This window comes from Brachypodium distachyon, chromosome 5, assembly GCF_000005505.3.
Source record: "Brachypodium distachyon strain Bd21 chromosome 5, Brachypodium_distachyon_v3.0, whole genome shotgun sequence".
Classification (NCBI taxonomy): Eukaryota; Viridiplantae; Streptophyta; class Magnoliopsida; order Poales; family Poaceae; genus Brachypodium; species Brachypodium distachyon.
The window spans coordinates 19,682,340-19,751,072 of record NC_016135.3 but is presented as its reverse complement, the minus strand read 5'-3'; the positions used below and the strand labels follow the sequence as shown (position 1 = coordinate 19,751,072).

The 68,733-nt window shown below is 50.6% G+C and overlaps 7 protein-coding genes and 1 pseudogene across 8 annotated transcripts; 4 read left to right on the top strand and 4 right to left on the bottom strand.

Moving 5' to 3' along the window:
• Nucleotides 1-2,635: 2,635 nt before the first annotated feature.
• On the top strand, nt 2,636-6,347 carry LOC100828056 (UDP-glycosyltransferase 82A1). The gene is made up of 2 exons (XM_003581396.4): nt 2,636-3,240; nt 5,246-6,347. Exons 1-2 carry the CDS (start codon nt 2,724-2,726, stop codon nt 6,259-6,261), a joined length of 1,533 nt encoding a protein of 510 aa, XP_003581444.1. The 5' UTR covers nt 2,636-2,723; the 3' UTR covers nt 6,262-6,347.
• A 2,568-nt stretch (nt 6,348-8,915) lies between these two features.
• LOC100827028 (large ribosomal RNA subunit accumulation protein YCED homolog 2, chloroplastic) lies at nt 8,916-10,710 on the top strand. Its single transcript, XM_003580121.4, has 7 exons — nt 8,916-9,358; nt 9,455-9,643; nt 9,723-9,812; nt 9,991-10,077; nt 10,168-10,248; nt 10,329-10,374; nt 10,458-10,710. The coding sequence occupies exons 1-7, from the start codon at nt 9,122-9,124 to the stop codon at nt 10,541-10,543; spliced, it is 816 nt and encodes a 271-aa protein (XP_003580169.2). The 5' UTR covers nt 8,916-9,121; the 3' UTR covers nt 10,544-10,710.
• Nucleotides 10,711-11,287: 577 nt separating this feature from the next.
• LOC100827744 (probable metal-nicotianamine transporter YSL11) lies at nt 11,288-14,923 on the bottom strand. The gene is made up of 6 exons (XM_003581395.4): nt 14,237-14,923; nt 13,518-13,681; nt 13,314-13,411; nt 13,097-13,231; nt 12,540-12,729; nt 11,288-12,454 (listed from the first exon to the last, which is right to left on the bottom strand). Exons 1-6 carry the CDS (start codon nt 14,664-14,666, stop codon nt 11,348-11,350), a joined length of 2,124 nt encoding a protein of 707 aa, XP_003581443.3. The 5' UTR covers nt 14,667-14,923; the 3' UTR covers nt 11,288-11,347.
• A 2,936-nt stretch (nt 14,924-17,859) lies between these two features.
• Nucleotides 17,860-44,516, top strand: LOC112269496 (putative serpin-Z8). The gene is made up of 5 exons (XM_024456315.1): nt 17,860-17,925; nt 18,001-18,555; nt 20,464-20,784; nt 21,160; nt 44,314-44,516. The coding sequence occupies exons 2-5, from the start codon at nt 18,058-18,060 to the stop codon at nt 44,514-44,516; spliced, it is 1,023 nt and encodes a 340-aa protein (XP_024312083.1). The 5' UTR covers nt 17,860-17,925; nt 18,001-18,057.
• A 738-nt stretch (nt 44,517-45,254) lies between these two features.
• Nucleotides 45,255-49,116, bottom strand: LOC100826404 (probable metal-nicotianamine transporter YSL12). The gene is made up of 6 exons (XM_003580119.4): nt 48,566-49,116; nt 47,402-47,565; nt 47,215-47,312; nt 46,992-47,126; nt 46,666-46,855; nt 45,255-46,561 (listed from the first exon to the last, which is right to left on the bottom strand). Exons 1-6 carry the CDS (start codon nt 49,029-49,031, stop codon nt 45,461-45,463), a joined length of 2,154 nt encoding a protein of 717 aa, XP_003580167.1. The 5' UTR covers nt 49,032-49,116; the 3' UTR covers nt 45,255-45,460.
• Nucleotides 49,117-52,405: 3,289 nt separating this feature from the next.
• On the top strand, nt 52,406-55,701 carry LOC100827444 (probable metal-nicotianamine transporter YSL13). The gene is made up of 6 exons (XM_003581394.4): nt 52,406-52,962; nt 53,361-53,524; nt 53,609-53,706; nt 53,799-53,933; nt 54,066-54,255; nt 54,326-55,701. The coding sequence occupies exons 1-6, from the start codon at nt 52,488-52,490 to the stop codon at nt 55,436-55,438; spliced, it is 2,175 nt and encodes a 724-aa protein (XP_003581442.1). The 5' UTR covers nt 52,406-52,487; the 3' UTR covers nt 55,439-55,701.
• On the bottom strand, nt 55,616-62,573 carry LOC100826096 (annotated as a pseudogene).
• A 1,962-nt stretch (nt 62,574-64,535) lies between these two features.
• LOC100825781 (two-component response regulator ORR5) lies at nt 64,536-65,997 on the bottom strand. 2 transcript variants are annotated; one of them, XM_003580117.4, is made up of 5 exons: nt 65,671-65,997; nt 65,466-65,512; nt 65,286-65,363; nt 65,078-65,148; nt 64,865-64,952 (listed from the first exon to the last, which is right to left on the bottom strand). In XM_003580117.4, exons 1-5 carry the CDS (start codon nt 65,798-65,800, stop codon nt 64,865-64,867), a joined length of 414 nt encoding a protein of 137 aa, XP_003580165.1. In that variant the 5' UTR covers nt 65,801-65,997. The 2 variants fall into 2 exon arrangements, with proteins under 2 accessions (XP_024311965.1, XP_003580165.1); XM_024456197.1 differs by having other exon boundaries at nt 64,536-64,952; nt 65,286-65,512.
• Nucleotides 65,998-68,733: the final 2,736 nt, after the last annotated feature.

Genomic DNA, 68,733 nt, shown 5'->3' with positions numbered 1-68,733 from the left:
AATCTCTGGACAAACTGACTTGAATGCAACAGTGGGAGCTCCAAGCCTCCAACTACTCCAGGAGAATTGTGAGCGACCAAACAACCACAATATGCACAAACATTATTAGGCTTCAAATGAATATAGTGTGGAGCATCAATGGCTGCACAAAACAAACCTCCTCCAAAGTTGCGCTTTCCTCTGGAAGCAAGTCCCAGAGCTTTCAGAGGGGCGCCCCTTGCAGAGTGCATATGCCACTCATTTTCTAACATATGCTGATGGATCGCTGGCACATTTCTTTACCGCCATTAATCCACGTGGAGCAACAACATATCTGAATTTCTCCCGGAGAAGACGGTAGATGTGCTTGTCTAGAAAAAGAATGTGTTTCTTATTAAAAAAAGTAATATCTGGATTTCTCCAGGAAAAGACGATGACCATGAATAACTGTATTACTCTGAAAGTAGCAAGAAAAAACAATGCGAAGCTGAGATCAATAGCTCTTGCTTCACCGAGATACATGTGTATATGTTCAACATGCTATTATACCCGACACCCGCCAGAAAAATAGGAAATGGTACCGGCTTCAATTTAAAGTATCAGCTCACAGATCTCCTTCTATCTCTAGTTTTTTTTCCACGACTCTAATTCTAAATTTGTACAACAGAGTAATAAAAAGCCTGTGCTTACTCATTCTCCTCATCTTTACACAGTGCAGAACTCCTATTAATGTACGTTCTCTCATCTTGTTCGTGCTATCGTACGACCCAAGATTAAAAGATCTTCGCTTATGTTTAAAAGCAGAACTGAATGCAACCGGACATTTCTTCAAGCACTTCAATAGCATGAACAAATTTTTTTTGATAAAATAGCACTAACAAGTGTGAGAGTTAATCGATTGATTACCAATAGAGATGGTGAGGTCGACATGCTGCCACCATGTGGCCATGGATTCCAGACTTCCAGGCTTAGTGTGTTCTTGTCAAGCTCGACAATCCTCCAGCCGCTAAGCCATTGTCGTGCTTTGCCTGTGCCTCTAACGGAGGAAAACTGTGTGTAAAACCTGAGTACTTCACAAAGAAAAACGGTATTATGAAGAAATGAATTAGCAGGAGCCTCACTTCTTCAGAAGCACACCTCGACAGTTCACAACAAAAAACCAGTTCCGTGATTGTTGGTGGTGTTGGGGTGTTGGCAATGGCGTTAGGGTGTGGGGACGGTGCTGCCGACTGGACGGATTTGTCTGGATCGGATGCTCGAGGCTGCTAGGCTCGAGATAGGAAGCAGGTTGTTCGTCATCGCGGTGTCCGACGCCATGCAGTTCGAGCGACTGGGAGTGAGCGCAAAGATGGGGTTGGTGTGACAGAAGGGGCAGGCTGCGATACGTTCCTGTGGTTTCCGCACAGTTCAGATGACGACGAGCGAGTGTGGCGGTCGGGATTGAGATTGACGGGAGGCGGAGGGGAAGACCAATACTCGAGGGGTTGGGAGATGGTCTCCGGCGGCGCTGCATGGTGGATTTGAATTTTGAACCGGTTGACGAGATTGGATATCAGAGCTAGCAGTAGGAAGGGGATTGGGGCATTGGGGGAGGCTGGAGGCCGGCAGGAGACACGGCCAAACGATACGCTCGGTGCTGCTTGTTGTAAGGTCCCGCTTGTCAGAGTGAGGGAGAAGCTCACGACCACCAACTAAGAACTTTATAAGTAGGAAAGAAAAGGGATAAGACGGTACCAATCTTAAAAAATGAGGTAAAGCGAAAGAACTTTTGTTAAATAAGAGAAAAGTGTCACAAACATTTTTAGAGGAGGTTTAAAGTGAAATTCACTCTTTGGATTCATTTGTGATGCTTCACACATCACAAAAATCCTCACACGACGGATTGAAAAGTCGTCACGTTTTTCACCCGTGGTCCTATGCGTCGGAGTGCTTTATGCTTTACCACGTCAGATTATCGGGATTATCGTGCGTTCATGCTTACAAGACGTTGCACTCGATCGCGACCAACGGGGGTCGGCATGCGAATGGCATCTGACTGATCGCGGCCAACTGGGGTCGACGGATCGTTCATGTGATCTGAGCCAGCTAGCAATGCACATGTGCATGTTTGGACGTTCATAGCTTAATAATCAGTCAATTTCTTATGTTGCAAAAGACTCCTTTGGCACGAAAGCAATTCAATTCAATGAATGACGATCGGGCCTGCGCGCGGTCATTCCAGCGACGCGCAAAAGTTCACGCGAAGTTCCAAGCAACTAACGTCAAAAAATAAAATAAAAACAAACTCTCCTAATCGGCCACATGTTTAATTTTCAGTCATTTTTTAAGGTTAATTTCAGTCAAGAAAAACAAACACATGTTCAATTTACACATCATCACACGGAATCGGCATGGAAACGGTAGAACAGCTTCATGCATGCTTCCTTCTTTTTTATCCCGAAATCCACAAGGCTCCAGTAAATTAGGACGATGCTGGACTGTAGTCAGGCACCAGTCGGAATGAAATTTAACTCGCTCCCCAAGTGGCCAAATAAACTCCCCGATCCGAGGGAAATAAACGTGGAGCCTAAACAAATGGAAAGCGACAGAGCCAGCAGGGAACTGGATCAGCAAAGCCCACCCGCGTCCACCACTATAAAATCCCATGGCTGTATCTGTATGTGCTGCCCAAAGTGCTCCAGACCACGGAGAGACGATCAAAACTCGAATAGCCGATTCCATAGACAGTACGAGACTTTGACGGCATGGGAGCCGAGGCTATCCGGCCCGCCGTGTTCCTCGTGCCGTTCCCGGCGCAGGGCCACGTCACGCCCATGCTGCACCTGGCGCGCGCCCTCGCCGCGCACGGCGTCGATGCCACGGTCGCCGTGCCGGACTTCATCTACCGGCGCATCGCCGGGACGATGACCGTCGACTCCGATGGTAGCACCACTGACGACGAAAGCGCCCGCGTGGCCCTAACGTGCATCCCCAGCGGCGTCGTGGTTGAAGACGGCGACGAGCCCCCGGGGTTCGCCGACTTCGCGCACGCCATGGAGCACCACATGCCCGCGCACCTGGAGCGGCTGCTGGCGCGCGAGCGGGCCGCGACGGGCCGCCGGGCCGCGTGCGTGGTGGTCGACGTGCTGGCATCGTGGGCCGTCCCCGTGGCCGCGCGGTGCGGCGTGCCGGCGGCCGGGTTCTGGCCCGCGATGCTCGCCAGCTACCGCGTCGTGGCCGCCATCCCGGAGTTCATGGAGAAGGGGTTCATCTCAGAATCTGGTATGGCACGCGCGCGCCTCTCAGTTTCCTTTGTTCCGAGCGTGTACCGGTATAGCACTTAGGAGTACGTATTAGTAACATGCATGTTACGAGTTGACCTGGCGATCGGGAAAACAAAAGTTTAAGGTACTTTGTGTGGATCTTGTGTATATGCTTCGTGTTGACATGCAGACCACACAGGCGACACAGCCACACGCACTAATCACATGCCGGCCTTTGAATAGGTGTCTTCAACAACTGTCAGTATACGCACGTAGGATGTATCAGGAGGCATGATCCTAAATCCTAGCTAGACTCGAAGCACCACGATGCCCTCCCCAGATAAAAGTCTCTGAGATCTATCTCCAGTACTTCTCCAATCTCCACCCACCACACTGACATTATCAATCATCTAAACTTAACGAGATAAAAGAGTGCTTTTAATTAATTGCGTACGAATTAGACTTTACTCAATAGAGGAGAAACTTGCATGGCCGGTGATCTACTAGCTAGTGGAAAACATGAGAAATCAAACAAACTATATTCTTGATCTATATATATGTATATTTACACACTGAATATGCCACCATGACTGCCGGCCTTTGTTCGGTGATGATCTCAAAACATTCTTCATGCCCCTGCAAAGTACTTACTGCGTTTCATAATTCTTGTCTCAATTTTGACCATTTTAATATATCTATTTCTAAAAACGTCTACGTACATGTAATATTTCGATAAAAATTATGAAACGGAGAGTACTACGTAAAGCACACAAGTTTTTTTTGTCTTTGGCACGTATATATAGCACGAGTGGCATGTTCACAGTACGAACTTTATAACGTACGAGCTGCATGATCCGGCGTTTTGCTATCAGTTATTTCATCAACGTACTGAACATACGGTTGCTTGGGAATTGATGATGACATGATTGGATTTGCCATGTGTTGCCGACGTGTGAAGAAAGCCGGGGACCCGTCTTTCGTATTCGTTCTACCCTGGTCCCTCTCCAGCCAAGTGCTCCCTGGATCTGATCCATCTTGTCCCGGGGCCAGCCCCACATTCCTTATTACTATTTCTGAGGTCTAGCTTTAAGTGTATCATTTTTGGACCAGGAGGTAACTGAGAAAGTTGACTCCTCTCCCATGGCGAATGGGCAGTCGACACGTTATCAGTTTCCTCCGGGTACTTTTACTTAGGGAGGGCATTAGAATATCGGGCCAGAGATATTATGCAGTACGTCGCATACTCGCATACAGAAAGGATAATGACGACTAATTAATTAAGGTTTGGGTCGTCTTCGAAAGATCTTAAGGAGGTCTATATGCACCGGCCGCCTGAGCTCTAGCTAGAGACTGGATCGATCCACGGTCACACGGGTCTTTGGAACATAAGCTTCTTCTTTTTTCTTCCAACAAGGAACCATGTCCTTTTCTTCGCCATGGCACGTACGAGCTATTGCATGAAAGTATGAAACAGACACCAAAGCGTACGTACGTGGGGCCTTGTGGCACGTGCAGCACGGTGCAACTTTTTCCATATAGAGAACTGGAAAGAAGTACTCTTTCCGATTATGGAGTAGCAGAGTACTGTACGTGCAACACAGCAAGCCGGGAAGTGCACGTACTTCGACTTGGCCTGACCAGTCAATCGGTCGATGGATCGAGAAGCAAGTATACGTACGAAGCTAGCGATCTGACTGCGTTTGCCAACTTGGTCCTTTGGTAGATCGGTCGGACGATTCGACTTCGACCCTTTGGGGGTGCATGGTTAAAACACCACCAATCACGTACACCGGGTGAGATGGTACGTGGGCTCAAACTCAAAAGTTGTACTACTACCTTCAACCCGTACGGGTTTGTGTACGTTTCGAGAGGCTGGTCTAGGCTGGTCTAGAGTGTGTAGCGCACACCGTGTCGGCACGAGTGCATACGCACGTGTCTTTTATCATCGGGAGCTCTGTAGATAGATAATCGAGGATTAATTTTTTGTTATCCAACCGTTGATTATATTCATATACAAACTGTAGGTACCCCTCTCGACGACGACGAGATCGGCCAGGAGCTGATCCTCCCGGGAAATGTGGAACTGCGGCCGGACGAACTGCCGTGGCTCGTAGGCGATTCGGCCACCCAGAAGTCGAGGTTCGCGTTCTGGCGCCAGGCCTTGCACCGCGCAAGGAGCTTCCGCTCGCTCCTCGTCAATTCCTTCCCCGACGAGTCCGGCAGCACTACCGTCGACGCCACAAACGACGGCCAGCTGCACTACCCAACGCGGATTTTCCCCGTGGGGCCGTTGCTAGCGGCCGACGCCGAGGGCAACAAATTAGGCGACGGGGCCGTGGCACCGAGCCTGCCGCCGCAACAACCGTGCATCACGAAGAAGCAGCGCTCCAGCATCAGCATGTGGAAGGCAGACTCGACGTGCGTCAGCTGGCTGGACAGGCAACGTGCGGGGTCAGTGGTGTACGTCTCGTTCGGCAGCTGGGTCGGGCCGATCGGGCCCGAGAAGGTCCGCGAGCTCGCGCTGGGCCTGGAGGCCACGGGCCGGCCCTTTTTGTGGGCGCTCAAGAAGGACCCTTCCTGGCGGGCCGGCCTCCCCGACCGCTACGCCGAGAGGGTCGCCGCCGCCGGCCGGGGCAAGGTGGTGGACTGGGCGCCGCAGCAGGAGGTGCTCACGCACGGGTCCGTCGGCTGCTACCTCACGCACTGCGGCTGGAACTCCACCGTCGAGGCCATCCAGCACGGGGTGCGCCTCCTGTGCTGCCCCGTCTCCGGCGACCAGTTCATCAACTGTGCCTACATTACCGGGGTGTGGGAGATCGGGATCAAGCTCCGCGGCATGAGCAGAGACGAGGTGAAGGGCTGCATCGAGAGGATCATGGAAGGCAAGGAAGGGAGACACTTGCAGGAGAAGATGGACGTGCTGAGGGAGAAAGTCCTGGCTGCTGAAGCCAGGTGTTTGGCACAGAGGAAAGTCAAGTCCTTCGTGAGCGAAATTAAGAGGGACTACCGGTTGTCGATGCAGATGTATAGCACATTGTAGCGATCATTGTTCGTGTGTATTGTATTAACATGTTGAACCAAACTAAGTGTATTATGATTACTCAACTTGACATGTCAGATATGAAACCACAACTACTAGTAAATACTTCTGATAACAAATCTAACGATACTTCTGGTAACAAAAGAAACTACTAGTCAATACTTTTGATAACAAATCTAACGATACCAACTTCATATCACGTAAGATACATATTGACATAGTAAATCTTTATCAAAGTCTTGTCGTCTTAACGAAAACTTAACATGTCTTGCCTCCTATTGCTAGCAAGAAGGCATGCCCACATCATAAGTTCAAAACTACAACGATCAAAATAAAATGAAAACAATAACTTTTAGTTACAAATCACCCAAGACTGCAACTGTCAGATAGAAGTTGCGGCAGCAAACAAAAATATTGAGTGAAACACCAAGGCCTAATTGTCTCCCTTAAAATGCTATATGCTGAGATGTGATAAGAATCAAGTGTAAAACCTAAAACCCTATCAAAAATTCAAAATGATGTATGCTAAATTTCACACTAGCAAATGTAACATCTCAAAATCAAAAACAAATATTTCTCATACAATATTAGTATTTAGTATCCTCTTGTTAACAATTTCGTGCCACCAACTTTGTAAGAATCTTGGGACACCAAAATCCACGGTCTACTAGGAGACTTTTTAGGAATTTTTCTCCTTCTTCTTCTTTTCTCGAGGTTAATTTGGCACTTAATGCTGCTTATAATTCAAAGAGAATGGTGATATACTAAGCCAAGCAGAAATGCTTTTTTGTTAAAAAATGATGATGTGCTACTTACTTATGTGTATACAAATTTGTTGTATTTTAACTACTCCCTCTACGACCGGTATTACTTGTCTCAAATTTGTCCAAATATGGATGTATCTATGTGTAAAAAGTATCTAGATACATGTAATATTTCGACAGGTAATTCCGGACAGAGGGAGTACTTTAGTTTAGCATTCACATATTCACGGCCGCTTTCTAAGGTTCAGAGTACGAAAGCTGCAAAGCAAAAGCAAAACCCATAAAGTAACAGTCTTTATAATATGTTAATTTTGCAATGCAACGTTTTAGAGACATCTAAGTCAAGGTCATCGGTCAATATTTTTTCCTACTAGATCATGCGTTGCACTTCCAAGGTTTATGCTAATTATGCAATGCCACGTTTTATTTCTTTTTGGAACCTCTCCAAATTTATCCCGGATATTTATGGTTGTTTTGCACTTCAAGGTTTGCAAAATACTTGATTTCTCTTTCATGAATCACAGATTGAGAACCTACAAAAACTCACAGAAAATATGACTATTCCTGTCATGTGTAAAATTTGACGGCTACAACTCCGTACCTTTTCCAACATCCATGTTTTTTTCCTTTCTAATTTTCCGAACCCTCAAAATATAACCACTACCCAAAAATGCATTAAAATCTACTCACCCCGTTACTAAATTATTGTCACGGTTTTAGTTCAGATTTGCAGTAAAACTACGACAAGAATTTAGGAACAGAGGGAATAGGTTATAGTACTATTTTAGAAATTTTATAGCTTAGCTCAAAATCGACTTACTTTCTGATCGAACCAAGCACAGTAATTAATTTAGGTTTACAATGGAATACGCAATGCGACGTAAGGCACTCACATACCGGCATGTTTAGTCCTTTGCTAGCAAAGGCATGTGCAATAAAACAAAATGTATAAAAAGGCACGTTTAGTCCAACCAATTTGATTCACCCCAGTCCCAGTGGGAAACGATGTTAGGCAACGACGTGAACAGCAACCAAACTTTATGGTTCTTACTTCAGATGAGTTTTCGTCAATCCGGGTCTTTGGATTGGCCATACAACCATCACATTAGTTGCACATGACATCGCACATATCGATCCATTCCGCGGGTCCATAAAGTAAAAGGCGTGTTAACCTAAGGCCCCTTGCGACTTTGTATTGAGATCTTTTTTAGCAACGACGGTATTGATTTTTTTTTCTTCGAACTGTTGGTTGGTGCAAATTTCGTGTAGATTATTGTGTTTTTTTTTGCTCGGGCTAGTTGGTCTCTGCGTGGATGAGATATATGGGATTGCTCGCACGTGGAAACGCCGTCCATGGAGGCAGTCTATCGCACACGCCTGAAAAGTGACGAGTTAGCATTCCTGAAGGCCGAAAAGCAGAAAGGAAGAACCAGATCGATGAGCACCAAAGATATCCGGTTCTAAAAAGGAAGGAGAGGAGCACCGAGGCGCCGGAATGGCAAAACCAGAGCTGGCTGGCTGTGGTAGTGCGGAGCAGCCGATGGTGATGCGAGCAGACGATGCCCACTGGGTCGACACGACGGCGGAAGCGCGTGCGTTTTCCATGTGTTTGCAGGCACGGGGCAAGCGCAGCTGGATCCTGGATCTGCCAGTCTGCCCCCTATGTTTTCGACGGTACTCGTTCGTGAAGTGTCAGGGACCGGAATCGATCGAGATCGGTCCTGACCGTGCATTCTGTCCTCCAATTTTGACATGTCCTGGTGGATGCTCAGGGAGTCAGGGGTCAGGATCATGAAGGAGTTGAACTCTCGTCGTAGACGATTGATCTAAAAAATGGCACGCTTAGCTTCTTCCTAAATCATAAGGTTGACATGAATTGGGCTGGGTCAGGCTGCTGTTCGGCCTTTTATCTCTCTCGAATAAAGCTCGTCAGGCATTGGAGAGCAGGGTGTGTGTGGTTCAGCAACTGTCACGCACGTAGATCGAACACGCAAGAGCAATCCAGAACCACACATCACTGACGCCACGGCCCACGGTGGAGCAAAAGGATAAGGTAATCGTGTCTCTGCACTCTCCAGAACTCCATTGCCCTCGGCATGCAGCATAGCCGATCGAAGCTCTGCTCTGGACTCTGGACTCTCGACTCTCGACTCGACACCATGGAGAGAGCCTGCAGCCCTGCGCTGAGGCTGCTGCGTAATCCGACCACGACGCAGCTCCCTGCAGCAGGCAGCAGGAACAACGGCAGACGCAGAAGCTTTGCCGTTCACGCGCAGCCTCCAACCGATGACGATTACCTCGTCGAGTCACCGAAAAAGGTCCAAGTTACACAGGTGAATATTGAATATGGTAGGAATATCGTGGACTGCGTTCTCAAAATTTGGATGGCCAGCAGTTGCTCATCCCATCATCTGCTGCTTATCATCCAGAGCCTGAAGAGGAGCCGCCGGAGGGGAACCGGCGCGCGGCAGAGCCTGGTGTCCGTGGGAACCTCGCGCGGGGGAGGGGATCAGTGGAGCAGCGACTTCGACCTGACGCTCCGGCAGCTGCGCCTGGATGACCTGGTCGAAGACGGGCAGAGCGACGCCGGCGTCCTGGTGCACCTTCTAGTTCAGCAGGTAATTAGCTGCCGTATCGTTTGGAACGAGAAACTAGTGTCCAACCTCGCTGATAGTCGTGTGATGGATCTGCTTTCAGCATACCCAGTTCGGAATGTCGATCAAAGGGCGAGTGGTCACGTCGTTCAGGAAAATATGCGATTCCTGCTCCAACCCCTACTGCACAAAGGTACACCACACAGTGCTCACTAATCTATGCAGTGATCAAAGTGCGAGTGGAAACTGTTGAGGTTAACTGAAAGCATTAGATCGTGGTTCGGCACGACAGAAAGTTGGTAGAAACTATAGAAGGAAGGCAAGCTTGGAGTTTCGGAACTCCCAACAGATAATGTGTTTTCCTGTTGCAGATTGACGAGCACTTCAACATTACGGTGTTGTCCTCCTCCAGGAAAGATCAGAGTGGGATGCCTGAACTTGGGGACAGCGATCCATCAGTGCGTGCAGACTGACAGTACCTTTTCGTTGCAGTTCTCACTCAACTTCAACATAATTGGCGTAGCTAACCGTTTGGACTTTTAGAATAGGTCATCTTTGTGAAGCCAGGAACGGAAATTGACATTGACTCAGCCATCCAAGAGACGATACGATTAACAGCATCAGCCAAGGTCAGCGTCTTCAAAGTTATGTTGATTTTCGGCAGACAAGCCAGAAACCTCTTACTGATAAGTATTTGGACATCATGCAGAGTTCGTGTTCAGAGGCGTGTGAAAAATCTACCGTCGTATGGAAATGTATGCACTTGCCTAACACGAGCTGCACCCGTTTTCGATTGGTTATGTTTTGTAACAACTGTTTCTATCTTGTGAATCTACAGATGGTGGGAACCAAAAGAAAAGCTACAGCCGAAGGTGGTCAAAACTTCTTGATCTGAAGAAAACTCTGGATAAAGCGGCTAACTGAATCATGGCAGAAGCTGACGTGTATACCAGTACTAATAGACATTGCTGCTAAAATAACAAAGCATTTCTACAAAGCTATTTCCTGTGAAAAAAATGTACGAATTCATTCTACTAGTAGGACTTGTTCATCCATTTTTTTAGAAGAGAAGGGCTTGTTCATCCTGATTAGTACTCTTTTTTTCCCGGAGTGCAGCCCAAAGTAAAGCTACCAGGCCAACACAGAAGCACAACACCTTTAACAGCCCAGGCCTTGCTTCGTACTAGTGGCTGAGTCTCAGTCATCATTTTAAGCCCAAGCACAACGGGCCCAGATATCCGGGCTCCCGGCCAGGTAGTCGCGGCACCGGACGGCCGGACGCTGGTGCGATGGTGCTGGATCCCAAATCCCAGATGCATCTTGGCGTCGACGGGAGAGACGCAGCCGTTCCTCGTCCAGCCTCCAGCTGGTAGATTCCCGTCGATAGGAGCCCGATTCCCGCACTCCACCGCGCACTACTCCAACTTCTGGCATCCAAGATTTTAATCTCAGTTGCCGCGGGAGGTAGAACCTTATGAAAATTCCTAGAAACATAGCCAGTTGGGCAATTTGCGGTATTTCTAAAACAATGGTTAAAGACAGGAAAATCAACTGATGCAACTCTGCCATAGTAATAGACATGGTCATTGAGGTACTCCAATATATACACAACCAGACAACCAATTATGCTAAATCTATAATTTCAAAAGAAAGAATTCAACACTATTTAGACTAGCTACCAATTCGACATCAAAAGAAAACATCCTGACACTTTTTGATCAGCTATGACTAGTTCCCGAGGAAAGCATCCACTTTGGCATTGGCAGCCCTCGACAAGAACTTCATGCAAATTGGAGGATTCACGTTCGCAAGAGAAAGAATAGCCTGGGGCAGGGCCCAGATCCCATCACCACACATCAAGCCAGATGCAACTGCTGGTGCAAACGCCTGAGCTTCAGCTTTGTTCATCCATTCCCAGCAAAAGAGTATTACGCTGCCAATGGACATATCAATGGCAAAGTACGGTCCAAGGTAGAAAGGGATCGCAACTGCCATGGGGATCGGGATGAACTTCGACACCTTATTGGGTACCAGGTCTTTTATGAGATTGGTGGCGAATGCAGCAGCAAAGAAAATGTAGCATAGAGTGAGGCAATGCTTTGGAAGGACGGACAAGCCATCGACGCCCAGGATCGCCATGTTACGGTACATAATGCTATAAGGTGCTGGGTAAGCGCTATCACTTGCACCAATATCGAAGGACTTGTAGAACAGCCAGAAGACACAGGGTGAAATAACACAGCCCATGGCTGTGCCTATCACTTGGCTCACGAACATGGACCTTGGTGAGGCTAAAGTCAAATACCCAGTTTTGAAGTCTTGCATCAGGTCAGAAGCTGTTCCCACAATGTTCATCATGACACCGCAGGCAGCCAGTCCTACGAGCACACCACCATGCGAAGCACCTGCCCACGCGCCAAACACAAAGATTCCAAGCTTACCGTATGTGCTGGCCAGGGACCAATCTGTTAGACCACTTCCATAGGCATTGCAGAAGGCCAGTACAGGTGCAACGATATAGGCAACCAAAATGTAGTACCACTTGAGCTGTGGGATGATTAGCGGGAGGCAAATAATCGTTATTGCTGCAACGACGACATAACCGCCCAATGCAACTGTCTTGGGAATTTGATCCTTCAGGAATAGTTCAGTGCGGCGCTTGTCATCAAAAGACTCAGCTTCCACGGTGGCGCCAGGAGTACCATCGTCAGAGACAGGAAGTGCCTTTGAATTTTTCTTCTTATGCATTTCTATGAGAGCTATAATTGTTTTCCCGAACACCTTCAGGAAGTTATACAGGCCATCCCCAAGAATTACTGCTATGGTTATGAACACCTGCGGTGCTAAGATGTTAGTTCTGGACAAGTTACATGTGATTGTAGAAGTAAAAAATTGCAAGACATGACCAAATTTCAAGTACCTTGTAAGCCTGCAGTCCATGTAGACTACTGTCTGGAAGAGATTCAGGGTACCAACTTCCTTTCTTCGTGCTTATGAGTGGCCACATTAAGCCCCACGAGACGACGCCTCCAATTAGAAGAGATACATTCACGATATAGGGGCAGATCATTCCAACACCAACATAGGTAGCCGAGAAATCAAAATAGAACCTGTAGGATGGAGAAGTTGTCACTAGTTTTGTGGTTGGTACAAATAATGCAAGGAATATTTTAGGCTATATGCATCTTGTATGCAGAGGCCAGGAGTAATAAAGCTTCCATTTTCTATTAGTTTTTTGGAAAATTAGTTGAATTTTGAGGGCAATGGGATAGCGTGAACACAATTATGAGGGGAGAATATGGCCAGACAATTTAAAAAGGCGGGTTGCTAGGCCCAAACTATTAGTATAGGTGAGTACCGGAGACCATTAATCAAACAAGTTTAGATGCATTTGACACTTTGAAGCATCAGATTAGGATCCGATCCATGCGTTAACAGTTGTTTCTGATGCTGAAACCAAGATGTGGCTATACTAACCTGTTCTTGAAAGCTTCAAGGCCAAGTGTTGGGAAGGAACTGAATCCGCAGTTATCCCCAGCAGTGTAGAACCACTGGAAGAAGGCCCAAACGAAGCTAAACGAGAAGAACTTGCCCAATGTCCAAACTTGCTTCCTGAAATAGGTCATTATCCTGTCAGTCGCGCTGCTTGACTTCACCTATTTACAAACAACAGAAAAACAGACATCTTGCTTACTTTGCAAGCTCAGCACCCTGCGGTGTGTGGAATCCATTGATAAGGTAAGCAGTCGCGGTGCCACTCGGGTATGTCAGCTTGTAGTCCACAATCATAGTCTGCAACCAAGCATATATTCCAGTTGACAAACCACAGCAAGTTTATTTTTGCATACTGTATATGAAGATAACAACTGGCAGTGGGAAGCGAAGGGGAAGCATCTACCTTTCTCATGGGCACCAGAGCAAAAAGCCCAACGAAACTGACGAGGAACAGAAACCCCATAATCCATCCGAGCTCGGGATTCTTGATATTCAGAGCATCGTTGGCCTCTGTTGCTTGCTTAGCGATGTTCCCGCTCATACCAAACAGGAAACTGCCAAACCCACCTGATAAATTGGAATGATGCTGAATCAGAACACTTCTGAATCACCCAACATTATGACCGCAGATTATATATTTTTGCTTGAAGGAATCTTCATGCAACGGCAGAACTATAAACCCTTCCTATTCAACTTTTGCAGAGATATTCGTGCAACGACAAAACTAAATCAATTGGTGGTGTTAGGAATTAGGAAGTCCAGCCAAAATCCTTCATGTACGATCTAAACATGCATTGCGAGTATATTAATCACGAAATTCCAACATTATGACAGTTGATTTTATTTTTATTTTTGCAGAGATCTTTATGCAATGGCGAAAAGTAAATTTATTCGTGGTGTCAGCCAAAACCTTTATCAATCTAAGATCTAGCATAAACCCTGAAAAAACACATGCATTGTGGATAACCTTTTGTACCAGTACGAGTTGTGAAATCTTTTTCTTGACAAAAAGAACTGAAAAACAAAATAAAATAAAAAACTTCGTACGAACAAGAAAAGCGGGCACACCAAACTTGTTAATCCTGGGAACTACTAGTACTCGGCCGCTAATTCGAGTTCTACCGGTGAAGGCGATGCCGTAGGCAGAGACGACGCAGGTCTGGATGACTGTGTTCTCCTGGCGTGTGATGGGCTGCTTGAGGAGCCCCATCTTCTCGATGGTCGACGTCCAGAGGCGGACGAGGAAGAAGCCGAGGAGGCTGGCGGAGACGTTGAGCGAGGGGATGATGCCGGTGGTGAGGCTGAGCTTCATGACGATGACGCTGAACATGATGGAGACGAGGAATCCCACCACGAAGGCGCGCACCGTCAGCTGCTCCCGCCACGTCGGCACGGGCTTGTCGGCGAACGCGCGCTCCACCGACGCCTCCTCCTGCTCCTCGGCGGCGTCGGCATTGCTTCTGGCGTTGCGGCGGCGGAGGAGGTTGCCAGATTCCACCGAATCGCCTTCGTGACTGGCCGAAGAGGCGGCGGCGGCGGATGGCGGCGCCATGGGCTCTCGTCTCTCGGGCCGGGTGCTACGAGTGTTCTCGTTTCCACGAGGAGGCCGGCCCCGTATATATGGAATTAGTTAAGATCTGCTAGCTGTTGCGCTACGGGCCGGGGTTTATCTTCCTTATTGGAATACAACGCCAGCGCTGAATAACCTGCTTCCTTATCGGATCAGGTCTCCGGTGGGCGGTGGTGATACAACCCTTACAATATCTTCAAAATTATATACTCTCTGTCCCATATTAAGTGACCTTTTATTACATAGTGTATCTAGACTTTTTTTAGACATTGATACTTCATATTTGGACAAATTTGAGTCACTTAATATGAGACGGAGGGAGTATATCGTGACACTTTGTATGAGTTTTCCCTTCGTTGCACATAATTTAAGAAGAGGTATATATATATATATATGTATATGTACACGCTACCCCATGAAATTACTCCCTCCGTTTTTAAATCTATCTATACCGATAAATTAAATTGGAGTTGGTGGTGATGGTACGTTCGCCGCGTAGGTTAATTTCGTTAAAATTACAACCAATATGTCACTGCCTGTATTTTTTTTCTCTAGTTTTTTTCACGTCGCCTACTCCGTCTTATAACCGACGCCACCACACCCGCATGCCGATCTCGACGGCGCTATGAGTTGCCTACACAGAAAATAAAAATAAATAGTTTGTGATTTTGTTGACCCGTAACAACGCGTGGGCACACCTGCTAGTATTTGTATATTTAGGGTTATTCTAAGTCAAATTTCGTCAACTTTGAGCGATCTTCTTGATAAAAATATCAGCATATGTAATACCTGACAGATGCAATATGAAAATATACTCCCTCTGATCCTAAATTCTTGACTCAAATTTGCTCAAATATGGATGTATCTATTCTTAAAAAGTGTCTAGATACATGTAATATTTCGACAACAATTTAGAATCAGAGGGAGTACTTAATAGCAGTCCCAATGATACTAGCTTAGTGTTGCATATGTTTGTAGTTTTTCCTACAATACGGTCAAAGTTAACAAGGTTTGACTTAAGACAACCCGAAATATACAGAAATTTAGAAATAGAGTGAGTATGAATTATGGCCCTGGTTTGATATTTAAACCTTCACATCAGTAAGTTATTAGAAGCGTGCAAAAGTCGATATGAACATTTTCATCTTTTAGGGAATAGCAGCCCCTCTCTTGTGGCATTAATTAAGAATTAAGAAGAAAAAAAACTCTACAAACAAGATAGACAAGCAGCTAGAGAGTCACAGAGTCCAAACTAGAGAAACAGATACAATGGTTCCGAAATCGCAAGAGTAGTTCGGATGTACAGGCCTACATGGGCATTAGCCTAAATCTTAAAGGCTTTTTATTAGGGCGTGTACAATGATTGATAAGACCGTCTTCTTTTATGTGTTACATGTCATCTAGAAAAGACAACTAAACATGTTGCAGAATGAGATATTTCTTAGTGCTATATCTTGTAATTCATGCTTAGATAAATAAAAATAATTAAATAAATTTTAAGAAAAGGTTAAATCTGATACAATGGAAAATTTGTGTTATCATTCTTGTGAAGAGATCACCTATTAATTAAGAGAACGCTCATGCCGTTTTTCATCACTCTCTCTCTTTCACATAAGCAATTATCATATGCGGCAGTCTTAAGAAAATACTAACGTCGCCCCATTGCACATGTCCTTAAAAAATATTCTGAACACTCAAAACCGTTTACTCTGCCCCATGTACCAACCCAGGCGGTTTCGGCTGATGTGTTTGTAAATATGTAATTATTTCGATGACAGAATGTTCGAGTGGGCACCTTAAACCTGGAATCTAAAACAAGATAACAAACTTTCTTCAAGAAATAAAATAAAAAGGATAATTACATTTGAAAAACATAAACAAGGCAAATAACTGAAAAATTATCACGAAATTGGGGGATTGGAAATTTGTAATTCTGAGAAATTATAATTTGAATAAGAGAACAATTTTAGAATATCTTCGAAATAATGTATGCAACATTGGGAATATTTTCCGATTACAGTATTTTGTTCAAATTTCCAACTACATTACTTAAATGTATTATTTTTGTTCAACTAAATAGAATTTGGTGCAACCATAATCCCGAATGGACATGACATTGCAGTCATGTGTTTAACCTGTTTTTCTACCCTTGCAAATCAAAAAGACCCTTATGTTTAGTTTCCTCCTCTAACAGGAGGGAGAAAACAACTTTCAGCACGGGTGGACCGTTTCATGGGCTAAGGGCATCCGCAAAAGCTGACTCTTAACCGACTCTTATTTAAAAATTGTTTATCTAGAAGAAAGAAATAGGAGAGAGAAGAGAACTGAGTCTTTTTGGAGAGTCGGACTCCTAAGAAAAAGATTCAACCTATTTACCATTGTACATCATCATATTTAATGGTAACAAATCATTTGTAGTAAGTCTAAAGACACAACCTATTAGAGCAGTGGATCGGGGCTGCGTCAATGCCAACATGTGCTTTTCATCGTCGCCTCTACTGATCTACATGACGTGAATAGTTAGTGCCGACTCTCCTATTGCGAAGGCCCTATAGCTGGACGGTAGCGGATCGGGGCTCCATCCTCAATAATTGATGTGTAAGAGAGGAACGAAAAAAGACACGAGCCTTTTCTTAGCTAGGAAATGATTAATTGTACTGATCACTACTCTCTCCATCCCAAAATAAGTGACGTGGATTTGTATAAAATGGAGTAGATTTCAATCTCCTTTTCTACATTTATTTTATTTATCTAAGCAATAATTTTGTAAGAGGATCTATCCTACAACATATTTTGTCTTTTTTTAAATAACATGTAACACATTATTAAATAAAAGCTTATCATTTATTGTTTCCGTTCGAAAATAAATAACGTGAATTTATATAAAAATCTATACGAATCCAACATAAGTGACATGGTAGATATCGCTTATTTCCGGACGTAGGACCATTGTCCTTGGAAGCCACGGCACCGGAGATGGGAAGCAGAAAGCTCTCCCCCGTAATCGGTCAATTTCGTTAGCACTTTCCGTTTTTTTTTTTGCAAACTGAAATATAGAATCCAGCAATCCCCGTGCATGTATAAATACCCGTGTAAAACCGACTCTTGTTTGTCGAAGGACTCTGACTCTCTATCCGGTAATCCAGCGATGGGATCCCAGTCTCCCTACTCCGGCGGCCTGGCGGCGTTCGCTGCCGGCCTCGGGAAGCGCCTCGCGGACGAGACCGCCGACAGCAACCTGGTGTTTTCCCCGCTCTCCATCTACGCCGCGTTCGCGCTCTTGGCCCCCGGCGCCCGGGGCCCGACCCTGGACGAGATCCTCCGCGTCCTGGGCGCGCCGTCCCGCGGCGGGCTCGAGGATTTCGTGTCCCTCATGGCCGAGGGCGCGCTCAGTGACCAGTCGGGCGCCGGCGGGCCGTGCGTCGCGTTCGCCTGCGGCGTCTGGAGCGACCTCTCGCGCGCGCTGAAGCCCGCCTACCGCGCCGCCGTCGCGGGCACGTGCAACAACCAGGCGGAGGCCCGCGCCGTCGACTTCCGCGGCGACCCAGCTGGTTCACGGGCCCAGATCAACAAGTGGGCCGCGCGGGCCACGCGAGGCCTGATCGACTCCGTCCTTGGGCCCGGATCCATCACGCCGCTCACCCGCGTCGTGCTCGGCAACGCCGTGTACTCCAAGGGCAAGTGGGAGAAGCCCTTCCAGGAGAAGTGGACCACGAAGGAGCCCTTCTACCGGCTCGACGGAAGCAACGTCGAGACGCCCTTCATGCAGAGCGGGTCCTCCCAGTACATCGCCGTGCACCACGGCTTCAAGGTGCTCAAACTCCGGTACAAGATGGCAAAGGCAACGCGAACTGGTTCGCGTGGAAAGAAAGCGCAGGTTCAGACGGTGCACCTACGGCCGATTAGCTTAATTCACTCTTTCGCCAAGTTGTTCTCCAAAGTGCTTGTCCTTCGCCTGGCACCTCTCATGGACGATCTCGTCTCCACCTCTCAGAGCGCCTTCCTTAAGTCCCGATGCATCCATGATAACTTCTTGTTCGTTAGAAACGCGGCACGGGCTCTTCATCGAAAAATAAGCCGGCTCTCCTCGTAAAGCTCGACTTCGCCAAGGCCTTCGACTCCGTCTCTTGGGATTACCTCCTCGAGCTCCTTGAGCGCATTGGCTTCCCTGTGCGCTGGCGAGACTGGATCTCACTTCTTCTGTCTACGGCTTCCTCCTCCGTGCTTCTTAACGGCACCATCGGTCCCTCGATCCCTCATCGGTGTGGGCTCCGACAAGGAGACCCCTTGTCGCCGCTCCTCTTCATCCTCGCGATTGATCCCCTGCAGCACCTCCTCCATCACGCCACGGAGCTGGGGATGCTCTCACCCCTGCCGCTGCGCGAGGTCTCCCCTCGCTCTAGCCTATACGCCGATGACGCCGTCATCTTCATCAACCCCATCCGCGATGAGACTGCGCTCAAACTTCTGAAAAAATTCATCGCTTCTCTGGACAAGATCAGGCGCTGCTTCATCTGGGGAATAGAGGAGAATGATTTGGTGGGCGGCAAGTGCAAGATTAGCTGGAAAAAAGTTTGTTCTCCACTTGACCGTGGTGGGCATGGCTTGTTAAACCTCGAAGCCTTTGGTCGCGCCCTTTGCCTTCGATGGCTCTAGCTCGAATGGCGTGCTCCAGAGCGGCCTTGGGTGGGCATGCAAACACCTTGCGATGCCACGGACCATGACCTCTTCGCTGCGGCTACTCGTGTCTCCATCGGTGATAGCAACACGGCTAAGTTCTGGCACTCCAACTGGCTTGGCGGACGCCCCCTCCGTCTGTCCTTTCCCCTGTTGTTTGCGGATGCACGACGCAAAGGGCGGACCGTCTCAGAGGCTCTCAATGGCTCCAAATGGGTGGATGACCTGCGCCATGACCTCTCCACCCAGCTCCTTCTCGAGTTCGTCCATGCATGGTCTATGCTCCAGAACGCTGACATCCTCCTCCTCCCTGGCGTGCCCGACACCATCCGCTGGACTATCACTGCCGATGGATGCTACTCCGCCCGCTCTGCCTACAGACTGCACTTCGAGGGCCACGTCCGCTCGAACCACGAGCGCAACGTCTGGCGTGTTTGGGCACCCCCGAAACTCAATTTTTTTGCTTGGCTTCTCCTCCACGATCGCCTCTGGTGTGCCGACCGTTTCTAGTGCAGGGGCTGGCCCAACGACTACTTTTGCGCCCTTTGTCGCCGCAACTTAGAAACCTCACATCACTTGTTCGTCGAGTGTCCCGGTGCCCGGCAGATCTGGTGCGAGGTGGCTCTCTGGCCCAACTGTTCCAGCATCACCACCGCTATTTGCCATGCTTCGGCTTCCATTGACTCCTTCCACGAGAGGATGATCTTGGTCACTCAAAGCAAACACCGCCAAGGGATCAAATCCATGTTCATCCTCATCTGTTGGGCCATATGGCGCAAGCGCAACTCCAGGGTGTTGAACGACAAGGAAATTTCGTTTTGCCAGATTTGTTGTTTCATTAAGGATGAGGCCCGCGAGTGGGCTTTCGCGGGCGCCAAGGCCCTTAGGAAGTTACTTTGGGAACCATCTTGATTTTCTTAGCTTTTCCACGCCTCGGGTTTTCTTTCCTTTTTTCTTACTCATTTGCCTCAGGGCAGCCTTCTAATTATTCTCTCTGCTAATACATCGAAAGCCAGCGTTTGCTGGACCTTTGAAAAAATAATCCTCTCGTCAGTTGCGTCACGATGCATTCCATCCATACACTAGGGGCGGATCCGCCCAGGCGCCGTCCGGCCATCGTATCAAGAGTACACTGTTCTCTATGTGCATCTTCCTCCCGGATGACAAGGACGGCTTGCGTAACCTGGTCGGCATGGTAGAGTCCCAGCCTGGCTTCCGACACAAGCACCTGCCGAAGGAGAAGGTCTACGTCAACGAGTTCCGGGTGCCCAAGTTCAAGTTGTCCTTCCACAGCAGCGTCGTCGTCGTGCTCAAGAAGCTGGGACTTGAACTGCCGTTCGGCGACCGAGCCGATCTGTCCGAGATGGTGGAGGACGATGGCTCTGGCTTGCTGATGGTGCAGAGCGACGTCGTCCACAAGGCGGTCATTGTCGGGGGATGACCCCGGGTAGGGTCATGACGACACGCTCTAGCCGAGATGACGAAGGCAAAACCGGCATGGTCAAGTATGCTGGCATCGTAAAGCCAAGTTAACACTAAGCCGGCATACCGGGTATATGCCGGCATAACTATCTTATCTTATGAGTTTGCAGGATAAGGACGAGACCCTAGATTTCGGCCCGTGCCGAGATCTCTCAACGGTCTTATCCTGACCACGCGGCGCAAGGAAAGCAGCGTCATCATTATCACGGGAAAAGTCAGTTGCCGCTTATGTAGCGGTTCCAGGCGACTGCACAAAAGAAGCACCGAAAGAGAATCTCTGACGGGAGCCGGCAGAGGTCAACAGTACTTGTTGCAGGGTGCCAGGTAAAGTAAAGTTGTCTTGTCCCCTGTGGTGCCACCCGGAGGGAACCAAGCCGCGTGCCCGATGGGGCCCAAGGAAGATGACGTTAGAACTCGGCCCGCATATCAGTGTGACATAGGCGTCCTATAAATAGAGCACCACCCCTCCCTGTATAAGGAGAGAGCACTTATGCATCTAGAGTTTTCTCCTTCTTCTTCTTCTTCCTTAAGAATACAGCTCAAGGAGTGCCATTGTAAGATATTGTCTATCTCAGCTAATACAACAAAGCAGGAGTAGGAGTCTTACCTCGGCAAGAGGGCTCCGAACCTGGGTAAATCGCGGTGTGCTTGTGTGCTTGTGCGTGTTTCCCTTCACGTCCTCCCTCCTCCGGTTCCTCCTTCGTCCATCGGCCCCAAGTTAAGCCATCCTATGGCATCTGCCGTGACACCACCACGACAGTTGGCGCCCACCGTGGGGCCAGCAGCGGCGCTGGCTGGAGTCTTCATCCGGACGGGAAGTTTTCTCGCCATCGGAGAGCGCGTGGTCTCCAGTTTTTTCTAGAGATTCGGCTCTCTGGGCTTCATCGACAACAACACGGGCTGCTTCAACGACGCACCGCTTCCCTGCGCGGGCCGCTTCATCAACTTCGGCATGCAAGAGGTTTTTGTTGCCATTGATAGCCCCTGCAGGTACCCAGAGCAGGTGGTGGTGGCCGAAGACGCCCCCGCCGTCTGCACGGTCCGCAGCCGGCATGTTGACTGCCCCGCTGACCGTGTGGAGGTCATGGTGACGGCTCATGGTGCCGATGCTGGAAGGGACGCTACGAGAAGTGGCGCGGTCCCAACCAAATCTGGCAGAATGGCAAAACTCCCCTGGGAGAAGCCGGAAAACATCGCTGCTCAAGCCGGCATGTCAGTCCTGTCACCGAAGCCAACGCAGCTCCAGGCCTCCATCGAACGGCTGACCGCGCCGGTGGCGTCGAACGCTAACCTGGCCCAGCTGCAGGCGGAGTTGGAGTTGGAGCGACAAAAACTGCTGAAGGAAGCTATTGACGTCACTCACGCTCGGCAACAACTTGATATTTCGCTCCATGAGTATAGCAAAGCTCATGGTCTTAGTTCTATTGTGTTTACTAATCCTAGCCGAGTTGGGGAGGTGCGTAACCGTGGCAAGAACTTGAATGCCTAGATGACTAGAGATGGCAGGGGTGTGCCAGCAGTGTCTCAAGTTACGCCTCGGTGCTAAAGCCGAAATACAATACCCCTGTCAAGAATCTCACAGCTGCTGAGGCTGCGGCCAAAGAGTTGCCGAATCATACAGGAGAGGCACTCCGGCAGCAGCAGCTGCACGCGAAAGAGCTGCTCCATCAGCTAATGAGCAGAATGAGGCATACATGAGAGCGCACGGCAAACCCGGTGCATCTCAAGTTATTAACTCGACAATAGATGCTGGTGGCCGAGTTGACAGACAAGCGTCTCCACCTGGTGGCAAGCGAGATAAAAGTGTCAACTCTGGCCGAGATAAGCAACTAGAGCGTTATGACCCGGCCTTGGCAGAGAAACAGATGGTCAGGAGGGTTGATGACAACCAGAGTGGTTTGCATCCCGGCTACAATCGCCGAGACCAGCAAGAACGTTACTCGTTTGATCATGGACACCGACCTCGGGGTCCGGCACCCAATACTGCTGCAGGTCAGCAAGGTGTCGGGCGCAACCCCCCGTATCGAGGTGAAGATCGCCAGTATGACCGTTACGGTGATGGATACTCAGTGTAACATCCCAGAATTTTCCAATTCTGGAATGTTACATGAAATAATTATTTTAATTAAAATATTGGCTTTGGAGATATTTTGGGTTGTGAATTTCTGAAGGATTTGAAATTTTTAGGACTTATTTAAATTTTTCCACACCATGTTTGAATATTCAACAAAAGAGTGGATTAATATGACTATCCAAATTATACAACATGGTTGGAACATTTACATAAGTTCAAAGTATTACAGTTGGAACCGTTTGCATGTTATGATTTTATCCGAACTATTATTCGCATCTAATAAATCCTATTTTCTTTCTGAAGAATTTATTAGCACACTAAGTTTCCAATTTAGATGCCATGACCATTTGAGAGCATCGTTGGAATATTTGAATCAATCAGAAATGATTTCTGACATTTGTTTAACTGATAAAGAAAGGGAATAATATGACTTTCCCAAGTGTATGGTTGAAAAACGTATTTAATGATTCGCCTATGTTTTTCCCGATATTTGCTTTGTCGTGTTCATTTTGTTTCCGAGAGGAAACTATCAAATATTCGAGAAGATGATAACGTGACATCCTCGTGTGCAAATGTTATTCCAACATTTATTCCGTCGTTGAGAGTGGGATAACGTGACTTCCCAAATATATATATAGTTGGAAACATCTGCGATGGTTTACATGATTTGAGATTTGGTGTTATAAAGCTATTAGGGAATTTTATTGAACCGTATAATTATTATGAGATCTTCTTTGGAGTTCAACCCAATGGGGTATTTAGCTATGAAAGGATTTTAGTGCAAATTATGCCAACCCAATATGTTTATTGGAGTTTAAACTAATTTATGAAACAAAGGTTTCATAATAGATTTCAAAACCTATTTTATGTATTACTTATAAAGCTCTAATGACATTTATATAAGCAAAAGTATTTTTACTTATTTTATTTTTGAAAAGATTCAAGTCCCAAAAGTTAACACTTTGGAGAATTTGAATTTACAAATTTTCTGGAGTTTATTTGGACTTATTTGGAATTAGGAATTAAAAGTTATTAAAAAAAAGAAATGGAAAAAGAATAAAGAAAAAAAAAAGAGAATGGACCGACCCAACTGGGCCGGCCCATCTCCACCGAACGCCCCAGCCAGCCACGAGCACGAGCTCGTGCTTCCTCCTCCTCTGCACGTAAGAAATCATTTCTTTCCATATTTTCTTTCTTCAATTTCTTTCCTTTCCGCGCGTCTCTCTCCAAAAGGAAACCACCCCATCAATCCTCACCATCCCGGGAACCCGGCAAGCTGGATGAGGACCACTGGGTCCTCTACTTCGACGTTGCGTTCAGTCTTCAGGAAGCAGGCGCTGGGGTCATCATCGAGTCACCCACAGGGGACCAGTTGAGGTTCGCTGTTCAACTCGACTTCGCTAACTCCACCAACAACAGGGCAGAGTATGAGGGCCTGCTTGCCGGGTTGCGGGCAGCGATCGCCCTCGACATTAAGCGCCTGGTTGTTCGCGGCAATTCCCAGCTCGTGATTAACCAGGTGAACAAGGACTACGATTGCCCTGAAATGGCGCCGTACGTGGAGGAGGTCCGCAAGCTGGAACAAAAGGTCAAGGGTTTGCGCTTCGAGCAACGCAAGCGGAAGGATAACTTCGCTGCTGACGAGCTGGCCAAGATGGCAGCAGAGCGCCGAAAGCCTCCGGCGGGGGTGTTCTGTCAGAAGCAAGTGGCGTTCAGTCGCCCCCAGCCGGCTGCCGGGGACGCCCCTCCGGCAACCGAAGGAACCCCTGCAGCAGCGTGGGTCCATGCCGCAGATATGATGGCATGCGTTGGCAGGGAGATTGCCCCCTGGGCGGAAGAAATCGCCCGCTACTTGAAAGAGGAGGCTCTCCCGGAAGATGACGTCGCAGCGGAGCGTGTAGCGCGACAAGCCAAGATGTACACTGTGGTAGATGATAACATCTACCGCAGGCGTGCAAACAGTGTCAAACTCATCTGCGTGCCGCGGGAAAAAGGGTGCGCACTGTTGGAAGACATACATCAAGGCACATGTTCACACCATGTGGCCTCCTGGGCTCTAGCTGGCAAGGCGTTCCGACATGGCTTCTACTGGCCCACGGCCCTGGCCGATGCGGAGCGGCTTGTGAAGACATGCGAGGCATGTCAGTTCCACTCAAAGAAGAGCAACCAACCGGCACAGGCCCTGCATGTCATCCCGTCCTCATGGCCGTTCGCGGTCTGGGGGCTGGACATCGTCGGCAAGCTACCAAGGGCGGTTGGCGGTTACGAATATTTGTTCGTGGCCATCGACAAGTTCTCCAAATGGGTGGAGGTGGAACCAGTGCGGAAGGTGACCGCCCAGGCGGCCATCAAGTTCTTCAAGGGCATTGTGTGCCGGTTTGGTGTTCCTAACAGCATCATCACCGACAACGGCACGCAATTCACGAGCGCGGCGTTTCAAGTCTACTGCGAAGACATGGGCACTAAGCTGCGCTTCGCGTCCGTCGCTCACCCGAGGAGGAACGGACAGGCGGAGCGAGCCAACGCAGAGATACTGCGGGGGCTCAAGACGAGAACCTTTGACAAGCTCAAAGGCCACGGGAAGCACTGGATCGAAGAACTCCAGCCCGTGCTGTGGTCCATTCGGACCACACCTAGTCGGGCAACGGGCAAAACTCCTCTCGCCCTTGTCTACGGGGCAGAAGCGGTGCTGCCCCACGAGCTCAAGTACGGATCTCCCCAAGTACGCGCGTACGGCGACACCAGCCAACACGAGCAAAGGGTCGACGATCTAAACTTCATCGAAGAGCTTCGATGCCGGGCTGCTGTGCGAGCCGCGCGCTACCAGCAGGGACTCCGCCGTTATCACGACAGACGAGTCCGCCCTCGGGGGCTCGAGAACGGGGACCTTGTCCTGCGCCAGATACAAGGAACAAAGGCCGGGAACAAGTTAACTCCGAAATGGGAGGGCCCCTTCCGGGTAGTGCAGGTGACCAGGCCGGGGGCTGTCCGCCTGGAAACCGAAGACGGCTTGCCGGTGCCCAATAGCTGGAATATTGAGCACTCGCGCAAGTTCTACCCGTGAAGCGGCGGAGCCCGACCCTCAGGTGATGCCTCCGATGCATACCTCTCGAACTAGTGTAACCGGGCAGCCCCCGCGTGTAAACCGCTAGTTTATCGTGAATAAAGATAAGTGTTTCGACCCTGAGCTTTGCATTTGCCTTTTTTATTCGCACGTTTTTCTCTCTTCTGTCTCCTGCTTTAAGTGCACAAAGGTGTCCTTCCATACTTGGTGGGCTGATGTGGCCACGAAACGTAAACCCGTTGCCGGATCGCTCCGGCACGGGACATGCCGTTGGTAGGCTTCCCGCGACGCGCATCACTGGACATGCCGTTGGCGGGCTTCCCGCGACGCGCATCACTGGACATGCCGTGGGCGGGCTTCCCGCGACGCGCATCACTGGACATGCCGTGGGCGGGCTTCCCGCGACGCGCCTCACTGGACATGCCGTCGGCGGGCTTCCCGCGACGCGCTTCCCACGACGCGCATCACTGGACATGCCGTTGGCGGGCTTCCCGCAACGCTCATCACTAGACATGCCGTTGGCGTCGCTCGGTGCTCTGACACCGGGGGTGTGCTGCCACGTCCCCCTTTTAGGTTCGGTAGGGGCGTCTGGGGCGGAGACTCGGTGATCGCCGGCACAGACGATGAGGCCCTATAGGGCCGGCGAGACGAAGTGCTAGGGGTACGCGCTAGTCCAAGAACAGATGCACGCACGTTTTTTACCCAGGTTCGGGCCACCCGGAGGTGTAAAACCCTACGTCCTGCCTGTCTGAGCTGATATTCATTACGGATTAAATGTTTACAAGTGCATGGGTGCCACCTCCGCTGCTAGGGGCCTAAGACCCTAGGGCAGGATTAGACAACCACTGTTCCTTGGATCGGACGGGTAACTACCCGTCGGTCGGCTCGTTTACTGAGCCGCGCGCCTTGCTCCTTGCCTTGGTGGGACCGCGCGTCCCGCGCCCGCCGCGCGCCCGCGTGGCTCTGTCAACTGGGCCCCACGCCCGAGGCGGGGGCGCGCGCCCGGGAACCCCCAGTCCCAGCAAGTCGAACCCAGGAAGCACCCGGGCCCCACGCACCCGGGAACCCCTCCCGGGAAGCAGCTTCCCGGGAGGTGCCCAGGTGGGAATATTCCTCGAAGCCCCGCTAGCCCCTTTTGGGCTGGTAGCTTGCCGGGGAGCTCATAAACGCTCCCCGGGATGAGACCTTCCCGGGAACCCGGGAAAGGGGCCCGCGCGTCGCGCAGCGGTGGCACCCCGGGTGCCACCGGTGGGACAGTAGCCCTCGGGCATGGGCCGGCATCACCTGTTCCCGGAAGGGTCTCCCCCTGGTCGGTTGCCGGGCTACGCCCTTAACCGACGCGTAGGCCCCGACCGGTCGCGGACCCGCGTCCCTTTGCTGCCCCGTGTACGGCGCCGTTACAAGCAGAGCAGTGGACGCGTGATCTCCGCCCTAACTCCCCCCCCTCCTTAATAGGGTAGTTAAGGCCACTCCGCGCATTATTCCCACTGATTAGGAGTTACCCCCGCGCACTCGTAGGGTTTGGAACCGGCCGTTACCAAACGGCTGGGCGTCATAAAGCCTCTACTTTGGCCAAAAGGGGAACAACACTTTGCCCTTTCGCCTCCATCTTCTTCCGCATCTCGTATCCCTGCGCTCCTGCCGGCTTCCGCCCTTGCTTTCCATGGCGCCCCCCACCACCAGGAAGGGGAAGGAGGTCCAGACTTCGAAGAAGCCCGCGACCAGCAAGACCGAGGCGGCACTCAAAGCGGCCGCCGCCAAGGACCAGAAGAGGCGGGAGATGCGCGCCACAGTCGCCTTCTTCCGTGCCGGCTACAACGGCGAGGCGCTGGGGAAGCTCCGGCACACCGTCGCCTCCAACTTCAACAAGCACGGGGAGACGCGGATCTTCCCGGCGGGCGTCGAGCACGAGGACAACGATTTCCGGGTGCTTGCGCGCTTCCTCCTCTGCGGCATGGTGCCGCCCTTCTCTCTGTTCCTCCACGCACTGATGGAGTCTTATCAGTTGCGGGTGGCGCAGCTCCGCCCCACCTCGCTGTTCCTCCTCGCCACCTTCCAGTTTCTTTGTGAGGCGTTCGTGGGGGTGATGCCGTCGGTGGGGCTCTTCCGCCACTACTTTTACCCGCGCATCGACAACGCGAAGGCGATGTCGTCCGGGGTGGTCTTCCGCGCCCGCGACCAGATGAAGTCGGAGTTCATCGTCCGGTCGGGGAAGAAGATCGAAAAAGAGTGGCGGGGCGACTGGTGCTGGGTCCGAGTTGAGGACCCCCAGGAGTTCATCCAGCTGCCGACGGAGTTGCCGGTACCCCAGAACGGCTGGCAGGACAGGTACCACCGCGACGCCGACCTCCTCCCCATCGTGGAGCAGATCAAGGCGCTGCGGCTAGCGGGGCTCAGTGATGTTGACGTGGCACGCACCTTCGTCCATCGGCGCATAGCCCCGCTGCAGCTACGCTCCCGGCCCTCGTGGATGTACACGGGCTCCAGGGACAGGACACGCCTCCAGGCAGACGGCATGGACTTGGAGTCCCTCAGGACATGGGTGAGGGGGATCTCCGGCGAGATCTTCCAGTCGACGGAGTTCCCGTCGGGGGTCTCCGCTCTCCATGCCAGCGTCAGGGCGCTCAGCAACATTGTCGGCGCCTTCCCGCCCTGCAACGAGTGGGGGATGATGGACGACACCCCCACCCGGGTCCCGCACGCTCCCCCGCAAGCACCCCGTGGGAAGCAGGTGCTCGAGGAGAGCGAGGGCGGGTCCGAGCCCCGCTGACCCTCCTTCCGGTCGCTGGACGACGAGGCGGGCCAGAGGGCTGCGTCCCCGGAAGTCGTCGCCGTGGAGGACGACGACGAGGAAAGCAGCGATAGCGCGCCCTTGATCGTGGGAAGATCGAGGGCGTTCGCAGTAGCCGCAGCCACCTCCTCAACGGTGACGTCCGCCCCGGCAGCGGCCACCAACCTGGCGGCCGCCACCGCTTCTGGGGCGCCCGTCGGTACCTCGACGGCAACAAGGGCCGCGAGTGCCTCGGCGGTGGCCGCCAGCTCCGCGGCGGGAACCGGTCCCGGGGTGCTCGCTGGTACCCCGGCAGCGCCAGCACCTGCTGGGGTCACCGGCGCCCCGGCAACGGCCTTCGCCCCGGTAGCGGGGGCCTCCGCGAGTTTGGCTTCCGGTGCCGCGGCGGCATCGCCGTCAACACCCGGAGCTCTCCGGGTTATGACGACTCCGCGGGCGCCCACGGCGCCGCCCGCTCGTGGGGTCTTCCGGGGCTTCACGCTCTGGCGCAATCCCCCGAAGTCCTCATCACCGGCGGGTGCCAGCAAGAGGGCGAGGAGCGATTCCCCGCCCGGCACACCAAGCAAGAGGACGCACGCCGACGCTGGTGGTGCCGCTGACCCCGCTGCCACAGGGGTCAGCAGCGGCGCGGGCGAGTCCCTTGGCGACTTAGCCCCAACGGAGGTAGGGCCAGGACCGGCTATGTCCTTGTTGCTTCTCTGCAGCTGCAATTTCTGTTAGTTAGGCTCATGAACATACCTTCTCCTTCTGCAGTGAGCGGCAGCTCGCTCGCAACAAGCCTCTTGGACGTTCCCGCAGGCGCTGGTGAGGTAGGGGAGGCTGCCCCAGCAAGCCCGACGGCCGCACAAGGTAACCGCCCCGGTCGCCCTTGTCCGCTCTCGATCGCCCTAGCCATCGCCGATCCTCATGCCTGTCATTGCTGCATGCACAGGTGCGCCCCCGCCAGGAACGGGCGCACCCGCGGTCGACCCGGACTCGGTCGTCGAGGCCGCGGGGGCGGAGGTGGAGTCGGAAACGGCTCTAACGTCCGACCCCGCTGCAACGGACACGGCGGCAGCAGAGGACACCGCCGCCGCCATGACGGCACCTGGCGACGAGCCCGAAGCTGCAGACGTGGCCGGCACGGGCTCACCCGTCATCCAACAGGGGTCAACCCCCGCCGGAGGCAGGGAGCCTTCTCCAACCCCGGGGTCCCTGAGCGCAGGCACGGGGGAAGTTGCCGGGGAAGGACGGCAAGACCCCCGGGAGCAAGTTGGCGACCCCGCGCCTAGCCCCACTTCGGTAGCAGGGGCTTCATCAACCTCGGGGGCTCTCCCCGGCACCAACCTCGGCACCCTCGCCGGGGTTGCTTGGAACCCCCTTACCTGGGATCCGAGCGTCTTTGAGCGGGGGCACCGGTTCCTGGATGCCGTCCGGGACCAACAATTTGCCTTCGTCACCTCCTACAACGAGGTGAGGGAGCGCCACACCGCCGCCAAGAATCAACTCGGCAAGGTGCGGGAGGCCGTGGAGAGAGAGAGGCGCGAACTCTCTCGGCTGCGCAAGATGGCCCGCCTCGCCGAAGAGGAGGCGCGGCTGGCCCGGCAAGCCCTAGAGGCCGCTCAGAAGCCGGTAGTCCCGGAGACCGAGCTCCGTCGGCAACTGAAGGTCCAGCGCGTGGAGCTCCAAGGGAGGCTCGACACGATGGCGGCAACTCTCGAAACGGCTGGAAGGAGCATGCCGAAGTGCTCGCGACGGCCCAGACCGGCTGGACGAGAAGAGCGAGCTGATCGCCAATTACCGCGGCGAAATCCAAGGCCTCCGCGTCCTGCTGGAGGCGCAGGTCAAGGCTGCCAAGGATGCGGCGAGGGCGGCGGCCCGGCACGAGGCCGAGCTCAACTCCGCCAAAGACAGAGCGGCCGGGCTTGAGGATGAGTTGGCCGCCGTCCGGGAAGAGCTCGCCAAGGCCGGCGTGGACAACGCGACCAAGGCCGCCGAGCTCACGAGGCTGGAGGGCCACGTCAGCAAGGCCAAGAAAGGCCGCGCAAGATGCCCGACTCCACCACGGCACGCTGATCGGGTAGCGGCAGCTTGAGACGGAGAAGCTGACGAAGATCGCCGAGTCGCTGCGCGACCTACTGCCCAAGTTCGAGCTGCAGGCGGTGGAGGTGGACGGCACGGACGTCACGACGCTGATCCCCTTATTCTCCGACTTGGTGGGGAAGCTCGGGGCGCTCGACGTCTGGATCGCCAGGTATGGCGCCAATGAAGTCGCCAACTGCGCTCGGGAGGTTGCCGGGACAATCCTCCCGCGGATTCATCTCCGGGACCCGGAGTTCCCCTTCGAGTCCCTGCTGGACGCTTGGTCCGACAGCGAGGACGAGCCCACGCACACCCAAGCAGTGCGCGAGTTCGTCGATGAGGTCGTCGAGCGGATGCAGATGAAGCCGGAGCCTGATCTCCCCGCCGACCCCCCGGCCGAAGACGGCGACAACTAGTTGCCGCAGTCCCCAGCTGTACTCGTTGCTTCCACTGTACCTTCTTCTGTTTGATTTCCCTGCAAGTATGGCGCTTAGCGCCGTTTGAACAATCACATTTTGATTAGTCCATGTAATCGTTCGACACTTAGTCAATCAAGCTTGTTAATTTGCTCGATTTTTGCCCCTTGTTCTCGAGGCTGCCTCGCGGGATTGTTCCCTTAGCCTTTGCGTGTTATGCCTTGTGTTGCCGGGGGCTCGCACGCCCCACCCTTGACCAGACCAGGGACCCGGGACGGACCCGTGGTGCCGACCTGGGGCCAAGCGGTAGGCGGCGAGCCACTCCGCTTGCGGGGTAGCTACTCCAAGCCATGCCCTCCCGGGACGGACCCGGAAGCCACACGGGGAGCGCACTCCCCCCGCAAGCGTCCTCCTCACACCCCGGCCACGCGTCGGTTCCGGGACCACACTTGTCGAAGCAGCGTTAACTCTTAGTTAAGTAAACTTTTCGACAAGTTCGTTGTTCCTGATGCTATCTAGCGGGGTGGCCCCTTCTAACCTTTGCGTGTTTTGCCTTGTGTTGTGGGGGACTCGCACGCTCTACCCTTGACCAGTCCAGGGACCCGGGATGGACCCGCAGTGCCGACCTGGGGTCAGGCGGTAGTCGGCGAGCCACTCCACTTGCGGGGTAACTACTCCAAGCCATGCCCTCCCGGGACGGACCCGAAAGCCACTCGGGGAGCGCACTCCCCCCGCAAGCGTCCCTTTTAACACTCCGGCTACGCGCGGGATCCGGGGCCGCACCCAGCGAGACAGTGCTCAGTTTCGTTCAGCTCTTAGCGAATTCAGTGTTCATGTTCAGACACTTAGCTTTTCCGTTCGGTCCAATGCCTCGTGACGCTCGGCGGTAGAGTGCAACTGGTGCACTGCCTGGGTAGGAAACCACCTTGGGTACCTGTTCAAGGGAAACGATCTCTGAGGGATGCGGCAGGAGGGCGGGGGCAGGATCGCCGCCCGCGGGAACCGCCGCCGACGATGCTACCACCACGCTCACGCGGCAACCCTCGCCTTCAGGGACGGACCCTGGCCTAGGGGACTCCGTCCCGGGAGCAGCCGCAAGACGCTATAACGTCCTCGCCGCCAGCTGCGCCCCACCCAGAACGGCGAGCACGGGTGGCGAGGAAGTTATAGCCTCCCAGCGACAGCCCCCGCAACCGGGGAGACCTGGTTTTTTCTGGGGAACTCGTCCCAAGGGATGTGACAGCCCTTGTTGCCCGGGAGCAAAACTGCTCGAGGGCCGCGGCAGGGACGCGGTGATGGGCCGGAACGGGCTCCGAGCGCCGGGGGCGTGCGGCCACGTCCCCCTTTTAGGTTCGGTAGGGGCGTCTGGGGTGGAGACCCCGCGATCGCCGGCCCTGCCGATGAGGCCCGACGGCACCGGTGAGGCAAAGTGCTAAGGGTGCGTGCTGTTCCAAGAACAGGTGCACGCACGTTTTTTACCCAGGTTCGGGCCACCCGGAGGTGTAAAACCCTACGTTCGAGCCGACCGACGGGTAGTTAACCGTCCGATCCAAGGAACAGTGGTTGTCTAATCCTACCCTAGGGTCTTAGGCCCCTAGCCGCGGAGGTGGCACCCATGCACGCCACCAGCTCACCGGGAGGGGTTGCATGCCTCCCCGTTGGACACTTGTAGATCATGCACCGAGGCACATGTGGCATCCCCTTGTGTATAAAAGGAGGACCCATGCCAACAGTCAAGGGGGTTATTTTTTTGGTCAATTGGACAATCGTTCAGTTCCACAAGTTCCCTTAGCTGGCTCACTAGATCAGGGATCAGTTGGTTCCAGTGGACAGCCAACAGAGAGCAGTAGGGAGTACTTAGACATTGAGAGGAAGCCCGGGAACCTGCCCGGCAACTTGTAAACATTTGATCCGTAATCAATACCAGCTCAGACAGGCAGGACGTAGGGTTTTACACCTCCGGGTGGCCCGAACCTAGGTAAAAAACGTGCGTGCACCTGTTCTTGGACCAGCACGCACCCTTAGCACTTTGCCTCACCGGCGCCGTCGGGCCTCATCGGCCATGCCAGCGATCGCGGGGTCTCCACCCTAGACGCCCCTACCGAACCTAAAAGGGGGACGTGGCCGCACGCCCCCGGTGTTGGAGCCCCGAGCGACGACAGGGATAGTGGAATTGCAAGCCATAGCGTGGTTTGCCCAAGGATGCCGACACGGCAGCATGTTGTGGCAAAAGCTGCAAAGAGAGATGCCGGCTACCCTATCTGAAATGATCCGGATCGCCGACATGTATGCGCTTGGCGATCCGACTCAGCCATCGTTGATGCCGGCAGAACCTCAAAGGAAGCAGCCGACATACAATCTTGCCGGGGGATTCCGGATTACCGATATGGGCCAGCCCATGTCGCCACTATTCAGGATCAAGCTGATGCCGGCTTGAGCCAGCGTCAGAAAACAGGGAATCAGCAGTGGGTCAAGAAGGGAGAACAAAAGAAGCCCCGGCAAGATAAGCCGAAGTATACGTTCGAGGTGTTGCTGGATCAGCCTTGTCGTTTCCACATGACTAACCCCAACAAGCCGGCGAATCACACAACGCGGCAGTGCAGCTGGATACAGCGGGCCGAGAAGGGTGAGGCAAGTCGTTTACCCCCTCCTCCACCGCTCACAGGTGCTATCGCACAGATCCAGGGACCACCTCAGGCAAATAATGCCGTCAACCAGGTGGAAGACCACGATATCCCGGGATATGCCGGAAGAAATGAGTACAAGGAGCATCACCAAAGCTACATGATCTTCATCATTGAGCCGACTGACAAGCAAAGTCAGCGCAGGCGAGAGATGGAGGTGAATGCTATAATGCCGGCTGTTCCGAAGTTCATGTATTGGTCGGAGCAAGAGATCAACTGGAGCCGGGCAGACCATCCCAAGGTCATGCCCAACCCCGGTGGATATGCTCTGGTGGTTGACCCGACAATCATCGGGCCCGACATTAACGCCAAGTTCACTCGGGTTCTCATTGATAATGGGAGCATCATAAATATCTTGTACCGGGACACGATGCTTAAACTCGGCATTACTGATAACATGCTTGAGCCTAGCCGGACTACCTTTCACGGTATTGTGCCGGGAGTGTCTTGTCCCCCGGTAGGCAAGATCCGAGTCGACGTCCTATTCGGCACCCGGGAGAACTGTGGAACCGAGAACCTAGTGTTCGAGGTGGTGGACCTTAATAGTCCGTACCATGCATTGCTCGGCAGACCGGCACTCGCCAAGTTCATGGCGACTGCTCACATTGGCTATCTGAAGATGAAGATGCTGGGACCAAATGGTACCATAACCATCACTAGCAACTACAAACGTTCAATGGAGTGGGTAGCGGCCGGATCTGTTTTGGCTGAGTCACTGGTCATCGCTGGCGAGAAAAAGAAGTTACAAGAAACGGTTGCGATGGCTCAGTCGGCACAAATTGGCCTGCCGGCTATGACCAATCCCCATGGAAGTGTGGCTTTTCAGGCAGCCAAGGAAACAAAGAAGGTACAGGTTGACAGCGAGTTCCCGAACCGCACTGTCATCATTGGTGCCAGCCTGGGTGAAAAATAGGAAGGCGAGCTCACCAGCTTCCTCCGTGAGAATCGGGACATCTTCGCATGGTCAAATCAAGACCTGCCGGGTGTGTCGAGGGAGTTGGCTGAGCACTCATTACATGTCAGATCAGACGCAAAACCGGTGAAGCAGCCCCTTCGACGCTTCGCCGACGACAGAAGGAAAATCATATCGGAAGAGATATCCCAGCCTCTAGCTGCCGACTTTATCACGGAAGTGTTGCATCCCGATTGGCTGGCAAACCCGGTCATGGTTGAGAAGAAGAAAGACGACCCAACTGCTGCCAAGGTGTGGCGCATGTGTATCGACTAAACCAGCCTGAACAAGGCGTGTCCCAAAGATCCTTTTCCATTACCTCGGATTGATCAAGTGATCGATTCTACAACCGGGTGTGAGTTGCTGTCTTTTGTAGACGCGTACTCCGGTTTTCACCAGATACCGCTGAACCCTAATGATCAAATAAATACATCATTTATCACCCCGTTCGAGGCTTATTGTTATCGCACTATTCCGTTTGGTTTGAGGAATGCGGGGGCTACTTATCAAAGATACATGCAGAAATGCTTGCATGACCAACTCGGCAAAAATGTGCAGGTATATGTCGATGATGTCGTCATAAAAAGCAAGGAAAGCGCCACGCTTCTGGATGATATTCGGGAAACATTCGCAAATCTGAGGAGATTTCGGATGAAGCTGAACCTGGCCAAATGCACATTCGGTGTGTCGGCAGGGAAGTTGCTTGGATTTCTGGTATCAAGCCGAGGTATTGAAACAAATCACGCGAAAATCGCCGCCATAGAAAGAATGAAACTGCCAAAATGCCTCAAAGATGTGCAAAAATTCACTGGATGCTTGGCATTACGAAGTCGCTTTGTTAGGCGGCTGGGTGAAAAGGCAATGCCCTAATACCAGCTGATGAAGAAAACCGACAAATTTGTGTGGACGCAACAGGCGGACGTGGCTTTTCAAGAGCTGAAAAAGAATCGAGTTGTTAGTGCCGTCATCGTGGTGGAAAGAAGGAGCCGATGTTGTTATACATAGCAGCAACGAATCGAGTCGTTAGTGCCGTCATCGTGGTGGAAAGAGATAAAAACGGCAAATCAGTGCAAAGGCCAGTATATTACTTGAGCGAGGTGCTATCATCGTCTAAGCAGAATTACCCCCATTACCAGAAAATGGCGTATGGCGTGTATATGCCGGCAAAGAAGCTGAAGCATTACTTTGAGGCACATCAGATCCGAGTTATATGGGAGGCACCCGTCTCGGAAATCATGAGTAATAAAGACGCGAGCGGCCGGGTCGCAAAGTGGGCTGTCGAGTTAGCACCCTATGCACTGCAGTACGACAGACGGGATGCCGTGAAATCTCAGGCTCTGGCGAATTTCTTGGTGGATTGGGCCGAGATGGAGTATGAACCACCGCCCCCGGAAACTAACTACTGGAAGATGCATTTTGATGGCTCTAAGATGAAAAGCGGGCTCCATGTTCAGAAGACTAGTGGCCACTTCGAAGGGTGCGAGTTTCACCATATACCGCAGGCGGAGAAGGAAGCAGCCGACACATTGTCAAAACTCAGCTCAACACGACATGCCATTCCAGCTGGTGTGGCATTGGAACATTTACGCAAACCATCCATCAAGCCATCGCCAGAGTCGGAGTCAATCTTTATCCCGGCGAGCTCTGAAGCTGACGTCACCCCCATGGACATTGACAGTGGCAGTGGTTCCGGTAACCCGGGAACTGAGCGCCTTAACTCGGCAGAACCAATGGCGGTTGAGCCAATGGAGATAGACGTACCAAATGAGCCAATTTTTACCACTCGTCCCGTGCCGGCTTGGGCACAATCGATAATGTCGTACCTAAAAGATGGGAGTCTCCCGGAAGAGGAAGTGTCGGCAAGGAAAATTCAGAGAAGGGCGAAGGCGTACACCATCATCAATGGCGAGCTATACAAAAGGAGTGTCACTAATGTACTACATCGATGCGTTGAGCCGGAAGTAGAGCAAGAGACTCTCCGGGATATTCATCAGGGAGAGTGTGGCCATCATGCATCTTCAAGAACGCTAGTGGGCAAGGCATTCCGGCATGGTTTCTACTGGCCAAGTGCACTACAGGAAGCAGAAGACATAGTCAGGAAGTGCAATGGCTGCCAGAGGTATGCCAGCAAAATTCATATGCCGGCATCCGAACTCAAGACTATTCCAATCACTTGGCCGTTTGCGGTTTGGTGTTTGGATATGGTGGGACCTTTCAAGCAGGCGCGAGGAGGCATGACGCATATCTTGGTCATAGTCGACAAGTTCACCAAATGGATTGAGGTAAAGCCGATCCGAAAGTGTGACGGCAAGACCGCGATGTCATTCCTGAAGGACATCATTTTGAGATATGGGTACCCACATAGTGTTATCACGGATAATGGAACGAACTTCGTTGAGGGACCTTTCGCGTGGTTTTGTGATGAAAAGAAGATCCGGCCGGATATCACTTCTGTGGCACACCCTCAGTCCAACGGACAATTTGAAAGGGCAAACGGTATGGTTTTAGCTGGCATAAAACCTCGGCTGATCGAACCATTGGAACGTACTCCGGGATGCTGGCTGGACGAACTCCTGGCGGTGCTGTGGAGTCTCAGGACGACTCCCAATCGCTCTACAGGCTATACGCCATTTTTCCTCGTATACGGGCCGGAAGCTGTCTTACCAGCCGATATTGAACATGACTCCCCGCGAGTGACCATGTATACCAAAGCCGAGGTAAAAGAGGCCCGAGAAAATGATGTCGACCTGCTCGAAGAAGCACGGGAGTTAGCTCTATCTCGGTCGGCCATCTATCAACAGCACCTAAGGCGTTATCACAGCCGAAAGGTCAGCCCACGAATATTCTGGGAAGGAGACCTCGTTCTCCGACTTGTGCAGCGCACAGCCGGCATGCACAAACTGTCACCCCCATGGGAAGGATCCTTCACTGTGAGCAAAGCGCTTCACAACGATTCCTATTATCTTATAGATGCACAAGATCCCAAGGCGAACAGGATGGACCGATCAGGCGAGGAGACCAAGAGGTCATGGAACGTGGCTTTACTTCGTCCGTTCTATACTTGAGAGATGAGTATTTGTATCATTTTCTCCTTATGTTGAATGTTTTGAGACAATGAAATTGTTCGCCGGGTTCTCAAAAGCAATTATCTTTTGCTTTTGTATGTCGGGATGGCTTAGTTGTGTAATCTTATGTCAGGTTAGTAGTGTGTCGGTATCGAAAATCCCCTCTATGACTTCGCTGCTGTCCGCAGCCCGGCTTCATGACAAGCTAGAGACGGGTGCGAGATAACCGAACACATGAAAAGCGATTGCGGAAACAAACAAAGCGACCCGAGATGCGCATTGTCTTAACCCGGCATTTCTTTCTTAACTCGGGTATTGCCAAGCGAATTCGTCGAGTTTATTTTTTCGAAAAGGTGGTTCTATGACTTCGCGATTCATACGTCGAACGCTGATAAGGCAGACAAAAGAACCGGGGTCATAAAATTTCACTAAAAGGAAAAATGCACTCGGGGACTCGGTTGGGAATTTGATAAGCAAAAGACTTATATAAATTAAACATATGATGTCTTACAAACAAAAGTATGTTAACCCGGTTACATATGCACCCGGCATTCCGGGGATCTGATAATTTTCAAGTTCTTTTTGCCGACATGACTAAGAAGAGATGGAGGGATTGTTGGCGCCGAAACTCGGACCATCCGTAGCGGTGGACGCCGACTCGACGACAATTTCCTCGTCAACGGCTTCGTCTTCGTCGGCCATCTCGGCCTCTGCCTCGGATATCGGGCCCTCCACAAACTTATGCACATCGGCATACTGAATGAAGGAGTAGGCCCGTTCTTTGCGCTTGGTGATCAGCTCAGGATCCGAGAGATAGGGGGAGCCGACTCACATCGACTGCAGCACATCGAGGTTGATGCTGTCATACCAAGATAGTACGAACGACAACGCCTCGTCGGCACCGACGCGTGTGGCTGACTCCCGCCAATCATTAAGGCGATCCTCCACCTCGAGAAGCCGCGTCGCCAGTTCCGGGATGCCGGTCGGAGCTTCTTCTCCCGGCCATAGAGCTCGGAAAGCCCGGATGCTGGCATTCAGCATATTAACCCCGAACGAATTAGAGGCTTTACCCGGCTAGCAATGCTAACCAGATAATCCACTAAGTCGTATTCAAAGGGGGTTGTTCCGGATGGATCCCTCTTCCTGCGCGCCCTGAGCACGGCAATTTGGGCAGTCTCGATTGATTGTGGAAAGAATTCTGACAAAAGCACAGAAGATAGTAATGAGTCTCGGCATCCTGGTACTATTACTCGGACAACTGATCAGATGGAGAAATTTGTGTCAGGACAACTTACTGGTCAGCATGGTGTCGATCTTGACGAGCTCATGCCGGACAACCTTAAACAGCCGGGTCTTCTCGGCATCCTCTTTCTCGGCGGCAATGGCGCGGGTCTCAATCTCGGCGACCAGACCCTTGCACTTCTGCACCTCGCTCTCCAGACGGATCCTCTCATCAGCCTGGGTAGAGAGGGCCGAGGTGAGTTCACCCACCTCGGTCTTATGCGCCTCTGCTTGCGCTGCGATTTGCGCCTGCAGCCGAGCCACGTCCTCCCGGTGTTGTTCTGCTAGCCGAGTCTTCTCATCTGTTTGGCAGACATACATTACAGAGGCTAGAGTTTAAGTTGGAAGAAACTTGAAACAGGGAGGAAATGATACCTTGGACTTCGGCGACACGCTTCAGGAGCTCCGCCACTTGGGCGTTGTCCCCGGCTATGAACAAGAGCGCATATTAGCTTTAGCAGCACATTGATACTCGGACAAAGATTTTATGACAGTAAAATATACTTACTCTGGCACTCGCGATCAGCTTTCAAAGCCTCGTGCTCCGCCTCCAACTTCTTGTACTTTGCAAGCAAAGTCTTAAAGGTAGCGGTGCGCTTATTCATGCAGGACTGCAAAACGATGATTCACCGGTAAGTTTAGTGCAGTAAGAAGTCAACAATTATAAGCTTCACGCCAACTATTCTAAACCCAGCCTGAATCGCGGGGAATAAGTGTCTGAAGTTTCTAAAGCTTCAGGCCGACTATTCTAAACCTGGCCTGAATCTCAGGGAATAAGTGTTTGAAATTTCTAAAGCTTCAGGCGGACTATTCTAAACCCGGCCTGAATTTCGGGGGATAAGTGTTTGAAGTTTCTAAAGCCTCAGGCCGACTATTCTAAACCCAGCCTGAATCGCGGGGAATAAGTGTCTGAAGTTTCTAAAGCTTCAGGCCGACTATTCTAAACCCGGCCTGAATCGCGGGGAATAAGTGTCTGAAGTTTCTAAAGCTTCAGGCCGACTATTCTAAACCCGGCCTGAATTTCGGGGGATAAGTGTTTGAAGTTTCTAAAGCCCCAGGCCGACTATTCTAAACCCAGCTTGAATCTCGGGGAATAAGTGTTTGAAGTTTCTAAGTGTTGCAGAGTGTTTGAAGTTTTAAGGGGGTAAGCTTCAGGCCGACTAATTCTTACTCGCTCTAAACTTCGGGGACTAGGAGTATGGATACTATACTGGATTTAAAAATAAAATCTTTTAAGGAATTCTTCGTACCTCTGCAGATCGGCTGGCTTCAAACAAGGCCACTTGCTTGGTACATCCGGGCAGACACCAATTCTGGAGTCGCTGCAGGTGGAGGTCCCACCAGGGGGCTTTGCCGCGCTGACTGGAGGGTGCTGGAGGTCACTTCATAGTTATCGGCGCTGTTTCAATCCATTACGAACTGGCCCAACGACCCCCAGTTGTGCCCGCCGGTCGTCCTGAGGGGAACTCTCTGGTGCCTCCGGGTAGGCTGCGGGTTGGAAGAATCCGGAGGCGCTGATCTTGCCGGGTTAGCATAGGCCTTAGCCTTCTTGGCTTTTGCAGGAGCAAGCTGAGTGGCTTGCGGCTGCGGTGGTGACGATGGAGCTGTCGGAGTCAGTTGCGGCCCTTGGGGTTCTTGGGGCCCCGTTGCCGGCTGCTACCTCCGTGGCCTGCGGCTCCATCAATGTCTCAGTTGCCACCGAGGAAGGAGCAGTCCCGGCAGCCGAGGTCCCAGCTGCGGATATCCCGGCTGAGGCGACGTTCGAGGCATCGACGCTCGGGTCGACATCCCGGACGGAGGATGTCGGGTCAACGGCAGTCTCGGTCTCACCCGTGGCTTGGGTCCCAGCCTCGGCACGGGGAGATGGAGCCGTCGGGATCTCAGACGCGATACATGTCTGAGATGGCGTGGCCGTTAGAGCCGCCCTGCAGAAATAAAACTTAGCCGTTATCATGACAATAAAGAAGAAAACCGGCGTCAAAGATTGAAATAGTGTTAGCCTTACCCGGCGATCAAGGGCTTCGGTTTGGGTCCACGGCTAGCAGTCTTCTTCCGCTTAACAGTCTACGGAAGATCCTTCTCGGCGGCGCGCTTCGGGACGGCGCGTCTCTCTCGGCCCGATGCTTCAGCAGCGGCCGGACCCAACGTCTCGGCAGTAGCAGGCTCGTCCGATTCGACTGTTTCCGGGGTAGAGCAGATGTAAGTATCTGGATGATGAATGTTCTAAGGACTACGAGAAGATGTCGAAGGTCCTTACATTCGATGCGACGAGGGCCGGCGTGAGCTATCGGCATGTGATCCTCGGAGTCCGGATCTTCATTGTCGATGGTCCTGCGCGGGGCCGCGAAGCGTTTGTCTGGGGAATTCCCGTCCTCGTTGCGCTGAAGAGCGAACCTCTGCACAAAGAAGTCAGGTGGTGCCGAGATAAGCCTTCGTCAGATAGATGACGGCATAACCGTGTGTCGGATATGAACAGGAGATAGATGAAAAACAAAACTTACAGGAGGAGCACGGCGTTCCCAGCTGTATGCCGGCATGCCCCAGGTCCAGCACTCTGGCATGCTCATCTTGGCGATCGCCTTGACCCGGCGCCGGACTTCGGCCTAATTGAGCTTGAATGTCGACACTCTGTACGGGTCTAACTGGCCGCCATAAAAGCACATCTTGTGTACCCGGCCCTGGAGCGGGTACAGCCGTCGATATACAAAAGTGGCCAACAAATCGTCAGCTGTCATCCCGTTCACCTTGAGTTCGAGGATGCCGGCATGGATTTCGTTGATCTCCGGGATGGTTTCCTTCGGATCATATGTCCAGTTCCTCTTCTCCTCCGAGGGGCCGACTTCGAATCCCAGCAAGTTGATTCTGTCGGTGTCGGAGGTGTTCTTGACGTAAAAGAAGGTCTTGAGCCATTTCTTGCAGGACTCGAGACCTTGAATCCAAGGAAAGATGGAACCCCGGCGGGGTATGACGGTGGCGGCGCCGCACTGGGTCATTGGCTTAGCGGCGCCGGGATTTTCTTTGTCGGGGAGAACTTGGGGCCGGAACATGAAGTACCTGGCCCACAAGTCAATGGAAGGCCAGAGGCCGAGATAACCCTCGCAGCAGGTGATGAATGCCGAGAGTGTGAGGATGGCATTCGCCAGAAGGTGGTGCGGCTGAAGGTCGAAGAAATCTAAGAAATTCCTAAGGAAATCGCTGGCCGGGAGAGCAAAGCCGCGTTCAAAGTGAGCGAGAAACACTACATGCTCACCAGGCTCCGGGGTCGGTACAGTCTCGTCGCCGGGAATCCGGCACTCCACGTCCTCCGGAATCTGCCGGGAACGGCGAAGCCATGCAACGTCTGCCGGGGAGATGTCAGAGCCCTCCCAGCTGCCTCGCTTCGAGCCCGTCCTCTCTTCCATCTGCTGAGCAGCAGAGTCGACGGCGGCGGGGTTTCGGGAAGAAGAAGCCATGGTTGGGAGCAGATCTAGGGTTTGCTGTTTTCGATGAGAAGGTGCTCGCGCGAGGCTCGGGCAAGCAAGGAAGTGCGGCAGAGACTCAAGCGAGCGCGAGAGAGCTTGCGGCTGCGAGTTCGGTGGCGGAGAACTAGGGACTGTGGCGGCGGCGGAGCTTCGGGCTAGCGGCAATGGCGGAGTGCGCGGAGAGCAAAGGGGCAGAGGAATGCGAGAAGAGCGAGGAGTGTGAGGGGTTTTTACCCTCGCCCTCCACCTTTACTTATACCCACGACGCAGTAAATGGGGCGCGTATCCCCCGCACCCACGATCCCAGTGGCCAACGGGAAGAACGTGCACGAATTTGGGGCCGTTAACCCCATTAAAGCGCACGCGCTCGATTATCGTGCGGCATGGCGCCGAGAATCCCGCAGGATCCGGGAGGATAAGTGTCTGCGTGGGAACCGAAATTCCCCTCTTAATGGCTCTGTCGGCTTTACTGCTCGATGGGACGACGCGCTCGCCTCAAAAAGCGCACCGGCAGTAACTCGAGTCTAATCCTCCCGCTATTTTAGAGAAGCGCAGACTACAAGCAACAGATTGCATCAATGTCGGCAGAAGGAAGTTCTCTACTGTCGGCCACGGAGGAGAAAAGAATCTCGGTCAAGGGCGGATTCGGCAGGCCGAGTCGGTATGTCGGGTTAACTTGATCTCGGCTAAGAGAACTCGGGGTTGTTTCGGCATCCTCTTCGGCTGAACCCTTGTAGGCTTTGGTGGTTTGTCTATGAGAAACTGTCGTGGCCCGGCATTCTTTCCTGCTGGACCGCAACAGCTTCGGGGACTAGTGTCGGGGGGATGACCCCAGGTAGGGTCATGACGACACGCTCTAGCCGAGATGACGAAGGCAAAGCCGGCATGGTCAAGTATGCTGGCATCGTAAAGCCAAGTTAACACTAAGCCGGCATACCGGGTATATGCCGGCATAACTATCTTATCTTATGAGTTTGCAGGATAAGGACGAGCCCCTAGATCTCAGCCCGTGCCGAGATCCCTCAATGGTCTTATCCTGACCACGCGGCGCAAGGAAAGCAGCGTCATCATTATCGCGGGAAAAGCAGTCGCCGCTTACGTAGCGATGCCAGGCGACTGCACAAAAGAAGCACCGAAAGAGAATTTCTGACGGGAGCCGGCAGAGGTCAACAGTACTTGTTGTAGGGTGCCAGCTAAAGTAAAATTGTCTTGTCCCCTACGGTACCACCCGGAGGGAACCAAGCAGCGTGCCCGGTGGGGCCTAAGGAAGATGACGTTAGAACTCGACCCGCATGTCGGTGTGACATAAGCGGCCTATAAATAGAGCACTACCCCTCCCTGGATAAGGAGAGAGCACTTATGCATCTAGGGTTTTCCCCTTCTTCTTCTTCTTCTTCTTCTTCCTCAATAATACAGCTCATGGAGCGCCATTATAAGATATTGTCTATCTCGGCTAATACAACAAAGCAGGAGTAGCAGTTTTACCTCGGCAAGAGGCTCCGAACCTGGGTAAATCGCGGTGTGCTTGTGTGTTTGTGCGTGTTTCCCTCCGGTTCCTTCTTCGTCCATCGGCCCCAAGTTAATCGATACTATGACATCTGCCGTGACACCACCACGACAGTCATCGAGGTAAACGAGGAAGGCACCGAAGCTGCGGCCGTCTCATGGTTAAATTTTGAAGTTGCATGTGCGCCACGCCCGCGTTCCCCGCCTCCGCGAGTTGATTTTGTGGCCGATCATCCCTTTGCGTACTTCATAGTGGAGGAGACGACCGGCGCCGTTGTCTTTGCGGGGCACGTCCTCGACCCCGAGAGAGAGACATAAGATGTGACGCACGGTTTTATTTAGATTTGATCCCCTTTGGAGCAACATGGTTTTATGACTCATGCGCTGAACACATTGATCTATATTTTTTTATTTTAGAGAGTGAAATATTTTATTACTTCTGGCCAATAAACTATGGATGCGGACATCCAACATTCAGAACTTCGTATTTCATTGAATGATTTTTTTTCAGTGTGAAAATTTCTTTTGTGAAACCGTTTAAATTCATTTCAAGAAAACTTTGTCTTGTATAACAACATTATGGAGGCGACTTTTGTTACATTAGCATTTTTGTTTAAGGCCCGGTCGTGCACCGGGCAGTTGACCGTGCAGCAGCGACAGGCGGCGTGCAAAGTTGCCAGCATGGACGTGCGTCGCCGGAAAGCCAAGAAGCAGGGACTGAGGAGGAGATCAGGAGAACTTTGGAAGAACTGGCATATCGCCATTGGGGAGGAGGGGACGGAGATGACGACGCTTTTGCGTGACTTTGATTGTGTCGCTGCTACGGACTAAAACACATGTTTAAAGAATGTTGTCCTACAATATTATTTATTGTCTTATAGAACATGTGATCTATATTCTTTTCATCTCAATGATTTTTGACATATCAACAAGTGAATAAGTGATGCAAAAAAGAAAAGAACGAGTCATGCGGTATGGAGGTGGATTCAGGGTGGATGGGTGGGTGTCATGACCTATTTTTGCCTCCGCATAGCTCCGCCCATGTATCCCTGGTTCTTACTACAATTTGAATTATCCATTGCAATACCCTTTTGAGATTCTTACCTTCTTACTAATTACAGGTAGCCAGGAACAAGTTTGGGAACATCAGTTACAGGCTTACACAACATCAGATACTTAATCATGATGACAGGACACAGGAAGATGATACAGTACAGGACAGTACAATAGGTAACATGTTCGAGCTAGCTTTCCTTGGCTCATTAACCTAGGAAGTCATCCACTTTGGCGTTGACGGATCTTGATAGGAACTTCATGCAAATCGGTGGTTTCACCTTGGCAAGCGCAAGGATAGACTGCGGTAGCGTCCAAATGCCATCGCCGCAGATCAACCCTGAGGCAACAGCAGGCGCAAACGCATCCGCTTTGGCTTTGTTCACGATCCCCCACACGAAGAGGATCACGGAGCCGACAAACATGTCGATCGCGAAATAGGACCCGATGTAGAACGGTATGGCCATGGCCATGGGCAGCGGGATGAACTTGGCGACCTTGCTCGGCGCCAAGTCCCTGGCGAGGTTGATGACGATGGCGGCGGCGAAGAATATGAAGCAGAGCGTGAGGCAGTTCTTGGGGAGCGAGGAGAAGCCGTCGACGCCCAGTATGGCCATGTTCCGGTACACGATGGCGTAGGGCGCCGGGTACTCGCTGCCGCTGATGCCGATGTCGGTGAAGGCCTTGTAGAAGAGCCAGAAGACGCAGGGCGCGATGACGCAGCCCATGGCCGTGCCGATCACCTGGCTGATGAACATGGACCTCGGCGACGCCAGCGTCAGGTAGCCCGTCTTGAAGTCCTGCATCAGGTCGGCGGCCGTGGACACGATGCTCATCATCACGCCGCAGGCGGCGAGCCCGACGAGCACGCCGCCGTGCGGCGCGCCGGCCCAGGCCCCGAAGATGAAGATGGCGAGCTTGCCATAGGTGGACGCCAGGGACCAGTCGGTGAGCCCGGTCCCGTAGGCGTTGCAGAAGGCCAGCACGGGCGCGAAGAGGTAGGCGACCAGGATGTAGTACCACTTGAGCTGAGGGAAGAGCAGGGGCAGGGTGGCGATCGACACCGCGGCAACGGCGGCGTACCCTGCGTACGCCACGGTTTTGGGGATCTGGTCCCTCAGGAAGAGCTCGGTGCGGCGTTGGTCGTCGTAGGAGACGGCTTCGCCGGTTACCATGGCGCCGCCTTCGTCTGAGACCGGAATCATGTTGTTCTTCTTTACCATCGTTGCAAAGGCAGCCGTTGTGCGAACGAGCACCTTCAGGAAGTTGTACAGGCCGTCCCCAAGGATCAAGGAGATGGATATGAACACCTGCAGTACGTAGTTGGGAAGATCGAACCCCAGATTGATTAGTACGGAGTAATTCGGAAAAGAAACAACAAAGATGGCGAGCTGTGTAGTTCATAGATGTTTACCCGGTAACCTTGGAGGCCATGGAGGCTGCTGTCTGGGAGATCGGCTGAGAACCAGATCCCTCTCTTGTTCGATATAAGGGGCCACATTACTCCCCATGAGAGGATGCCTCCCAGTAGAACAGACACGTTCACAATGTGTGGGCAGATCATCCCAACTCCAACATAGGTAGGAGAGAAATCGAAGTAAAACCTGAAAATTTGAAGTGTAAAAGTTCAACCTGGAGAAACAATACATTGTCTTGAACAAATAGATTCAGAACACTACAGCCTACAGGCTACTTTCAGACATTCGGTGTTTTAGACCAAAATAGCAGGCATGATCTAACCTGTTCTTATAGGCTTGAAGGCCTAGCGTAGGGAAGCTACTGAACCCACAGCTATCTCCACCGGTGTAGAACCACTGGAAAAAGCCCCAAAGGAAGCTAAAGAGGAAGAACTTGCCCAGTGTCTTTACTTGCTTCCTGGAACATCAGAACCATGTTGTCAGTAACTGTCACTAAAGAGGAACTCTATTGGCAAATGTGACATTCAGAATTTCAGATTATTTACTTTGCAAGCTTTGCACCCTCTGGCGTGTGGAAACCATTGATGAGATACGCAGTCGCCGTACCACTCGGATAGGTCAGCTTGTAGTCAACGATCATAATCTGCACCAGCATGTGATTTGAGTCAATTAGCAGACGGTATGCAGAGATGCTGCAAGAATGTTGAGTGCAGAAACAATCTGAAGATGTACCTTTCTCAGGGGCACAAGAGCGAATAGCCCAACAAAACTGACGAGGAAGAGAAATGCAATCATCCACCCGACGTGAGGATTCTTGATATTCTGAGCATCTTTAGCCTCTGTTGTTTGATTGGCGATGGTGTCGCTCATGGCGAACAAGTAATTACCAAATCCACCTAATCAATTGGAGTGAGTTAGTTAGCATACGTGAGTGAAATTGAGTAGCAACGAAAGAGTATGGAATACGTTGTTGCGGAAATGTTTAGTTAACATAATGTTTAGTAAGTAACAAAAGATTTGTCACTGGGTATCTCTATCTCTTTCTTTTCCTTTTTGCGAATACCGGATATCTCTATCCATCCGAGAACTAATTGTTCATGTCAAGTCTATATCGTCACATCCATGGGCACACCACTCATAATTATGGTTTACATTTTGGCATCACGAGTCCACTCAAAGATAGAGAGTCAAAGTGATCAATCATCAAACCATGCGAGGTCTTTTATTTCAGCTCGAGGTGACATGCAAAGCTGCAACTTGGCTATTCTACACTGAGACGGGACCACTACGTCACAACTAAATTGTAATTCAGCAGTATATCAGCGTACATATACTAGAACTAGAACAATAAAGAAAGGTTTTTGAGGTGAACAACTTGGATAGATTGTCCATGGTGTTCATTCCTTCTTTATTGATCCACTATGCCATCATACAGCGACACTTTTTAAAATTATTCACGCGGAAACGCAAATCTATGCACGAAGCTATTAATTACTTTGTCATAAGACTTGTCCTCCGAAAAGAAACGTTACAGCGTGGGTGTAAATACACTTGAATCCATGGATAAGAAGGTTTCATGATCCTCCTTTCCTAATCTTTTTCACATTAGTATAACTACTTTGAAGTTTTTGTTATTTTTTGAGGTTCAGCTACCCCAGAGTTCAAAAGAACAGGGGCGAAAGCTGCTTGGGCTACTCTGCTTGTCCTCACGGTCCATAAAGTGTGCAGTTCATTGTGATTTGTGTTGCTCTGTTTGTTCACGATAAGGCATACAGCAAGGATATACGAGGTCAGGTGTAGCCGTTCAAAACAACCCCCAAAAATGGCACAGTTGGATCATGTTTGATTGCGAGAGAATTACTAGAAATGACTGGAGCTGGAAGTGAAAGAGCTTACCGCTGAAGGCGATGTCGTAGGCGGCGACGACGCAGGTCTGGATGACGGTGTTCTCCTGCCTGGTGAAGGGCTGGCGGAGGAAGCCCATCCTCTCGATGGCGCCCGTCCAGAGGCGGACGAAGAAGAAGCCGAGGAGGCCCGCGGAGACGTTGAGCGAGGGGATGATGCCCGTGGTGAGGTTGAGCTTCATGACGATGACGCTGAACATGATGGCCAGGAAGAAGCTCACCACGAAGGCGCGCAGCGTCAGCTGCTCCCGCCACGTCGGCACCGCCTTCCCCTCGAACGCCCGCTCCACCGACGCCTCTTCTTCCTCCTCCTCGAGGGCTGCCCCGTTCCGCTTGCCCTCGTCGTCTTCTCCGGCGCCGTTCTTGCCGGTATTGTGGCGATGGCGGAGCGTGCTGGCCTCCACGGGCGACTCCTCGTCGCCCGCGGAGCCGTCTTCTTCCGTGGTGCGCGGCGCCATTGCCTTGGACGCAACGCGCAGCTGCCGGCCGGCCGGGTGCTCCTGCTTTTGTTTTACTGCCTGTGTGCTGCTAGCTAAGGGTGGCGAGGCTGTATTTATCCTGGTTCCGAACTTAATCGGACAACGCAGGTTTGAACATTGGTACTGACGTACTCCTGTTCTGATTGGACGGTATTGACGCATTGATTTTTCTTTTCCTCTGCTCATAGTATTTTGCAGCTAGAATTGTGGAATCTAGTTACATGTTGTTTTCGATTGTTAATATCAGAGTTAGATGACGTGAATCTGATGGCCGATGTGGATCATTGATTCGCACTGGCTAGACGTTAACAGTATTCAAGTGGCTATTGTTTAGCCGCATGCTCGTGCGTTCTCATTGAGAGCAGAGCTTCTCCTCCTAAACTAAATACCCGAGACAATGCAGGTTGCTCTGTCAGCGTAGTCGTCATGAAAAATCGCTGTACCCGATCTTGACCAGTAGGATGCGCAGAATTTTCAGGGAGCACGATACTATTCTCTCCATTTTTAAATACGAGATGTTCTAGTTTTGTCCTGCGCAGAATTTTCAAGGAGCACGATACTATTCTCTCCATTTTTAAATACGAGATGTTCTAGTTTTGTCCTAATTAAAAAAGAATTATGGTTTGATCAAGTTTATATAAAAAATCTAACAACATCTACACTTTAGATTAGTTTCATTAAATCTATAGTGATATGTATTTTCATACAGTAGTATTTTTTGACGGGTTTTTTTACGGGGTATGTATTTTCATAGTATATGTATTGCCTAGTCAAAATTTAAAAAGTTTGTCTTATTTAGTTTTTCAAAACGGTTCGTTAATTAGGAAGCATGTTTACAACAAATATGTACTAAATAAAGCAGCAGCAATCCTACTTTCCTGGTCAAATATCACCCAAGACATTCGCGCCCACGGGATGTCAGTTAGCCGCCTCCATCTTTATTCTGCCGATGATGATAGATGGTAGTGTGGCCATTTTCTAAACGCCCTAGCATTCTGCTCATTCCAAAACTCCCACACAACCAGCAGAGAGCCCAATCTATCTAAGACGATGCTCGTCCACTAATCCTTCGCCGAGATCATGTCATCTCAAAGGTGTGGGTGAAAGTTCTCCGGACCAAGCCAATCTTAAATTGCCGACCAAATTGTTTTAAAGAAGCTTCACTTTTTTTTGACGAAACACATCTGCGCTACTTTTCATTGATTAAGGAAGAAAAGAACAAGCCAAGAGGCCAGGTAGCTTACAAGAGCGAAGGAAAAATATGTACAACAACATCGAGCAACCAAAAAAAAGGAAAGAAGCTACTCTAGAGGCCTAACGGTCTGGAACCAACGACGATCAATGATCCTAGATCCACAATACCCTTACAGCCGGCTCTCTTCCAGGCCAAGAGCTCATCAAAGACGGCATCATTCAATTGGGCGAGGCTTCACTTTTGAACATTAAGTGGGTGGCCGTCTCGTTCTCCCGCTTGCAAAGTTGGCAAAGGCCACAGATGGGCAGGCCACCCCTTCCGGATCAGCCTGTCAGAGGTCCAAATACACGGAGTACATAAACGTTTTCGACTTCAAACCGTGAAAACCTTTGTTCACTTTATTGCACCCACTTTGCCACCCTTGTTTGGAACTTTGGAAGTAAATGGATTACTCAACTGATTTCCGGTTACCCATCGTTGGAGATAAGAAAAACGTTTTTCGACATCCTAAGTGTGACACTATGCATGACTCGGGAATGTGCAGCCAAGACTGATGGCGAATAATGTGTAAGCTCTCCCTCTGAATCAGGACAAACTTTGGCCTCGTTTTCTCAGTCTGAGGCGAAGTCAAACTGAGCTTCCACCGTTTATCACATTCTGAGTTGCCACGGACACTTTCGTTTTTCTTCCGGGAAATAGGGCGGTTCCCCGGCCTCACACAGCCTAAACAGTACCACTAGTATATCATTTTTGTGTACATACCTCTAGCATACATAATCCAACCGTGAGTTGAAGCCGTTTTCGCTGATCAAAGTCTCAACGCGGATTCCCTCGCAGGCCGTGGCGTACGTACACAATAGTTGACTCGCGATCAAATGCTTACATACGTATATCCAGAAACAGCCACTAATACTAGCTTGGAGGGTGATTCCATTGGATTTTCGGCTCTGTGCCGTGTGAACTGCGAAGCATGCGCCAGCGTATGAAAGCAGCAGTTTTGTAAACTTAAGCTACTGGTACACAGTACTCCACTACTGATAGCGAAGTGATGGCAAGATGATTTCTTTTGCGTATTATCGCATCTCTCATACTAGTTGCCTGGATTCCCTTGATTCCAGAGCCAAGACCATTGACCAGCTTACACCACAAACCGATACGATCGGGATCTTGGCGGATCAGGCTTACAGGATCTCAGCGACAGGGAAGAAGGGGATGATATAAAATTCGCTGGAACTGGCTGCCGGAGACGGCACGGACGGCTCACGCTCGGCTGGCCGGACCCGCGCAGTAAAGTTCCACATCGCGACATGCGGCCCAGCCGGCCGGAATTGCGCAGCAAAAGTTTTACGTCGCGATTCACGATAGTTCACTTCATCACGTATGTTCAGTGTGAAAACCGTTAATTGGATCTTCATCACGTATTTTCAGTGTGAAAACCGTTGATTGGATCTTCGTGAAGGAAAAATGAGTTCACGATAGCTGACTTCGTCACGTATGCCCAGTGTGAAAACCGTTAATTGGATCTTCATCACGTATGGTCAGTGTGAAAACTGTTGATTGGATCTTAAAAAATGAGTTAATTTTACAAAACCAAATTTTTGTGGCAGTCGTCTCATGGAGCCTCAGTTTTTGTTGATTTGTTTGAAAAATCACAAATCTTCACACAGTTTGTCTCAAGTAGCTCAAAACAGAGGTTTAAACCCGTATGAGGGATTTCTTGCAGGTGGACCCATTTGTCAGGTGCCACGTCGGCGTAAAACCAACTTGACATGACCCTTTAACTTTTAAGAGAAATGCACATATTTTTCAAACAGGTCAAGTCGGTCGGATACAACAACATAATAGCACTTGACAGCTGGGGACCACGTATAAGGAATCTTGTCAAACATGATTAAATCTCTATTTTGGGCTAGATGAAAACCGAAAATATGTGATCCGCGAACAAATTAGAAAAATTAGTGCTCGGTGAGACAACGACCTTAAACACCTTAGTTTTCTGAAATTTACTCAAGAAAAAAACCCTGTTAATTGGAGCCTACCGTGCTAATCAGTCTCAAATTAGCCACCAGCCGGCCGTAGATCCTACGGTCACGGTATCGTTGTCTTGACAATGGCCGGCCGTTCTGTATAAAATCCAAGTGCTCTGTGGCGTGCAGCGGGCCACCTTAAGCTAGAGAGGCAGCAGCCAGCGTCCGTGGTCAGTGCTCTCTCTTGCTCGGCTAGCTGCAGCCAAATTCCAAATGGCCGCCGCTACGCAGGACGAAACAGCCGACCCAAACGGCGCCGCCGCGGCGGACGTGGAGATGGTGGAGGCGAGCGAGCTCCGGCGGCGGACCAAGCAGCCGAGCCCCAGCGACGGCGCCGCCGCGCCATCATCGGCACCCGGCGACGGGGAGGACGAAGTGGCGGCGGCGTCCGTGGAGCAGGCGTTCGCGGACCAGCGGGTGCCGACGTGGCGGGAGCAGCTGACGGTGCGCGCCTTCGTGGTGAGCTTCTTCCTGGCCGTCATGTTCAGCGTCATCGTCATGAAGCTCAACCTCACCATCGGCGTCATCCCCTCGCTCAACGTCTCCGCGGGGCTCCTCAGCTTCTTCTTCGTCCGCCTCTGGACGGCCGCCATCCAGAAGGTGGGCCTCCTCAGGCAGCCCTTCACGAGGCAGGAGAACACAGTCATCCAGACCTGCGTCGTCGCCGCCTACGACATTGCTTTCAGCGGTAAGTTCTTTGTGGGGGCATCACATCCATCGATTTCCAAAGTCCTCGGATTGTTGTACTTGCCGTGTGCTACTTTACCATGATCATTCATGATTCAGCTTGCAAGTACGAATAATAACAGATGCATGAGAATCAATTTTGGTTGCTTGCATGCTGGTACCAAACTAGGCAAGCTTTTAAAGCCTGCTAGATTAGTAGATGCAGTATCGTATATGACTACATCAACTCCATCTACATACCCGAAGTTTTTGCTAAAACTCTGGTTCGGAAGAAAACTTGTGCCCGGACTTTTCTGGAAAATGAATTTTGTAGTAGATGATACGAGCAGGAGAAAAAAAAACTAATAGAGCACTAGCTTAGTATCGGTATGTCACAATTAACCCATCCGTTTATTTCAGGGGGCTTCGGTAACTACCTATTGGCCATGAGTGATAGAATCGCTTCGCAGTCAACCGAGGCAGATAATCCTCAAAATATCAAGAATCCGCATCTTGGATGGATAATTGGCTTCCTCTTGCTGGTCAGCTTCATTGGGCTTTTTGGTCTTGTGCCACTCAGAAAGGTCAAATTAATCTATGTTCTGAACTCGTAATACTTTCTGAAGCAATCATACCTTTGCCATTTTAACCAAATTAGCACTGTTCAGATTATGATCATCGACTACAAGCTGACCTATCCCAGTGGCACCGCAACTGCCTACCTAATAAACGGCTTTCACACGCCCCATGGTGCCAAGATTGCAGGGTGAATACTACACACCTTTCCATTTATGTGCTACTCTGTCAGACAAACACAATGATCTTATGAGTTTTGCGTCGGTCTGTATAATTTTACAGAAAACAAGTAAAGAAACTGGGCACATTCTTCGTTCTCAGCTTCCTCTGGGGTTTCTTTCAGTGGTTCTACACAGCTACCGAGTTCTGTGGCTTCAATCAATTCCCATCACTAGGCATGCAAGCTTTCAACAACAGGTAAGATTGCACCCTGCAAGAATTCCTCCAATCAATTTTATTTCCCATCCAACTCGGGAATTTGCTGTTTCGTTCAGATCAGCAGGGCACATTAGTTTGAACATGCTCCTTAATCGATCTTCTTTTTGTAAGGTTTTACTTTGACTTCTCTCCTACCTATGTTGGAGTTGGAATGATTTGCCCACATATTGTCAACGTATCTGTTCTCCTGGGAGGCATCCTCTCATGGGGAATAATGTGGCCTCTCATAGCCAAGAAAAGGGGTATCTGGTTCTCTGCCGATCTTGCTGATAGCAATCTTCATGGAATGCAAGGCTACCGGGTATGAATTACATTCTTTTTTTGAGTTCTCTGTTATCCTTTCTGCTACTAAATTTCAATTGGTATTACAGGTGTTCATAGCCATTGCCTTGATTCTTGGGGATGGCCTCTATAACTTTCTCAAGATGCTCTTTCTCACAGTTCGCTCATTAAGATCTCAACTCAAGAAGAGTAACGCTAGCACACTTCCAGTTTCTGATGATGAAACAAGTAACAGTAATGAAGCTATCTCATATGATGAGGAGCGGCGAAATGAACTCTTTCTCAAAGATCAAATTCCCTGGTACATTGCATACGGAGGCTATGCTGTTGTTGCTGCCATATCTATTGGCACTGTCCCGCAGATATTCCCACAGCTAAAGTGGTACCAAATCTTGGTAGCCTATATCGTCGCACCTATACTTGCCTTCTGTAATGCCTATGGTGCTGGTCTCACGGATTGGTCGCTTGTTACAACTTACGGAAAGCTGGCAATCTTTGCTTTTGGTGCATGGACAGGTGCTTCACATGGGGGTGTTCTTGCGGGCCTGGCTGCCTGTGGTGTGATGATGAGCATTGTTTCTACTGCTGCTGATTTGATGCAGGACTTCAAAACAGGATACTTGACACTGGCTTCCCCAAGGTCAATGTTCATCAGCCAAGTCATAGGCACTGCAATGGGTTGTGTCATTGCTCCGTGTGTGTTCTGGCTTTTTTACAAGGCCTTTGATAATATTGGCATCAGTGGCAGCGAGTACCCTGCACCAAATGCTGCCATCTTCCGCAGCATGGCGATACTAGGTGTCGATGGCTTCTCATCACTACCAAAGAACTGCCTCACTCTTTGCTACATATTCTTTGCTGCAGCAGTCGCCATCAACTTGATTAGAGATCTCGTTCCCAAGAAGGTATCAAGATTTATACCAATCCCAATGGCTATGGCAATACCATTCTACCTAGGATCGTATTTCGCAATCGATATGTTCCTTGGGACAGTGATCCTTTTTGTATGGCAAAGGCTGGACAGAGCCAAATCAGAAACGTTTGCACCTGCAGTTGCTTCCGGCTTGATCTGCGGTGATGGATTATGGGTTCTACCTCAGTCAGTGCTTGCTCTTGCCAAGGTGAAACCTCCAATCTGCATGAAGTTTCTGGCAAGAGGGATGAACGAGAAGGTGGATGCTTTCATTCAGACACTGTCCTAGAGTGTTCGGGGAAAGAGATGTTACGAAGCAAAGATTCGGATTGATATCACCCATCTGTAGATTTGGCAATTCTCCAGATATTTAGAAAATCCTTATGTCGGCAATAAGCCGGTATAGTCAAGTAAAACTATGTACAAAGGGATGAAGGGCAAGTTTATGCTTTTGTTGTTTGATTTCCCATAGTGTGTGTGTGTAAATATTAAATAGTGAGAGAAGTTGCAGCAAGGTTATCAATTGTATAATCATAAATAAAGTTACAATCATTGTGTGCTGTCCTAGCGTCCTTTACACTTTCACAGCTTCGATCGGAATACTAGACTGGAAAAGTATGCTGCTCGTACGTACTAAATATACTCAGACATTAACTGGAACAGAGTGGCTAGCAGTAGCAGTACTAAATAGACTCAGACTTGCGTACCTTGGAAGAGGAGTTGGGACAGTATGACTGTAATGCTGCTGTTTGGATTTCGGATCAGGTAAAATCGGTTCACGCTAAAACCTGAACTGCATGACTGGGCATTTTCTCAAACACCTTGCATGCGCTGTCCCCGCCTCACCGTCTCACGTCGACAACAATGGCCTTGCGAGACTCCACGGTGAAATCTTCAAGACTAGACGAAAAGAAGGACGGGGAAATCAAGATCCCCAAGCATGAATTTGCGATCACCGTAGATGTGGACTGGAATCGTATACTGTCTTCCCCCGCAAGATTCAATGGCGAAACTTCCTGCAATGTCACCGCGGTATGCGCAAGGACGACACGAACTCTTGCTCTAGGCTGTATTGGCGTGTTCCATCGTGACCAGCAACCGCTACAACGGCTCGGCGCCCATCATCATCCCTGCCTGCTCCAGGGTGAGGCCGCCGCCGGATTACCACCTCATCATCTTCTCTCGAAGCAAGTACCTTCCGTGCCCTCAGGAACTGCAGCCTCATCTCCACGTCCTTCATGCTAGGCCTGTCCTGCCCCCTCAAGTTCAGGCACTCTCGCGCCAAGCCAGCCATGTGCTCGATCACCTCCTTATCTTCTCCCTCCATAACATGGCCATCCACTATCTCCTTCAGATGCCTCTCCCCCATAGCCCACAAGAAGTAGTTCGACAGGTTCTGCATCTCACCATTCTCGTTCTCAGCGATCGGCTTCTTTCTCGTCAACAGCTCAACAAGTATCACACCAAAACTGTAAACATCGCTTTTCTCGGTCAATCGGCCCGTGTGGTAGTACTCTGGGTCCAGGTAGCCGAATGTGCCTTGCACGGCGGTGACCACGTGCGTCTGGTCAATCGGAATCGACCTCGACGCGCCGAAATCCGAAACCTTTGCTGTGTGGCTGTCGTTCAGAAGCACATTCATGGACTTGATGTCTCTATGAAGGATCGACGTCGAGGCTGCCGAGTGCAGGTACGTTAGCGCGCCGGCGACCTCGGTGGCGAGCCTTAGGCGCTCCTGCCAGGGAAGCGGGAACAGACCACCACCATCTTGCTCGCGCTGCAAGAGGTCGTAGAGCGTGCCGTCGGAGACGAACTCGTAGACAAGTAGAGGGACCTCGGCTTCCAGGCAGCATCCGTGGAGCTTCACCACGTTCCTGTGGTTGATCTGTGACAGGATGGCAACCTCGTTGATGAACTGGTCGATCTCGGCAGTCGCCACCAGCTTTGCCCTCTTGATGGCGACGACGCGCTGGTCGGTCAGGATGCCCTTGTACACCGTCCCGCGGCCGCCGCGGCCAAGCACGCGCGAGTGGTCAAAGTTGTTGGTCGCCTTCTCTAGCTCTGCCAGGGAGAATATTTTGGTGCTGTCGCTGGCAGTTGGGTCGGAGGAGACAAGCTGTTCCAGGAGAATGCCTTTGTTCTTGCGAAAGTGCCTCCTTCTGAGCTGCTTCCGGACACCTTTCTTCCATCTTCGGATGACAATGACCGCGATTGCCGCGAGAAATAGAATGCCCCCGGCAGAGCTAAACCCAATGGTAATACCTGCATCGCATTGCATTGCATTGGTTCCACCGTGTTAGTGATCCCTCGCTTCTGAAGATCGAGTTGATATGGGTTATGTACTTATGTTGCAAACTGCAAACATCTGAATTTTCTCTAAACGGCATACCTAAGATGACGTTGGACGCTCTGCATTCCCTTGCAATTCTGTCGAAATCAGTTCCACGCGGGCAACTTGAGCAGCTGTAACTTCCCAGGCTATTGTGACAGATTCCATTGCAAGTGAATTTATCTAGCTGCAAGCACTCGTTGATATCTGCATGATGCACGGAGCACCATCAGAAATGGGGAAAAAAGAACAAACTTCCTGAGATAATTATTCCACGAGAAGGGAAATTAAGCATATATATGAAGAACTTGCCTGCGCATCCATCTTCGAGGTAAGGATTTCCTTGGAAACCGGGAGAGCATTTGCACCTGTAGCCGACATGCATGCTTGTTCTGTCGTCGGTGACATCCACGCATTGGCTATGCACGCTGAAGCATCTGTACTCGTTGTTGTTCAGCATTGCCTCCCTGCAAGTTGGGCTATCAACAGCCCACTTCACCATCCCAGATTCTTTGGAGAATGAATAGAGCGTGGTATCCCGATCCCCCAAGAAACCACCTGGGTCTGACAGCTTCTGGATCCTCAAGATGCCTTCGTCGATGGATATATGTCGGTGACTACCTGGTGCTCGGTAATTTGGAGGATGGCAGGAGAAGGCCCAGGGTTACATGTCAGGTAGAGATGGATCCTTGCAAAGCAGCCCAGCTCCATGCCAAATGGGAATGGAACGCTCACGTTCCCGCACCTCGCCGGACAATTCGCCTTAGGCTGGGTGGAGCCATAAACTGTTGGAAGAGGAGAAGCATACAGATAAGAAATGATTAAGCCAAACATGTAGACCGACAGATAAAATTACTGTAAACTGGCATTCAAGTGTCGGGACAGAGACGGAGGGGGTTACCTTGGTCTGGTACGCAGCCGTCGACGACATAGGCGTTGCCGGAGAAGCCCGTGGAGCAGTGGCAGACGTACCCTCCTATTGGCGAGTCCCGGCACTCACTGTCCTTGCTGACACAGGCATATGTCGCCCTGTCCTCCATCGCGCCTTTGCAGTCTGGCTGGTCAGGGATGGCCCAATCCAGCAGAGCCGGAGCAACCATCTTGGCGTCAATGCCATGCTCCAGATCGCTCGGCCGGAACCTGTACCCGTTTTGGCTGGTGACCAAGAAGCTCAGTCTGTCCCGGCTGACGCCATCACCGGTGCGCGACAGGTTCAGGTTGAACGTCTGAAGTGGCACGCGCAAGTCGATGCGGCAGCAGCCCACGCCGACACAGAGCCCGTCCGGAAGCCTCTGCATGACCTTCACCCCGGCGCAGACCACGGAGCAGTTGCCGACCGTGGTGCCCGTGCCACGGTCGAGCAGCGTGGCCGTGACGCCGCAACCGAGGACAAACAGCGACATATTCGACGTGCCAGAGATGGCAAAGGGCCTGCCGGGTCCGTCCCACGAGGCGGCAGAGGACAACGTCCCGGCATCGGGTGTCAGGAGCACCGAGCGCCCGATCCTGACGGCGAGCGCAGAACCGGAGGAGCTCGCTGGGATCATGTAGCTCACCGTGACACCGTCACGTTGGGGCTGCTGAGCCGGAGACGTTTGCCGGACACGTTGTCGTCGCAGGTGAGGTTGAATCCCGGCAGGGAGCATCCGGAGCCTATGCCGAAGGGGTAGGAGAAGTCGATCAGGCCGCAGCTCGTCCGGCAACTGCGGCTCGCCGCGGACGCAGCTTGTTTGGCAAGAAGCATCATTACCAGCGGCAGGAGAGCCGCCATGGTCAAGACCATCTTTTTGCTACATGCTTCTTCACCTATTTCCTCAGAGCTAGTATTAGCGAACGAGTATTCATGTCCCTTCCCTTTGCATTGCGTATTCAAATTGTTGCATTGCGTATTCAAATTGGGTACTCGGGCATTGGCGTCGCAGGTTGAAACACGCCTTCATTTGTGAGGTGCCATGCTACGACTTTATTTCACAGTTACTCGGATGCGATAGATATGTCATTTTCGGCAGACGGCTTCCGTTGTCACATTCCAGTCAACAGTCGGGTTTGGTAAGCCGACAGTTCGGACTGGTACGTTGACACAGCTTCTGTTATCTGGTTTGACAAAATTATCCTGCCAAGCGGTGAAATCCATCTATAGGAAACGCTTAATGATGATCCATGTGATACGAAGCAGCACGGCCTGCCATTAGAAGTATGGAGGGCCGTCTTTTTCGGCACAGTATAGCACATAGCTGAAAAAAAAATGTGTTATCCTGTTTCAACGTTATTTTAACAGGGAATTTGGCTAATTCAAGTACATATAAAGAAATGGTTTCGGGGTATACTGGGGAGTGGGGACAGTCAATTCACAGTCGAGTCATATTACTCACGATCAATTAAACGATGAAGTTACAATTATGTCAGTTTTGGTCTCAAACTCTCAATACAGGCGCACTCCCACAAGAGTAACTGAAATAAAACTGTGCTTAGGCAGCTTAGCTCATGTATGCCAACCTTGTGATGTCATCTCGATCCTTTGGTTTTCTCCAAGCGATGAAATTTCACAACTTCCAGAGGGCTGCAGCTGCTAATCCCACTCAGCACCCCCCACCCCCAAAAAAAGGCTGCAAAAAATTCAGTGTTCTCTTACGGTCTGCAACATTTATTTGATTATAAATGGAAAGACAAGACAGCCTTCGATTGGTGGGATATGAAAAAAATGAACAACTAAAATAAGATAACTCACCCTTACTGAACCCCACTCCATCGAGCCCAATCGATAAATTGCATGCCGCCATAGATGTTATTGGCAAAACGAACACCAACAGTGAAAGCCATTGCAACAGGAGGGGCACTCTTCGCAACTGGTGATGCCTCAACTACTCGCTCCAGACCATTGATGATCTGATAGCGTGTATTGGATGATACAGCAAGGAATACACCTATATGTCAACATTGCTTGTCAGTTGAATTGAACGTACAAATGGTATATGCTTATACAGTTATACTATTTGGGGCATAAAATGGGGATCACACTGCAGAAAGATAACATAAACAGTGAAATTAGCAAGTAACAGAATCTATTTCTATATCCTTCAAGATTATCTGAAGGAACATAGTTGAATGCTCAAGAAAGTTTAATCATAGCTAAATGAAACTGAAGACATTAAACATTAAAGTAAGCCAACATGTATGTTGGACTCAGATGCTAGAAGTGGTAAAAGTCATCAAACCGATATTTTCAGTTACTGAGCATGTAACTACGATCAAGTAAAAGAAGTGCTAACAGAGAAACACATAATGCACATACCCCAAAGAGCAGCACTCTTAATAAGTGGTGGAACAGGAATATCTTCATCTGATTTTTTCACATTCCTGAAACATGAAAAGAAGCACATGTCAAGTTATGAGAAAACATAATTTGGGAATACTGTTCATTAGCATTAGTGAGGTGGTGAACAAACAACAAATAAAACTTATAGAAACACCTACAGAAAAGGATATCATAGTAGGAGACAGCCAAAAGTAAAAATGGGGAAAATGATTATGGAATGCTTGACTTTATTTTTTGGAAGATTGAACGATATTTCAGATGTGCCAAAAGCACAAGGCATAAGCATTACCTCTTAGCGGTCATTATCATATTGGCAATTCCCTGGCCAATAATACCACAGACAAATCCAACAGAGCCATACAAAACACCCTGGAATAAGAGCAAGTCAGCCCAAAGAACATAATGATTTTCCAGCATTCCAAAACTATATACTCCTATAAACAATGATGCTTCGAATTCGGAGTGAATACATTTGATATAAGAGTCATTACCTTATAAAAGTATGTTCCAATCCTTTGCTGAACTGTAAATCTGCAGTCTGGTCTTTCAGCTTCAAAAACACTACAGGTAAAGAGACATTCATTAGTCAAATTACTACTACTGATAAGCAACATCTGCTTAATCCGTTCACACAATCTCATTTGATTTATTGGACTGAGTCTGATGGTTATGACGAGTGAAACTACAACCTAAACACCTTTTGACTTTCTTTTCCTTTCATATTACCTATCAACCTCTAGAGGAAAACTTATACAGAGTATAAAGAAATACAATTTCACCTGCTTGGCAAAGCTCCAGCCATCCGGTTGAATCTCCCAAGCAGCCCTGTTGAAGTAGACGACTTCCCGAATCTCACATAGGGAGCCAACATCCCCACGAGGGCGATATCAACCACCACCCCAATCAGAATATCAGCAGCGTACAACTCAAACTCTGCCCAGAAGTCCTCTCCCCTCTTCTGCACCTCGGCACCCGTTGCACAGCACGAGTCGATCACAACCTGCATTCAATCCAAAACCTCATCTTAAAAACCCACTGGACAAAATATACAGAACCTCAGTGTCTGATGAAAAACCAGCCGCACACCTCGGTGCCAACTTTGAAGAGGAACGACGGATCGGCGAGCATCCTGTTGCGGAGCATCGAGAAGGCCCGTATCATTGCTCCGAGTGGCCACGGTGCGGCCTACGCAGATAGAAAGGTATGAGAAATTAAAACGGCCGCCTTGACAGATTAAAAAAAGAAGTGCAGTACTGATACCTGCAAATCGAAGTATCGGAGCAATAAGACTTCCCGGATGCCGGCGTCCTTGGCCGCCTCCATCATGTCGGCCGGGAGCGCCACACCGCGGGCAGCGGCGAGGCGAACCACCTCGTGGAAGCCGAGCAGCGGTCCAAACTCGGCCTCCTCGTAGTCGTCGTCGCCGCCGTCGTCGTCCCCGCCACCTCCATCCTTTCCGCCGTTTCCGCCTGAATCGTTCCCGCTATTGTCGGCACCCGATCCGTCGCCGGTGGCGGCGCAGGGGACGTGCGGCCCGGAGCATGATAGCGATTGGGATTTGGGGAGCGGGGAGAATAGTCTGAGAGAGGGTTGAAGAGATTTTGGATCGTGAAAGGAGTTGGAAGGGGGGAAGCGAGTGGACGAAGAGATCGCGGCGGCCGCGGCCGCGGCGGCGGTGGAGGAAGCGAGAGAGGAGAGGGATGGGGAGGCGGAGAAAGCCATGGTGACAGTTCACAGAGTGGCCGCAAGGGTTTAAGTTTTTTTTTTAACTTTGATTTGACTAACTAGTGCATTTGACACATTTTCCAGCACTAGCTTGTCATCGCCAAATATTTGGTGAAGCCTTTTGTTGCTCATGAATCGGTTATAATTGGCAACAAAAATGAGCTAGATTTGGTAAGGAGTCATTTGCTTGCCAAATTATTCATTCATACAAGTATCAAAATTTTGGTCTTTAATACTCTTGTTAGGTTATTTCGTTTGGAAAATTATAAGGAACGAATGCTCGTCCTTCCGTCTTCTGGAGCAAACGATCTGTTGTTCGAAAGAACGTGGCTGCGACCACACCACGTGTCTTCTGACAACTTTAGTACTTTGGGGTGACAAGTTTAATATGTTGAGATGGTAACTTGTAGTATCCGGGACTAACAACTTTAGCCCGTCGCGCGGCGGGGATAGGGAGCAAATGTTTGCTCCCTATATGTAGCCATTTTCTTTTCATCATTCCATTTCAATATTCTGCAAAACAAAAAAAATTGGTAACGACAATACATTAATGCATCAAGCTGATACAAAAATACATCTTGCCACAACGTTGGTTGAGACATTATGGATGCACGTCCAATAACATGTTCCATAAATTTTGTAGATAAACATTAATGTCCAGGAAGTTTTCTTCGTTTCGCACCAATGAAAGTACAGGGAGATGGAGACCACCACAAAATTCTAGGATGTTCGAAGATAACTATTTCTAAGTGGACTTTAACGACCATCAAATCTTACGTCTTACGACTGAGATTCGTGATAAATGTTAATAGAACCTCCACCAGATGGCTATGGTATCGTATGAGAAATAACTATTTTTAAGCCAATCGAGAAATAGTCCCACCCTCCCTCAAATATAATATATTTTCGGGAGTGTCTAGTATTTCTCAGTCGACTAAGAAATAGTTATTTCTCAGTCGACAACCGTAGCCATCCAATGAAGATTTTCTTATCCATCGAACTTGCATGAATTTTACACGAATCTCAATGATTGGATCAAAAGGTTGTAATCATCGACTAAGAAATAGTTATTTCTCAGTCGACTAAGAAATAGCAAAACCGTATCTTTTCATTAACCATAGTCATTATCTATTCTTGTCTCTACTAACAAAAATGAATATCAACATTGGCATAGCCAGTCCTCCAGTTGTGCCCTCATGGACACACCAATGCAACTGACTAAGTTTCTTGTGCTCCGCCGCATCCAACCTTCAGCGTGATGGCGGCGTTGGCGGGGTCTAGCACCGATGATGGAAGGATTGGAGGCCGGGGATGTTAGATAAATGGTTTTGTTGATTTTCTCCCAAATGTTTCTTCTGTTTCTGAGTTTATGTTCTGCAAATTGGGGTTAAAATTGATGCTGGTTAAGTTGCAAATTATGGTTGTTGACTTAAAAGTTGGATTTTGTGATAGCTGATAGCTGAGGCTGGAAGTTCATAGTGTATCAGTTAAAAGATGGACCTCATCCAGTCGATAGGTGATTTGAGTTCGAAAGCTCCTAAATTACGAATTGAAAATTGGCAGTAGAGCGCCTGAGACGAAGTAGTTAATTGCTGCTTTGAATTTGATAGAAGTTCCTATATTACAAGTTGAAAGCTGGTCGTAAAGCGGTTGAAAGCTTGAATAGTCAGAGCTGCTTGAACCAATGGGAGCAGTCAAATGTTACAGTACGACGATCTTACGGACATCCTTTTCATCCGTCAGCTGATCTTTCTATTATTCGACTCGAAAGCTCTGCTCATGACACCGTACTCATTCATATATGAATATGCTTGCACGTGAGGAGCTGTGACAGTATGCCTGAATTGGATCGATACAAGTGTACGACTATCCCCGTTTCGAAACAAAAACATACCATCTCAATTATTCATCCAACGGCGGAAACAAAAGAGAAGCGTTGTACACCGAGCAATTCTTGCTTCAGAAAAAACGAAATGAAGTTCATCGCCAACACGTACCAGCAAACGTTGCGGCCAATTAATCAAACTTCTTTTCTTACTGAACACTAACCCCACGGGACTGAAACATACAGCGAGACATGCATGAGACACCGTACTTGCCCAGGCAAGGAAAGACAAAAGGCCACAGCACTTCCACGGATACGAGGTCTACTACTACTTATAACAGGGGAAACATCAGGGAAAACACAGGCTTAGCTGCATGCAAACTGACAGCGATACTACTGGGCTACCGCTACTCCATCCATGCGTCCATGCCTGCCCCAAAAAGGCCAAAACAGCAGTACTCCTCTGAATCCACGTGCCACGCAGGATAGCTTGCGTCCGAGCCAGAGGCGCATGCAGCGCTCAGGGGAGGACGCGGCTGCACAGTCGCGACACATCGGACCGCCGCACGGGCTTCAGCAGGAAGTCCTCTGCTCCTTCCTCCAGGCACCTGATGACAGACCAAAAACGTGTCAACGTTAAACAAACAGTAGAGTACACCGGGGTACCGCACAAACAAGAAAGAATGCCTTTGGTGCATAATTAAGTACGGGTGCCCACACGGCGAAATCTAACCTGTTGATCCTGGTAGGCACGTTCTCCGAGGACATGATTACCACTGGAATCTCCCTCAGCTTGGATGACTCCTGCATGCATGCCATTTCCATTGACCATTGTCGTCTCAAAAAAAGTACAGTAGTACTCTGCGGATCTAGCCGTAGGTACATGCATGATTTATCATGTTATTTCAGGAGAAGAGAAAGGGTTGGCCGTGTCATATTACCTTCACCTTCTTTAGCAGTTCGTACCCAGTCATATCCGGCATCCAGTAGTCGGTGATTATCATGCTCACATTGGCCCCCTGCAACCCAATGCAAGAATACGTTATAGCGCACGCAATGCAACACAAAAAACGGAAATTTCTGAAACGAGAGATGATTTGAGGTTCAGTAAGACCACATACGGATCCCAGCAGCTCCAGAGCCCTCTTCGCGCTATCCACGGCGGTCACTGCACACATGCAGGCACATCAATCTCTCGTCACAAAACCATGCATGCTTGGCACGCAAAAAGGGAAAAGAACAAAAGAGAAAGGAAACGACCGATCTGATCTTGTGGACATTATACTCTCGCGAATGAATAAAAAGAGGACCTTGCTGATTACTCACCGCGAAACTTGGAGCTGCGCAGGATGCCGGTGATGACGGCGCGGTCCACCGAGCTGTCGTCCACGGCGAGCACGTGCGGCGCCGCGGGCGCGCTCCCCTCGCCGCCAATGCCCATGCAGGAGCTCGCCATCTCTTCCTCCTTCAATTAATTCACCGATGGATCACTCGTGGTCTCGCGGAGGAGATGGAGAGAAACGCAAAGGATTTGGGTAAGTGGGTGACTGCGGAGTGCTGCCGTGCTGCGATGCTACGAGACACGGGGTCGCGGCCCCTATATATACATACAGCCGAGAGGGGAGGCCGGGGAAGGAAGGAGAGAAGCCGAGGAGGCGGAAAAGATATGGCAAGGCAACAGGTCGCGGGCGCGCTGGCTCTAGCCCCTAGGGATATGGATCGATATGGCGCGGCGGCAAGGAGAGAGTGAATCCAAGATACGGATACGGTCTGGTCTGCTCGGCCGCCGCGGATCGGATGCGGTCGAATCATGGCGTTTTCAAAGGACGTTGTGGGCGAAGTGGATCCGGGGCTTGCTGGCCACTGTGTCACAGTGGCACGCCACACTAGGCATTGTGCAGCCAGCTGGCAGCGAGGAACCAAATCTTTTGTTGCTGAAAACAGGAGTGCGATCGATCGAGCATTTACTCCCTTCTCGGCTGGCACGACCCGGCGCCAGAGCCCCCGTATCTCGTCTTAAATGTGTTACTCGTATAAAGAAATGGTGTGCAGGTGGTTGATGCACCGAGGCTGACGACGGAGGAGGACATTTCGAGTAACTACGGCACTGTACATACGTAGGAGCCATTGATTGAGTACCAAAACTTTGATTATCCGGTGTATCTCGAGATAACCCGTGTGATCTTGTAGCTGGCTAGCAAGACGCAAAACGTATTTCTGCCGTAATCACGGGCCATATGTGAGCATAAAAGAGGCGATCACGCCACAATTTATTTCCAAACTGAGTTGATATAGTGCATCTCCGATACTTGGATGGTAATAAATGGAATAATGGGCATGCAGCATACTGCTACGGGTGATCCGTGACCGCTCTTTTTTCTTTTTTTGACACAAGCCCGATTAGCAGTTTCTGCTACGGGTATTAATACCAAATCATACCGCGTAGCCACAGGTAAATGCAAGGCCGGATCTCGCTCGCAGTAACTCCGAGTACTCTCCTGAAACGTACTCAACGGGACGGCACGGAAGCCAGCAGTGCCTGCGCAAGTGCTTACTTTCTGTCTAGGCTTTTCGGGGTGCCGTGCATTCATGTTCATGCAATGCCAGAGAACGCCAGCCGATCAACCCCACACCACTCGTCGCTACTGTGTCCCGTCCGGAGAATAGCTCCGCGCGCGACCTTGAGCCATTTTAAACTTGGTCTCTCTTGCACCGATTTGGCCAACAGCTAGCCCAACGCAGCACATTGATGGTCTCTGTGATGTTGCCAAGCCATTGCAGAGTTACGACGGCAACCAGCTCGGCTGCATGCATGCATGCTACAGTCGATCGGCACACGCATGGGCCCTATATAAATCGTCTGCCATGGCGATCTTGTCGAGATTTTCGACGAGTTCTGAGGGAGATCTTCTGTCAGTTCTGTGCCTTGGCGCCATCGCCGTCATGACGTATGCCCAACTGCTCACGAGTACTGATCAACCGATGGGGTGATGGACAAGTATAGTACTACTAGTACCACGCAGAGAAGATTGAGTAGCCTTTCGTCTTTAGTCAAGCTGTGTAGCTAGAGTCAAGGATACCACTACACGGCAAAATGTCTTCCTGACTTCCTGTGCAGGTACGCGCGGCAGTGTATAGCTAGCGTTGAGGCTAAAAAGTTGAATCATAGCGACAGCGTTTGCAGGTACGCGGCAGACGGCAGTGTATAGCTAGCGTTGAGGCTGATTACAAAAATCGAATCATAGGCATATATAGCAAAGAAGACAGCGCTTGCAGTACACTATTACGGGCAGGACGTAGAGCGATGTAGACGCACTTGAGGACGCAAATTCAGGATTGCATGACTAAATTTACTGCTTTGTTCCACATCGGAACGAAACAGCAAAACGATACATGCAGGGTATGCTTGCACTCGGCCTGCAGCTCATTTATTTTTGGAGTTTGACTTTTGTTCGCCCGAGCGACTACAGTAGCTAGCAGCTATATACTCGAGCGCCTACGCCGATATATCTACGCGAACAGCGGTCAGCAGCTTGCAGAGGATACATCTGACTCCCCTCCAAAGTACAGTATGCTCACACGCAACAAATCTCTGACGTCGTACGATGGTCTGGATCTCACACGAGCTGGTCAACCCGGAGAACTGATGTGTCAGCTCGCCGCTCGCAAATCGTCCAGCGCAGACCGTAGCACGTGACACACTCGACCACGCCAGCCAAACGAGACAAACTTCTGCGTCTTTCGGTCTTTCCTCCTGCGCAAACCTACTTCAGCAGGTTCCTTTGCACCTGATCACGTCAGAGTTACTGGTCCACTTCGATCATTGTACGAGTACGAAAGTTCACAAAATAAATCCTAAACAGTAAAACATTGTAAACAGAGAGCACCATGGACGCTAAAATTGTAAACTGGCATGCTTCCTGTAATTATCCAGTTAGGCGCTCATTGATACGTCGAAAAGTATATCAGTTTTTTTTGAAAATTTATACTTCATCCTTTCCATATTAAGTGCCGAAAAATCACATGTATCTAGACAAATTTTAATATATATAGATACGTCCATATTTTGATAAATTTGAATCACATATTTTCAATGTGAAGGCAACTTGCGGAGGGAGGCAACCGAGGTGATGGATGAGGGCCCCGTGCCTAGGTGCCGTAGTGCGTTGGGCCCTGCCAAGCGTCGTTGATACCCCCTTTGGCCGAGGCATACATCCATCCTAGATGCAAACCATTTGTTTATATTGGAATTTTTTCACTCTATGAAACGGGGGAGGAAATACAAAGGGAAAAGGAGAGATACAAGAAATTCTTAGATAACCGGTGGCGAAGGATTTGAGGATGAACCGTCATCGAGATCATCGTCAGAGGCTCTAAACCACCTTCACC

Bases quoted from the DNA above. Each gene is read 5' to 3' on its own strand.
- LOC100826404 (XM_003580119.4), bottom strand. From the start codon at position 49,031: ATGGCGCCGCGCACCACGGAAGAAGACGGCTCCGCGGGCGACGAGGAG. The intron at 47,313-47,401 runs GTACATCTTCAG...ATGCTGGTGCAG, and splicing joins CTCTTGTGCCCCTGAGAAAG to ATTATGATCGTTGACTACAA. The intron at 47,127-47,214 runs GTAAATAATCTG...CTGATGTTCCAG, and splicing joins GAGGGTGCAAAGCTTGCAAA to GAAGCAAGTAAAGACACTGG.
- LOC100827744 (XM_003581395.4), bottom strand. From the start codon at position 14,666: ATGGCGCCGCCATCCGCCGCCGCCGCCTCTTCGGCCAGTCACGAAGGC. The intron at 13,412-13,517 runs GTAGATGCTTCC...GCTTGGTTGCAG, and splicing joins CTCTGGTGCCCATGAGAAAG to ACTATGATTGTGGACTACAA. The intron at 12,455-12,539 runs GTACTTGAAATT...TTAGCACCGCAG, and splicing joins ATGGACTGCAGGCTTACAAG to GTGTTCATAACCATAGCAGT.
- LOC100827444 (XM_003581394.4), top strand. From the start codon at position 52,488: ATGGCCGCCGCTACGCAGGACGAAACAGCCGACCCAAACGGCGCCGCC. The intron at 53,525-53,608 runs GTCAAATTAATC...AGCACTGTTCAG, and splicing joins GTCTTGTGCCACTCAGAAAG to ATTATGATCATCGACTACAA. The intron at 53,934-54,065 runs GTAAGATTGCAC...TCTTTTTGTAAG, and splicing joins ATGCAAGCTTTCAACAACAG to GTTTTACTTTGACTTCTCTC.
- LOC100827028 (XM_003580121.4), top strand. From the start codon at position 9,122: ATGCAGCATAGCCGATCGAAGCTCTGCTCTGGACTCTGGACTCTCGAC. The intron at 10,078-10,167 runs GTGCGTGCAGAC...CTTTTAGAATAG, and splicing joins TTGGGGACAGCGATCCATCA to GTCATCTTTGTGAAGCCAGG. The intron at 10,375-10,457 runs GTATGCACTTGC...GTGAATCTACAG, and splicing joins ATCTACCGTCGTATGGAAAT to ATGGTGGGAACCAAAAGAAA.
- LOC100825781 (XM_024456197.1), bottom strand. From the start codon at position 65,800: ATGGCGAGCTCCTGCATGGGCATTGGCGGCGAGGGGAGCGCGCCCGCG. The intron at 65,149-65,285 runs GTAATATGACAC...GCATGCATGCAG, and splicing joins AACTGCTAAAGAAGGTGAAG to GAGTCATCCAAGCTGAGGGA. The intron at 64,953-65,077 runs GTTAGATTTCGC...GTCTGTCATCAG, and splicing joins GTGCCTACCAGGATCAACAG to GTGCCTGGAGGAAGGAGCAG.
- LOC100828056 (XM_003581396.4), top strand. From the start codon at position 2,724: ATGGGAGCCGAGGCTATCCGGCCCGCCGTGTTCCTCGTGCCGTTCCCG. The intron at 3,241-5,245 runs GTATGGCACGCG...TACAAACTGTAG, and splicing joins GGGGTTCATCTCAGAATCTG to GTACCCCTCTCGACGACGAC.
- LOC112269496 (XM_024456315.1), top strand. From the start codon at position 18,058: ATGGCCGAGGGCGCGCTCAGTGACCAGTCGGGCGCCGGCGGGCCGTGC. The intron at 18,556-20,463 runs GCGCAGGTTCAG...GGATCCGCCCAG, and splicing joins CTGGTTCGCGTGGAAAGAAA to GCGCCGTCCGGCCATCGTAT.